At 43.4% G+C, this 72,089-nt stretch overlaps 1 protein-coding gene and 1 long non-coding RNA gene across 3 annotated transcripts; one reads left to right on the top strand and one right to left on the bottom strand.

Moving 5' to 3' along the window:
- Positions 1-23,657: 23,657 nt before the first annotated feature.
- GYPC (glycophorin C (Gerbich blood group)) lies at positions 23,658-64,771 on the top strand. 2 transcript variants are annotated; one of them, XM_073305026.2, is made up of 4 exons: positions 23,658-24,071; positions 47,410-47,478; positions 54,929-54,979; positions 60,238-64,771. In XM_073305026.2, the coding sequence occupies exons 2-4, from the start codon at positions 47,457-47,459 to the stop codon at positions 60,432-60,434; spliced, it is 270 nt and encodes an 89-aa protein (XP_073161127.1). In that variant the 5' UTR covers positions 23,658-24,071; positions 47,410-47,456; the 3' UTR covers positions 60,435-64,771. The 2 variants fall into 2 exon arrangements, with proteins under 2 accessions (XP_073161127.1, XP_073161126.2); XM_073305025.2 differs by lacking the exon at positions 47,410-47,478 and having other exon boundaries at positions 23,684-24,071.
- On the bottom strand, positions 24,938-40,134 carry LOC140895419 (uncharacterized). Its single transcript, XR_012154184.2, has 2 exons — positions 39,982-40,134; positions 24,938-34,770 (listed from the first exon to the last, which is right to left on the bottom strand). It is a non-coding gene; the product is annotated as an uncharacterized LOC140895419 (long non-coding RNA).
- Positions 64,772-72,089: the final 7,318 nt, after the last annotated feature.

Here is a 72,089-nt window from a genome sequence, read left to right as displayed (position 1 = left end):
TGCTCTCAGTTACACAATTTGTGAATCTAAAGTCACCCCATTGTTTTGATTGGAGATAATCCAGTGTAAATCCAGTGGATTTATTCCAGTTTTACACTGAGATAGCAGAGATCAGGGTGCTGCCCAGTGCTCTACGCCAAAAAAGTAACATATTGGGAAAGAACTAATCCTGGAAGTAAACATTTGGATTAATGCAAATATTTGAAATAAAAATCTCAGCTAATGAGTTAAGAGTTCAGGGACTCTGGGCTGGGCTATGTCACAGCCAGGGTGTGTACGCTCAGGCCAAATAGTCAGAGCAGTGGCGGTCAGAGGCCAGGACCAGTGCCAAGAGTCAGAATGCAGAGTCAGAGGTGGGGTCAGAGGCCAAGAGGCAGGTCCATCATTGTGACTGGCAGGGGAGTCCATCTTGTTGCACAGACATGTCCTGGAACTCCTCCAGGGCTTAAATAGGGTGCCTGGATCCTGCAGGGGCTATGGCGGAAGCTGTCAGTCTAGCCCTCCAAGGTGGTACTTCCTTTGGGTGTTTATCTCCACAGGATCTCTGTGATAACACATACAGCCCTATGATCAACAGCTCAATGTCTAGTTGGCAGCCGGTATCAAGTGGAGTGCCCCAGAGGTCGGTCCTGGAGCCAGTTTTGTTCTACATCTTTATTAATGATCTGGATGATGGGATGGATTGCACCCTCAGCAAGTTTGTGGATGACACTAAGCTGGGAGGAGAGGTAGATATGCTGGAAGGTAGGGATAGGGTCCAGAATGACCTAGACAAATTGGAGGATTGGGCCAAAAGAAATCTGATGAGGTTCAACAAGGACAAGTGCAGAGTCCTACACGTAGGAAGGAAGAATCCCATGCACCGCTACAGGCTGGGGACCAACTGGCTAAGCAGCAGTTCTGCATAAAAGGACCTGGGGATTACAGTGGATGAGAAGCTGGATATGAGCCAGCAGTGTGCCCTTGTTGCCAAGAAGGCTAATGGCATATTGCGCTGCATAAGTAGGAGCATTGCGAGCAGATCGAGGGAAGTGATTATTCCCCTTTGTTCGGCACTGGTGAGACCACACCTGGAGTATTGCATCCAGTTTTGGGCCCCGCACTAAAGAAAGGATGTGGACAAACTGGAGAGAGTCCAGCGGAGGGAAACAAAAATTATCAGGGGGCTAGAGCTCATGACTTATGAGGAGAGGCTGAGGGACCTGGGCTTGTTTAGTCTGCAGAAGAGAAGAGTGAGGGGGGATTTGACAGCAGCCTTCAAGTACCTGAAGGGGAATTCCAAAGAGGATGGAGCTCGGCTGGTCTCAGTGGTGGCAGATGACAGAACAAGGAGCAATGGTCTCAAGTTGCAGAGGGGGAGGTCTTGGTTGGATATTAAGAAACACTATTTCACTGGGAGGGTGGTGAAGCCCTGGAAAGAGGTTCCCTAGGGAGGTGTATCTCCATCCTTAGAGGTTTTTAAGGCCCAGCTTGACAAAGCTCTGGCTCGGATGATTTAGCTGGTGTTGGTCTTGCTTTGAGCAGGGGTTGGACTAGATGACCTCCTGGGGTCTCTTCCAACCCTAACCTTCTATGACTCTGAAGTTTCAGTCCGGTGCTTTAATCACAAGAGAGTCCCGCCCTTCTCAGCACTGGACCGAGTGACCTGATCAAAAGTCCATTGACCAGCAGGCCATATGTCTGTATGACTGTGTGTCCACCACAGACCACTAATGAATGGAACATTAAATAGGCTAAAGCATTTGTGCTTGACACTTACTAGGTGCTAAAACAATAACTACACAAACTACTTTACTCTAAAACATGAGCCCGTGTCTGGAGAGAGACTGCAGCCTACAGAGGATATCCTTTCAGCTTGAATTCTTTCATGTCTTGCAATAAGTGCTACTGTTCTTGGGTGCAGTTAGAAGAAGATAGATACAAAGATGACACCACAGATGGATGGATAGGTGATGTGCTGGCAAATACATAAACAGATTCATAGATAGTGTTGCATAAATCGTAAAGTCATGGAAATGTAAGGCTGGAAGGGACCTCGAGAGGTCATCTAGTCCAGCTCCCTGCACTTAGGTAGGACCAAGTAAACCTAGGCCATCCCTGATAGGTGTTTGTCCAACCTGTTCTTAAAAATCTCCAATGACAGCGATTCCACAACCGCCACTGGAAATCAATGAAGGGATAGATCGATCCAGGACCTAAAACAGAGTTTTTAAAAACTTTTTACATGTATTTACCTACATTTTAGTTCGTCATTTAATGGGAAGCTCTTCCTCCTTGTGCTGAAAAAATGACTGACAGCGGCAAGTAGTACAAACAAAACCCTCTGAGAAAGGTTGCCTGAAGCTGGTATCCTTGGGAAATCAGAAACCTGAATGTTAGCTGAGAAAACAATGACCCTGGCCAGTCCTGTCATTCCTGAGAAATAGCCAAATACAACCACTAAGGATTCTGAATTTACAGTGTTGTTTGGAAGCTAAACCTCACTTTTTTTGATTAACACTGTACTCTCACAGCCTGATATTGCAACCTATTTTACTTTTCCAGTAGAAGTTCCCATTGCTGATGTGCCAGCCATTTTGCCTAATATTTGCCTCCTAGCCCATATACAGGATGTAGAGATCATAGAATCATAGAATCATAGAATATCAGGGTTGGAAGGGACCCCAGAAGGTCATCTAGTCCAACCCCCTGCTCGAAGCAGGACCAATTCCCAGTTAAATCATCCCAGCCAGGGCTTTGTCAAGCCTGACCTTAAAAACCTCTAAGGAAGGAGATTCTACCACCTCCCTAGGTAACGCATTCCAGTGTTTCACCACCCTCTTAGTGAAAAAGTTTTTCCTAATATCCAATCTAAACCTCCCCCACTGCAACTTGAGACCATTACTCCTCGTTCTGTCATCTGCTACCATTGAGAACAGTCTAGAGCCATCCTCTTTGGAACCCCCTTTCAGGTAGTTGAAAACAGCTATCAAATCCCCCCTCATTCTTCTCTTCTGCAGGCTAAACAATCCCAGCTCCCTCAGCCTCTCCTCATAACTCATGTGTTCCAGTCCCCTAATAATTTTTGTTGCCCTTCGCTGGACTCTCTCCAATTTATCCACATCCTTCTTGAAGTGTGGGGCCCAAAACTGGACACAGTACTCCAGATGAGGCCTCACCAATGTCGAATAGAGGGGAACGATCACGTCCCTCGATCTGCTCGCTATGCCCCTACTTATACATCCCAAAATGCCATTGGCCTTCTTGGCAACAAGGGCACACTGCTGACTCATATCCAGCTTCTCGTCCACTGTAACCCCTAGGTCCTTTTCCGCAGAACTGCTGCCTAGCCATTCAGTCCCTAGTCTGTAGCTGTGCATTGGGTTCTTCCGTCCTAAGTGCAGGACCCTGCACTTATCCTTATTGAACCTCATCAGATCCTTGCATCTCACTTGGAATCAGCTAACAGCTTTAAAATGTCACTCCAGATTATGAGCTGATAGCCTGCCAGATGACATTCCTCGACCTCTGTTCTCAGGGATTAAGCCCTGGTATACACTGGGGGGCGGGGGGGTGGATTGATCTGAGTTACGCAACTTCAGCTACGTGAATAATGTAGCTCAAGTTGACATACTTAAATCTACTCACCGCAGTGTCTTCACTATGGTGAGTCGACTACTGACGCTCCCCCATTGACTCCGCCTGCACCTCTCATGGGGGTGGAGTACAGGAGTTGACGGGAGAGCGCTCGGGGGTAGATTTATTGCATCTATACTAGACATGATAAATTGATCCCCGCTGGATTGATCACTGCCCGCCGATCTGGCGCGTAGTGTAAACATACCCTTTGTTAAAAGTCTTAGCTTTACTTTCAAAACATACAAAGATAGTTTGCTTTAAATACTGAATTTATGGAGACTTCTTGGTCATTGACACAATAGAGAATTCTGGTGTGAATTAGGGCTTGTCTCCACTCCCGGTGGGATCGATGCTATGGCAATCGATCCACCGGGCGTTGATCGCTCTCCCGTTGACTCTGGTACTCCACCGGAACGAGAAGAGTAAGGGGAGTTGACGGGAGAGGTTCTCCCGTCAACTCAGCATGGTGTTGACCTCATGGTAAGTAGATCTAAGCTATGTCGACTTAAGTGACGTTACTAACATAACTCAAATTGCATAATTTAGATCCCTGTAGTGTAGACCTGCCCTTAGTATGGATAATTACATAAACTCATCGTTTTTAGGTAAAGAAGATACCACTGCAACCAGTTAGTCTTACGTCCTGCATAACACAGACCATAGAGTTTCACTCAGAGATCCATAGGGACCATTAGATCATGTAGTCTGACCTCCGGTATAACTTGGGCCGTGGAATTCCATCCAGTTACTCCTGTATGGAGCCCAGTAACTTGTGTTTGGCTAAAGAGTATCTTCCAGAAAGAAATCCAGGTCTTGACCTGAAGATGTCAAGAGGTGGAAAATCCACCATTTCCCTTCGTTGTCCCAGGAGTTTAATAACCCTCACTGTTTAAAAACTTATGCCTTATTTGTAGTTTGAATTTGTCTGGCTTCAACTTCGTCACTGGGTCTTGTTCTGCCTTTCTGCACTAGATTAAAGAGCCCTTTAGTACCTAGTATTTTCTTCCCATGAAAGTATTTATACCCTGTGATCAAACCACCTCTTCCCTTTATTTTGTTTTGATTTGTCTGATAATCTTCAATGGATTGATTCCTGCCTCAGTTCCAATCAGAACCCAATAATTTCAGAACCAAAAGATTCAAAATCTCTCTGTCAAAATGGAAGCAAAAACTCTTAAGAATATTACTTCTTGAGTCAAAGGGTAAATTTTTTCCTGGTTCATAGTCTTCTGTGCATTGTCCTTACAACCAAATCCAGACCATGAAGCTGCAAAGTAGAGCCATGGACAATGGGAGGGGGGGATTCTACTCTTACTGAGTCCTGTAGGGTTTATTTAATCCAATATGTGTGTGTTTTCCATTTCCATTTGAGATGGCCCTGAATCAAAATACCAGATCTGAACTATCCCAAACTTTGGAGGAGTTTGTAATGGGGTTCCAGATATAGATGAACTTTATGGCTCAGGCCCACCTCCAATTTACACCTTTCTTAGTACTGCAAATGAGACATCCCAGTCACCAAATCTATAGGATCAGATTCTGATCTCAGTGACCCTGCTGCAAATGCGGAGTAGTTCTATCGATTTCCATGAAGCTACTTTGGTTTTACAGCAGTTTAACTGAGAAGAGAACATGGCCCATTTTGTGATGAGACCAAGGCAATAATATTCAGCCTTGTCAGCAGGTTTCCTTCTTGAAAAAGCCATCTCACTGATCTCAGTGAATGTCTTTTTTTCTTATTACTTAACTTTATTATTGTAAGTATTCTTGGCAACTTTTCCAGGTCTGTAAAAAGAAGGTAATTCACTTACATTAAACTCATTTGTTCTGGAGTTCACTTTTGTTGTCGGCACAGAGTGCCCAAGGCAAGCAACAGCTGGGTTCGTTGCCCGGTATGCGTCGCACCAATGACCACAATGGGGTGGAGAAGCAGAGATTTATTTGGAGCTCCAAATAGGGCGCAGGGAGACTGAGCTGTCTCAAATCCTGCCCCAGTGCAGCAGATTCCAGTATACTATTTTATACCTTTTCCTACTTCACTACACAAGCTTATGCAACCAATTACCTGTTGCCCCGTACAATACCGTAGCCAATCAGCTAAAGCAGACAGTTGTGTTTTTCCTCAGTAGCATTGCCCGAGCCTTGCCTTGCCTTATTTGGTCCTATTTGTTACCAATTTTTGCTAAACATTTCTGCCTTATCTATCTGTTTCCCAGGCCAAAGCTGGCCTTGGCTGGTGAGCCGTGTGCAAACCTGTCTGTTTGTGTGCTAACTTCCTCAGTGTTATGCAGGATCACAGAGGGTTCAAGAAGCAAAGGGGCCTTGGTTTATCCGGGCCTAGAGCAGGAGGGCTTCATCGACACTCGTGGTCTTCCACCCTCCGAGTTACCTAGTGTAGTGCCCAGTGTCCCCAACACTTTCTTTATGATAAATAATATTTATTGCCTTAAAGGCCTAAAGGTTTTCCTTTTTTGTATCCTAGGGCAAGACCTCTCATCTTTTCAGCAGTAGATTTATGATGAAAAGTAGAAAAGCCCCCTCATTTCAGTGATTGGGTTGATATCAATATTCCAATAGCCAACAGGACTTCAGCAACTCTAGTTCTCTTTAACATCTCAAGGCTCGGTCTGAGAGGGCAGACTGTGTAGTGGACTCTGCTTTTAGGCTGAGCAGAGAGACACATCAGCAAACATAGCCAGCCAGATCTGGTTGTGATGCAGGCAGTATGTTATCTCAGAAAAGACTACAACAGAGTAGCCTTCCTGGGAAATATCTCTGGGCCTGCTGCCTCCAGACTGGTCTATCATAAAGGTACACCAATTCAATTTAAAAGGTGTGATTTTATACTGATTTAATTAACCCAGTGCAATCTTGGATGTAGACATCTTAAACGGGTTTAAACCTGGCTTGAATCCATTTAGTTTGTGTTGCGTTGTGCCCTGGGGTGGGTCGTCGGCAGGAAAGATCAAACCTAGAACCTCAAGATCTTAATGCATGACCCTCTACTGTCTGAGCTAAAAGACCCACCTCTGCTAGCCAAAGCTGTAGCAGACTCATTAACCTCTATCTGTGACCCATCCACCACTAGAGGGGGACTGAATGCCAGGCTGAGTGGCTTCGATTTCTACTGGTAAATTTACAGGCACAAGCAAAACCAACATAACCAGTTTTAAACAGATGCAACAGGATCCATAGGGGGTTGCAATGGTTAAACTAAATGAGCTTTTCAACTCATTTAAAGATAAGTTGGTGCGACTTGTGTATATAGGCAAGCCCTCCATGGCTGATACAACCCTGGGCCATTACGGGTAGATTTATTCCTTTTAGAGACCTTTCAGTGGGGAGGATGTGCTTGTTTTTGATTTCAAAGACGTGGCCTAATGGCTTGATCACTGTGTTAGGACTCAGGAAAGTTGGGTTCTAGGCCTGCTTCTGCCGCTGGGTAAGTCACTTCATAGATTCTGAGGCCAGAAGGGACCATTGTGGCCATCTAGTCTGACCACCTGCATAACGTAGACCACAGAAGTTTACTGCTCCGTGCCTCAGTTTCCCCATCTGTACAATGGCAGTTGTGACACTGACCTTTGTAAAGTGCTCTGAGATCTACTGATGAAAAGCACTTCTTATTATTAAAGAATTCATCAAAGGTTGTCAGTGTCATTGGGTATGTCGCAGTTCTTCTGTTTCTTTAATGAGTCCAAAACTCTCACTTTAGCTCCATTTCTAGCAGACTGCCAGCGTTTGTGAAGAGTAAGAAGAGTTGCATTAAATGGTCAGCCTTTCCCTCCAATACCAGCTTCCATTGATGACTAGTGTTATTTCCCTGTCTGACCCGGCCTCCAATACTTCAGAGAAATAAAAACAGGTAGAGTCTTACAAGAGTTGAATATATAAAGAAGGATGTGTCCATCTGAGTGTGTATATAGTTTATTTATATATATATATAAAGTTCTCCATCTAGTGGTACATAAGAATAACAATGTTGTTTTGTTCATACATTTGTTGGTTCGATGTAGTTATGCCCTGCAAATGGTTTCCTGTATGCAGTCCTTACCATTCACTGCAAGGCCCCAGTTACAGGAAAAAAAACTTACTCTAGAAGTCCCGGTGTTGCCAATTCTCATGAGTTTATTGCAAGTCTTATGATACGTGGTGGCTTTGTTAAAGCCACAGCTGCTGGAGTCATGTCACTATGTGAGCATCTCATCTTTCATTTTGCAAACCGGGAAGTTTCTAGCCCTCATAGTTATGGAGAAAAGCTTGGAAATGTGACCCAAATGCATCCTGAAAGCTCAGAAACCAGAAGGCAAATAACAAGAACTCAATATATAGATTTCAGAGTAACAGCCGTGTCAGTCTGTATCCGCAAAAAGAAAAGGAGGACTTGTGGCACCTTACAGACTAACCAATTTATTTGAGCTGTAGCTCACAAAAGCTTACGCGCAAATAAATTGGTTAGTCAATATATAGAGAGATTTTTAAGCCGAGTTTTATACACCTGGGGCTGGCAGTACTGAGATCAATGATACTACAAGCTGCCATGAGCAAGAGTTTGCAAGTAGGCTAAGTGAGCTAGGTCCTATGACACTGGGGCCCTTCTTGGATTCTGAGCACCCCGTAATTCCATGCAGGTGTCCTGAGTTTAGATAGGAACTGGAAGAAGAAGGGGGAAAACAGCATGAAGGAAGGGAGCAGAGGAAGTAAAATCAAGGAGCATTTGTAGGGAGAACAAGATGGCAACAGGAATTGGGCACATTTACTAGTGAACCTGTCTCAGTGTCAGGGTAATTGCAGGGCAGAAAAGCTCCTCTTTTGGGTATAGGATTGGGGTCTGAGGCATCTTGCGAGCCACTTTTTTGAGGCTGGGAAGGAATTTCCCTCTCACTGTCAGATTGGTCTTGGCAGTGTGGGGGTTTTCATCTTCCTCTTTTCAACCTGCAGGGTAGGTTAGGTGTGTCACACCTTGGCAGGTGCCCAGTTCCATAGGGAGTCCAGTTCCCTGATACATCAGAATTGCAAGTGGATTAGGAGAAGGCACCTCCTAAAGAAGAAGAGAAGTACTTGTGGCACCTTAGAGACTAACCAATTTATTTGAGCATAAGCTTTTGTGAGCTACAGCTCACTTCATCGGATGCATACTGTGGAAAGTATAGAAGATCTTTTTATACACACACAGCATGAAAAAATGAGTGTTTACCAGTACAAAAAGTTTTCTCTCCCCCCACCCCACTCTCCTGCTGGTAATAGCACCCATTTTTTCATGCTTTGTGTGTATAAAAAGATCTTCTATACTTTCCACAGTATGCATCCGATGAAGTGAGCTGTAGCTCACGAAAGCTTATGCTCAAATAAATTGGTTAGTCTCTAAGGTGCCACAAGTACTCCTCTTCTTTTTGCGAATACAGACTAACACGACTGTTACTCTGAAACCTCCTAAAGAAGGCGAGGAATGGGGCTTGGGTTCCCAATGTCTGGTATAGTGAGGAGACAACCCTTCTTCCCCACCCCCTTAACCCTGGTATGATGGGAGGGTAATGGTGACCCACTGATGGTGCTGGACCAGATGAAATGGAGGGATGGGGAGCTGATGAAAGCCCTCCATCCAGTGCAATGAATTACAATGTACGGATGACCTCGAGTGGCTGAAGTATTGCCAGACAATTCCCAGATGCATTATTTAATAAAGCTGTGGCCTGGATAAGCCACATTCCTGGGGTCTTGTCTTGTCTTCCTGAGGTGTCGAAGACAATAAAGGTACATTGACATTGCAAAAAGGAAAAAAAACCACAGCAGCGAGTCTCAGAGCCATGTCAGCTGACTCAAGCTTGCGGGGCTTGCGCTAGGGGCTAAAAATAGCCTCGGTTCTGAGACCAGTGCCCCTTACCGGGTTTCTGAGTCCAGGCTTCAGCCCAAGCAGGAATGTCCACGCTGCTATTTTTAGCCCTGTAGTGCAAACCCAGTAAGCACAAGTCAGTTGACCCAAGCTGTGAGACTGGCTGATGTGGGGCTTTGTGTGTGTGTGCGCAGTGTAGACATACCCTGAGTGTCCACACAGGGGCTGGCACTGCTTTAGCTAAATTGGTTTAACTAGACCAGAGCAATTTTTTTGTGTAGACAAAGCTGAAGGTAGTTACTGCCTTGTCCTCCACTTAGAAAAACTAAACTTCAAAAGTCCTCAGGCTACAATTTTTCTTTTAAATGTTGTCTGAGATTTTCAAAGCCTGATCATGAGAATTAGGTGCTCAAATCCCCTGAGCTTTGAAAGCTTCAGCCTTTAATTCCTCTTATTATACTTGTGCCAAAGAGTCTCCTTTGCCTTTGAGATCTGGTTTTGACACTAACTCCTCTCCATGCCCTTGCACAAACCTCTTGCCCCCTCTTCCTTAGTTCCCCTTTTGTAAAATGGGCATAACAATGCATTGCACAGTAACTGTGCAAAAATGTTCAAAGTGTGATGTTGCAATAGGTTATACCACCCTAGTACCCCGTTGGCATGAGGATGGGCACCTCTCTTGTCCCAGACATCCTTCTCTGGGTAATGACATTGCTGTGGTTCGAGTTCAGAGTTTGGGGTGCAGCCCTCTAACTGCAACTCTTAGAGTCTGCCCCTTTCCAGGCTGTAAAGTAGTTCAAATGAACAAAAAAGGCAAAATACTTCCACAGCCCATAAAAAGACCAGGTGCCCATGGTCTCACACAGTGTAAAGGAGGAGGAGATCTGAGGTCCTTATCCCCTGTGTCTCCAAACAGCCATGCCTGAGCCAGGATTCCAAAAAGAAAAAGGAGAGAAAAGCCAATCCCTCTACTTTCTCACAGGGCCTGGGCAGCCAGTACTGACTAGCAGTTTCCCCAGTAAGCAACCCCCTCTAGCTCTGCTTGCTCCAGAACACCGGATCCTTCTCGAGGACCTTCTCTGGGATCCTTCTCCAGATGCAGCAGGTTGGGGCTGATTGTGAGTAGTTGAGGATGGTTGAGTTTTTAGTCTATCAAGGAGAGTGAGAAAGTATTCATAAAGGTAGCTACTCTTTGTTCTGGAAATTAACTGGTTTGTTCAGAGAATTTATGGGCTTTGGTCAGAAGATCTCTAACCTCATCTCACCTTCAAACAGTGTAGGTGACAAGGTAGCATGCTACCTGCTTTACTGATGCATCTGATGAAGTGAGCTGTAGCTCACGAAAGCTTATGCTCAAATAAATTTGTTAGTCTCTAAGGTGCCACAAGTACTCCTTTTCTCCTAACATGACTGAGCTCATTTCTACACAGATTAGCCCTGAAACAACCATTCTGACTCATGGGAATATTAACGAAGATGCCAACACGTGACAAAATTAGCAAAAGATTTCAGAGAAAGCTCAGGGTTTGAATTAGTGTCAAGGAACCCAAGAATGAGTAAAAAATTTTGAATTCATTGGGCTGTAATTAATTTCATAGAATCATAGAATCATAGAATATCAGGGTTGGAAGGGACCCCAGAAGGTCATCTAGTCCAACCCCCTGCTCAAAGCAGGACCAATTCCCAGTTAAATCATCCCAGCCAGGGCTTTGTCAAGCCTGACCTTAAAAACCTCTAAGGAAGGAGATTCTACCACCTCCCTAGGTAACGCATTCCAGTGTTTCACCACCCTCTTAGTGAAAAAGAAATTTATTCTGTTGGCATTTAACGCTTTTACAGCACTAAGTATAATGTCATTTAGATGAAGCTGTAGGGAGGGCATTTCTGGAAGATGTCAGAAAACCTCCCTTTATAGTCCAAAAGAACAATCCAATATTATGACAGTTCCACTTTCAATAGGTGGAACACTGAAATTCAGCTCAATAGGGATGGGGAATAGAGGGGGGGGAGAGTATTGATTTACACATCCTTTAAAAGGAATTAAAATATGTATGGGATTGACCCTTATCCCAACTAAAGTATACTGCTCATCTTCTTCACTGTGAACTCTTTGCGTCAGGGATCGTGTCTAACTCTGTCTGCACAGTGCCTAGCATGATGCAGCCCAGATCCTGATAGAAACATCCAGAAGAAAGAAAGAAAGAGAAAGATTCTATACCACCTTGCATCTGAGGAATTTAGAATATATTGCAAACACTGGTTACAGTATACTCCTGATGATCTAAGTAACATGGGGACAGAGATTTTATTTGGATAATCAGGATTTCAGATAAACAAGCAGGAGTCGTTCAGCCATTCAATAGTTGGGTGGCCTCCCCTGTGGCCAGGAGCCCATCCTCTTCTTCCATCTTGCAGTCCTGACTGGGGGGTCTCTGCTCTATTATCCAAACTTCAGCATTATCCAATCACTTTTCTTGTCCCCCTCACATGAGACAAGGAAGGGATTCAGATAATGTGGAGGTTCGGATAATAGGGTTTCAGATAAGTGGAAATATTCTGCAATTGGTTAATCCTCAAAACACCCTCTTTAATAGATATGAATTGTAGAGAGAGACTGAAATCAGAAAATGCTAGCTTGAGATCGATCCAGGTGGTGCTCAGTCTGGAGGAGGGTTTGTCCCTCTGGGATTTGTCTTGATGAGCATGACAAAAAGAATTTGGGGGAAGAGGTAGAGGGAATATTCAGATTTCACTCCCTCATACAGGGAATCATCTCCATTCAGAAAAACATGGAAGTATGCTTGTAACCTGAAGCAGGACTTAAGCACTTTCTTAACTTCAAGTGCATGCTTAAGTGCTTTAGTGAATAGGGGTAGACATAAGCATACATATCAGTGCTTGGCTGAACTGGGTCCTGAATGCCCAGATTTGGACTTGGCCCTGCAGTTCTAGTGCCAAATGGGATACTAAAATGTAAGGGTATGTCTACACCACAATGTAAGCCCAGTAGAACTCGAGTTAGCAGACCCTGGGTTAGTTAACCTACAGCCTGAGCATCTACATGCATTTGTAACCCCAAGTTAGGAATTGTTGAACCCTGGGTCATAACCTGTGGCTCCAGCATCTACACTGCATTTTGCAGACCCGAGTCCAACCACCCCTATCCCAGACTTCCTAGCATCCTCCTAAAATGTGCCCGCTCTAGTCCTTTCTTCGTCATGCAGTGTGGAAAAACTTGACTGTCCACCAAACTTGACTGTCAAGAGGACAAAAAAACTGTAGGCTACTTCTGGCAGATTCACAGGATACAAGCCCAGTGTGGGCCTCATCTACACTGCAAAACAGCGGGGCTTGAACCCTGGCTCCCAGCTTGACTTGTTACTCAGGGTTTTCTGAGCCCAACGCAGTGGTAACTTAACTATTTCACTCCAGGCAGCATCAGGAATAAATGAATGGGAACACAGCACTTCTGGCTGATGAAAATTGATACAAGTGAGCGTGCTCTTATCTAAAATGACAGTGTATTAGATTTAAGCACACACAGACACAAGCAATAGGGTTAGAACGTCCCAACTTACTCCCTCAAATTGGAGATGCTATTGAGTAATTGACAGCAGGACCATACTGGCTGGTCTTTTCCCTGTCGGGGAGTAGGGTGTCAGGAAAAAGTCTCTCAGGATGGCTTCAGAGAACTACTCCAAACTACACTCTACTATCTAGTCTTTTTATAATTAACTTTTATAAACCACACAGCTCACAGTTACCCCAGCTGGGTCATCACTTCTTCCAACTTAAATAAACTGCTGATCAACAGACATTCCTCACAATTTTAGCCATAATAAGCTTATTTATATCAAAGGCACTCAAATTAAAGGTCTCCATCCACTAATTTTCTTTCAGTCTCAATTTGTTGACTCTTTTCTCACCTCCTCTCATTCCGATTAGCAGAAACTGCAAGCCTGCAGCTAGTTTTGACCTTGCCTCCATAAACCCTGCTTGTTAAAATTAATCCTTAACTAGGTGGTGGTCTATTTTATTAATTCGTGGTGGCTGAACACACACAGTATGGTTGCAATTAGTGTGATCAAAATCTGGGGTATGCTCACCCCTCAAATCCAGAGCAACAGACTCAGTCGTGGGACTTTGGGTCTGAGCCCTGGGTTAGCACAATTTGTGTGTGGACGGAAGCGGAGTTAGACTTGAGCCTGAATTCAAACCCTGGGCTTCCATAGTAGTGCAGGCATAGCCCAGGTGATGTACATCTCCAGTTCTGATTTGGATGTGGTTGAAATCTCACAAGAGCAAATAATCTTATGAGATTCCTGCCATTTCTGGGCTAAAATCTTCCCAAGAACACTTGAACCCTAAACCAGATTCAAACCTGAATAGTCTCTTTCACACCTACATCATCTTTCACCTGACTTCACTAGAGGAAGCGTACATTAGGGTTCTTGGCAGAGGATAATTCAGTAATGCTTATTTCTTCTGTAGATTGTTGGGATAAGTACTGTCCCACAAACATCCCCTCCATTTCCCAGACCAGGGTTTTGAGAAAACCAAAGAAGCAGCTGTTTTGAAATAAACCAAGTCAGGTTTTACACTGAGCCAGGTGCATGCTTATAGTAAGAGAAACCATAGTGCCTTGTTACAAGGAATGGAAGTGGCTGGATCTACTTATGCTGGCAGAGTGATCTCTGAGCAAATGTCTGTTTCCTGGAACGTCTTGGGTTTTGTTTCCATGTTAGCTGCCTCTGTGCCCGATATGAAACCAGAGATGTTAAAATGCCAGTGCAGGACTTTGGGAATTTAGTCAGTGCAGAAATGATCAATAAACCTCAGATGACCATTGTGTCTCTCGTTATTGGGTCTAATTTAAAAATGTAATTTAATCTACTTTAAAAGCTATATGTGCATACAATGAAGCATGTGGTTTCTAGAAGCAAAGATCTGCAGATGGCCATTATAAAAGCTGCTTTAGATAGTGTGTATATCAGTCATCAAATATTGTCTCTGTGTTTTCTGGAGCCCAATTTGTCATGGGTGGATATAATAACTGTGGGCTCATTGCAGCGCTTTTCTCACTACTGTGTATTCTTCTCCTGCTGAAAGTCAAAAATCTTGAATTAGAGCCAATCAGTTAAAGCTAAACTACGCCCTGGCTGCAGTAAAAATATGATCAGCATGCAATTTATTATTAGAACAGGCCAGGCTACATCTTTACTCACATCACGGCAGACACATATATCCAATTTTTTAAACTTATTTGACTCCTGAGCAGGGAAAAGGAAAAGAGACAACAGATTAGCCAGTTTTAAAAACAGAATATATTTTTAGCTGGACCCATTGGGAAACAGTGCTCAAGGCCTGCAATATTCATTATGCTGAGTTACACACACCGAGGAACTCTCTCCCCCTCTTCCCCCTATCCCCCGGAATAGCCTGAGCATTTTAGCTTTTGATCAGTATGTTCTGAATGTTGCCTAAGCTCAATGAAAATTTTGCCACTTGAGCAAACTACACTAAGTCAATAAGGAGAAATTTTCAAAGCACAAAAGTCACTAGGCACCCAGACCCAGCTCCTCAAAGGAATTTAGGCACATTGAAATCCATGAGAACTGGGCATAAAATTACCTGTAAGGATCTGGGCCCCAGAGTCCACGGAAGGTCACTTGGAGTTGGATGCTTCGCTCCCATTTTTGTCTTTAATAATCCCGCCTTCCCGAGGCCCTGATCATGCAAACACTTAAGCACAGGCTTAGATTTAATAATAGGAGTAGTCCCTATGAAATCAATGGGGCAACACACATGCACGAAGTCGACAAGACCATCATGTGATTGCGTTAACCATCTGTGTGTCTGCAAGACTGGAGTCTGAATCATATTTTGCTTTTCCTGACAGTAAACAACTGATCAGATCAGAAATTTAACTATAAAAAGAAGAAAAATAACCCAAATGAAATGTGTTTTTTTAATAACACAACTATGAGTAGTGTGGAAAACGCCACTCAGACATCACTGAGTTAGGGCTACCACAGAGTTATTTATAAAAACTCTAATAGGAATCGTACCACGAAACGGGGCCTTTGGGTTGCTACAGATATTCACTCAGTGCTTTGTTTTTATCCATTGTAACTAAGTCCTTATTTTAGCACAGATGGGCTTTGGGTTAGCATGGTGGGTTGTGACAGTCTAATTTGCACTGAAGGATCTCTGCTTTTATGATGAACAGGAAGCAATGAAAGGCAGACAGGTACCAAGACAGATGCCTGCGAGTTCAAACATCACCTAATGATGAGTATCTCCGGGCACAGTTATGTTAATCTAATCCTTGCAAAAATTACCGAAATATTTCAAGCCCTGGTTTGCTTTGATAGATAACTACAAATTATTGCCCTGGCCCTTCAGGCACCCGTGTGGAATTTAGTGGAGGCTGGATGTGGTAGGTGCATTAGAGAGGGGAACGGAGGAAGGAACCTCTCCTCCAATGCATGGACATAGGAGGCAGACCTAATTTGGTGCCCTGTTCTCCAGGGCGTGTCGGTATCAAGCACTTGCACCCCTAGAGGAAGGGTGGAGTCATAGTCAGGACCGAGGTGGCATTACACCTTAAGTGGTGCCTTCTGGGCCTTTTGCAGGATTAACTTAGCTCTCAAGTAATAAACCATATCAGGATGTGCAGGCTATCGGTACTCACAGGAGATACATTAGTGAGATATGAAAACAAAAGTCATTCTTTCAGCCACCTCCAAAGTTCATCAGGGGCCCAGAAATATGTACCTTATTGCTATTATTATACCAATGCTTCATTTTAAACTCCATGGACCAAAATCGGCTCTCAGATTTCTCCTTGGAGCTGATCGGGGCGGCGCACATAGAAATTTGAAATGTACCACGTCTACACCTACATTCATCCTACTTGCTTGCCTTGACCCCAGTTTAAAACTTCCAAGGCTCAGCACTCCAGGCATGTCACGGTTAAGGTCACCCCCTGTCATAAATATAAAGGGAAGGGTAAACCCCTTTGAAATCCCTCCTGGCCAGGGGAAAGCTCCTCTCACCTGTAAAGGGTTAAGAAGCTAAAGGTAACCTCGCTGGCACCTGACCAAAACAATGAGGAGACAAGATACTTTCAAAAGCTGGGAGGAGGGAGAGAAACAAAGGGTCTGTGTCTGTCTGTATGCTGGTTTCTGCCGGGGATAGACCAGGAATGGAGTCTTAGAACTTTTAGTAAGTAATCTAGCTAGGTATGTGTTAGATTATGATTTCTTTAAATGGCTGAGAAAAGAATTGTGCTGAATAGAATAACTATTTCTGTCTGGGTATCTTTTTTGTAACTTAAGGTTTTGCCTAGAGGGGTTCTCTATGTTTTTTAATCTAATTACCCTGTAAGATATCTACCATCCTGATTTTACAGGGGGGATTTCTTTATTTCTATTTACTTCTATTTTTATTAAAAGTCTTCTTGTAAAAAAACTGAATGCTTTTTCATTGTTCTCAGATCCAAGGGTTTGGGTCTGTGGTCACCTATGCAAATTGGTGAGGCTTTTTATCCAACATTTCCCAGGAAAGGGGGGGTGCAAGTGTTGGGAGGATTGTTCATTGTTTTTAAGATCCAAGGGTCTGGGTCTGTAGTCACCTAGGCAAATTGGTGAGGCTTTTTACCAAACCTTGTCCAGGAAGTGGGGTGCAAGGTTTTGGGAAGTATTTTGGGGGGAAGGACGCGTCCAAACAGCTCTTCCCCAGTAACCAATATTAGTTTGGTGGTGGTAGCGGCCAATCCAAGGACAACGGGTGGAATATTTTGTACCTTGAGGAAGTTTTGACCTAAGCTGGTAAAGATAAGCTTAGGAGGTTTTTCATGCAGGTACCCACATCTGTACCCTAGAGTTCAGAGTGGGGGAGGAACCTTGACACCCCCCTTCCAGGCTAACAAAAGTCCAGCTAAAGAATCCAAACAAATGACCCTTTGGCCCCTCTCTGACGATAATGAGGTACCTGACTCCACACCCCTACTCCAGGGCACTGCAGATTTCCAGTTTCGCTGCTTCCGCGAGATCCTGCCTCCCAAGATGCCCTGCTTTCCAGCCCCAATACCTTCCCTCCCTGGGGACTCGGCAGGAATTATTCTAGGGAAGTTCTGTGGCCTGTGTTATGTGGGAGGTCAGACTAGATGAACACAACAGTCCCTTCCAGCCTTAGAGATGCTATGAAACGATAAGCTTCTTCCAGGAGCTTTTTACAGGCCTATCCTGCCCCATGTGGTTCTACCCAGCTTGCCCGCCTGCCTCCTGCAAGTCCTTCCCAGAGAGAGGGAACTCCCCTGGCCACCCTGACCCTTTCACAGCTAGGATCACTAATGTAATTAAGCCATCCCACTCAGGATCAGCCGGCAGATAACAGCTATGCCGCAGGCAAGGCTGAGCTCTGATCCCCTGAATGGGCCAGCTGGCCTGTGATAGCCTGATTCTCAGGTTACTCTTTTGCTGCACTTGGGACAGGGAGGAGAGGCTGTGGGGGGAAGCAAAAGTGGCTTTGAGCTGCTGCCCTGCAAGGCCCCGTCCGGCCACTGGGGTAAATTAGAACAGCCTCAAGGCTGCTCTAGCAGATGCTGTGCTTCCCATGGCCTCCTCTGGGCCTTGAGAAGAAGAGCTATTCATCATCCAGTGGACTCTGGCATTGTCCCCACCCCACCCCTAAGCTGCACCCTATACCAGAGGGCTGGGAGCATGGCCATTTGCAGCCCTTACTGCCTCTCTGCACCAGCCGGGATGGCCCTTTGTGTGTCAGGTATTCTCAGGGGACCATTTGCTCCCATTTTAAGGCCCCATTAAGCTGCACAGCCACATCAAGTGGACTTAGTGAGATGTTCACTGTCCTCCATGAGCACCGTTTTTCAAAACGGCCTCTGATTTAACAGCTCATTTGTGTATGAAATATTCTTGATAAAAATGTAGTACTCAACTTACTACTGAATTCTGCAAACTGCCTATCTCCAGACATGTTCCAAATTCCTGAGCATGCTTTGGCAATTTGGGAGCTTAAGTTAGGTGAATGAAATGGAGGAAGGATGGTGCAGCGGTTAGAATGCTAGCTTGGACCTACTTTCAATTTTCCGTCCTGCCACAGATTTCCTGTGTGACCTGGGGCAAGTCACTTAAGCTCCCTGTAAAATAGCCACAGTTGTGGTCTCTCCTTCCCAATGGTATAAAGGAGACTGAATTTAAAAAAAAAAATGTAGGCTAAGTGAAGCTGGTTGGTAGTGTGGGCTATTAGAAGTGGTTTCGATGGAGGTAGATTAGTGGGCAGAGTGCAAGTGAGGTGGTCAAAGATGTGTGTGTGTGTTTCGCACTGCCATACCTGTGTGACCCCTCTGTAATAGAATGGCACATAGTTTGTAGAGCCCTCTATGATCCTTTGGGACAAAGGTGCTACACAGGCAAACAGGGAGTTTTTGTTTCCATATTTTCAGGAAGGATTTCAAGGCTTCAGAGACAGACGACAGATGAACAAATGTCTCCACCAAGGCAAAAAAAAAAACAAACCCACAACCAGTTAAATTGCCCTTTCCTCTGTGGGTTAATGGAGACACTGTGGGCTAAGGCGGCTGAGGTATCAGCCAATGAAAGGCCGTCACGCAGGCCTCTCAACATACCTTTGCTATCAGATAGATTGGATGCTTCTGGACAAATACTGTAACCTTTGACCAAAAAAGGCTTTAAACTACTCTTTAGTTGCCCTCTTCCATATAGTTTTCACTGCCTACAGCAGCCACTGGATGTAAGGGTGAGAGGAGGGGTTCAGACACGGGGGACATTAATGGTCAATCATATTGTCTGATTCCCCCCATGCTTCTGATTTCCCTGCTGACTCTGCTCCCCTCAAGGCGGTTGGCTCTAGGGTCAGAGGGAGAGAGAACACGATGCCTTTCTATGTTCAACATACTTCTCTCGGACTCTTCGGGAGGTGGTATAGAACAGGGTGGGCTCTCTCCCCTTTAAAGCTCAGACCCTTCCCATACTGGTGGATGGAAAAGGTCCACCATCCAGCAGAATCGCTGAGGTTCTGCTCCATGGCGGGTAAGGACAGGGTACCAGGGGCCTTGCAAACTGGGCCCCACACCCTTACGGTGGCTTCCAGCACAGCGGACAAGCAGGAAATGGGGCTAGAAAATTCAGTAGAAAGGAAGGCTGGTCCAGTGATTAGGGTGGCCTCCGTTGCCTTAGAGGATCTGGATTGCATTCATTGTTCTGCGACAGACTTCCTGTGTGCCCCCTTGGGCAAGTCACTTATGCTCAGATCCTCCAAAGGTATTTCCACGGATTTCAGAGGAAGTTCAGAGACTGAATACCTTGAGGACCTAGGACTTAGTCTTGCCTCGGTTTTTCATCTATAAAATTAATAGCATGATAAATGGGAATGAGGATATGGAGGTAGACATCACCATATCTGAGGTAGAAGCGAAACTCAAACAGCTTAATGGGACTAAATCGGGGGGCCCAGATAATCTTCATCCAAGGATATTAAAAGAATTGGCACAAGAAATTGCAAGCCCATTAGCAAGAATTTTTAATGAATCTGTAAACTCAGGGGTTGTACCGTATGATTGGAGAATTGCTAACATAGTTCCTATTTTTAAGAAAGGGAAAAAAAGTGATCCAAGTAATTATAGGCCTGTTAGTTTGACATCTGTAGTATGCAAGGTCTTGGAAAAAATTTTGAAGGAGAAGGTAGTTAAGGACATTGAAGTCAATGGTAAATGGGACAAAATACAACATGGTTTTACAAAAGGTAGATCGTGCCAAACCAACCTGATCTCCTTCTTTGAGAGAGTAACAGATTTTTTAGATAAAGGAAACGCAGTGGATCTAATTTACTTAGATTTTAGTAAGGCGTTTGATACTGTGCCACATGGGGAATTATTAGTTAAATTGGATAAGATGGGCATCAATAGGAAAATTGAAAGGTGGATAGGGAATTGGTTAAAGGGGAGACTACAACGGGTCCTACTGAAAGGTGAACTGTCAAGTTGGAGGGAGGTTACCAGTGGAGTTCCTCAAGGATCAGTTTTGGGACCAATCTTATTTAATCTTTTTATTACTGACCTGGGCACAAAAAGTGGGAGTGTGCTAATAAAGTTTGCAGATGATACAAAGCTGGGAGGTATTGCTAATTTAGAGAAGGACAGGGACACCCTACAGGAGGATCTGGATGACCTTGTAAACTGGAGTAATAGGAATAGGATGAAATTTAATAGTGAGAAGTGTAAGGTCATGCATTTAGGGATTAATAACAAGAATTTTAGTTATAAGCTAGGGACGCATCAACTAGAAGTAACGGAGGAGGAAAAGGACCTTGGAGTATTGGTTGATCATAGGATGACTATGAGCTGCCAATGTGATATGGCTGTGAAAAAAGCTAATGTCGTCTTGGGATGCATCAGGAGAGGTATTTCCAGTAGGGATAAGGAGGTTTTAGTACCGTTATATAAGGCACTGGTGAGACCTCACCTGGAATACTGTGTGCAGTTCTGGTCTCCCATGTTTAAGAAGGATGAATTCAAACTGGAACAGGTACAGAGAAGGGCTACTAGGATGATCCGAGGAATGGAAAACTTGTCTTATGAAAGGAGACTCAGGGAGCTTGGCTTGTTTAGCCTAACTAAAAGAAGGTTGAGGGGAGATATGATTGCTCTCTATAAATATATCAGAGGGATAAATACCAGAGAGGGAGAGGAATTATTTAAACTCAGTACCAATGTGGACACAAGAACAAATGGATATAAACTGGCCACTAGGAAATTTAGATTAGAAATTAGACGAAGGTTTCTAACCATCAGAGGAGTGAAGTTTTGGAATAGCCTTCCGAGGGAAGTAGTGGGGGCAAAAGATCTATCTTGCTTTAAGATTAAACTCGATAAGTTTATGGAGGAGATGGTATGATGGGATAACATGGTTTTGGTAATTAAATATTCATGGTAAATAGGCCCAATGGCCTGTGATGGGTTTTTAGATGGGGTAAGATCCAAGTTACCCGGGAAAGAATTTTCTGTAGTATCTGGCTGATGAATCTTGCCCATATGCTCAGGGTTTAGCTGATCGCCATATTTGGGGTCGGGAAGGAATTTTCCTCCAGGGCAGATTGGAAGGCCCTGGAGGTTTTTCGCCTTCCTCTGTAGCATGGGGCACGGGTCACTTGCTGGAGGATTCTCTGCTCCTTGAGGTCTTCAAACTACAATTTGAGGACTTCAATAGCACAGATATAGGTGTGAGGTCTTTTTTAGGAGTGGTGGGTGAAATTCTGTGGCCTGCATTGTGCAGGAGGTCAGACTAGATGATCATAATGGTCCCTTCTGGCCTAAATATCTATGAATCTATGAATCTATGAATCTATTAATGGTGATAATTGCAGTTCCCTAAGTCACAGGGGCGTTATGAAGATAACTAGAGCAAACATGATGAGGAACATTGTGAGGTACTATGATAATGAGGGACCATATCACCCCTTCAGGGTGGGGATTGTCCACTACTCTATTTGTACAGTGTCTGGCACAATGGGGTCCTGCTCTTGTTTGGTCCAGGGACACTGCTGTAATAAACATGATTAATAGTAAGTACCTAAAATTAGATAGATATAGGGATTGTCCATTCCTTTGGCTTAGCTGTGGCCTAGCAGGTCAGATTCCTTCCTCACAACAGGGTTCCTCAGTGTCCAGACATATTACTCAGGATGGGAACTGAGGCAGGATTTGAAGCTAAGACCAGATCTATGGTTAAAATTAGATTACTCTAGCTATATTGCTGACGGCTGTGAAAACTTTTGTGCCCTGTGTGACATAGGTTGACTCACCACCCTGTGTAGGCAGGGGGATGGAAGAATTTCTCAGAGAAGCAGATTATTTACCCTGGCAGAATAACCCCTTTCACTGAGGTAGGACGCATCTACACTATGATGCTACAGCATGGCCTTAGTGTAGACACACCCTAAGTGCCTGTCAGCACCTCAGCCTCCTTCCCTCCCTCTGTGTAGATCCAGAATGCCCTGGGCATGCAGCGTGTTTTAGGTGTAGAATGGGGAAGCAGAAGACAATGGCAAGCAGAATTCTCATCAGTATTTTCCGTTCATTCACAGGTGTCTGTCCACTCTAAATCAGACCTTAATCTGGTATAAACTGACGTAGCTCTACTGAAGCTAGAGGGGTCACATCAGGGTTTTTTGTCCCTCTGGCCCTTGCCTTGCTGTGCTCTGCATGCCAGGGGGTATTCGAGGGTTCTCTACACACCGTGAGAGTCCGTCGCACATGCTGCTGATACGAGTGGTTTACAGTATCGGTGCACGCACACAAGGCTAGGTTATTTGGATTTGTCGTGTACGTCGCCACTCGTCCCACCCTACCATTAGAAAATAAATATTGAGAGCCAAGTACATAGCAGTGCATTTGGCAGCAGGTCACTTAGCTGACTTAACAGAAACAAGCTGCATAACAGGGGAAGCTTCAGTCTTGATTCTGATTTTCCTGGCTCCCCCCGCACCCACCCGACTTTGAGTCAAACTGTTACTGGGTGGTTGACATCAAAGGCATGCTGTGAATTCGTACTGACCCACACAGTCCATGAGAACTGAGGATTGATCAGTTCTTGACAAAGCCACTTGGGTCTGAGTCTAATGAACTATTATTAATTATTATTATTATTATTAATTCCTTGTATTTTGGTGGTACCTAGAGGCCTTAACCGAGATAAGACATTGTGCTAGGTGCTGTATGGACAGTAAAAAAACACTGCCTGAAGAGTTAATAATCTAAATAGACAAGAAAGAAACGGTATAGGAGCTAAGAAGTACTATCACCCTCATTTTACAGATGGGAAACTGAGGCAGAGAGAGACTAAGATACTTGTCCATGGTCACACAGGAAACGTGTGGCTGAAGTAGGAATTAAACCCCACTCTCCTGAATAGCAAGCCGAGTGTTTTAATCACTGGCTTGAGCCTTCCTCTTATTTACACCAGTGTAACCACTCTGACTTCAGTGGATATATTCCTGATTTACACCCGTTAAATGAGAGGGTCAATTAGAATCTCATGGCAGAGGCTTCCAAGCCAGAATGGAACTTGAAAACCCCATTGTGAAATCATCCCAGCATTCCTCCACTTTTTTTGGCCGTGACTTATCTACCATTGTGTTAATATCCATGGGGCTGGTAACTGGCCCAGGACGCTGAGCTGGATTGTGATTGAAACCAAGCACTTTTAAGAGCATTTTCTTTCTACTTGTTGCCGAAGATTCAAAGTTCCTGGAAGGCAGCGGGGCTGGGATACGTCAAGCAGTTACTGCTATCTGAAAGGGGGGGGCCCCTCCCCGCTCATGTGAGCTGGAAAGGCAAAAAAGAATGACATATGTGCTGTTTCCTTTTCCAGTTGCAAAGGGGTCAGGAACTCGGCAAGGAGTGTCTGAACAAGTGCGGCATTCTCCTGTGTCCTTGGTCTCTTCCTTGCCTTTCTAGCAGCTCAGTTTAATCCAGCCGGCGATTCTGAACAGGGGGGGAAAAAACCCGACAGCACAAATAAGGCATTTCTGAAGGCGTAAATTATGAATGACCAAAAAAATGGAACACCATCACCATGTGAGTACCCCATTTCCTCCCCCTCCCTGCAGTAACAGTGAATTTACAAGTCTGTTGTTTAACCAGCTGATTTTTAAAAATACAAGTTCAAGTTCTGCAAACCAATTTGCCTGGGGTCCTCTTAAAGGAAAGAGATATCGATGAAACACTGTGTGTGTGTGTGTGTGTGTGAGATACAGAGAGAATTGAAACAGACCTCTGCACAGTTTAATTCCTCAATATAGCATATGAAAATTTGTTACATTTCATTCTAAGTGCTAGTTTAGAGAAAATATAAAGTAAATGCTTTCCCCATAAGGAATGAAAATATAGAGCATTCAGAAGGCTTAGTGTCTCTCTTCTGAGATATTAACGGTGCTGCCTAGCATGTAGTTAGAGACACCAAACTGTATGTAATATGAGATGCAAGCCAAAAACGGTCAGTCTATATTTAAAGTTACAATGCATGTTTGCTTTGGGAACTTTAGAAACACAGTCTTAGGGCAACTGAATGGTTTTCTCACAGTAACGTTATAGGAGGGAAAAGTCAATGCTGACATAGTTCTGTTGACTTAAGTGAGTGGCACAGGAGAGAATTTGGCCCAGGAAGTTCAAGTGACCATGCCATTTAATCACCCTGTGGTAAAATATTTTAGGGGTAATATTAAAAAATTGAGGGCCAGATTCTGATCTGATGCAAATCTAGAAAAAAGAAAAGGAGGATTTGCGGCCCCTTAGAGACTAACACATTTATTTGAGCATAAGCTTTCGTGAGCTACAGCTTAATGCATCCGATGAAGCGAGCTACAGCTCACAAAAGCTTATGCTCAAATAAATGTGTTAGTCTCTAAGGGGCCACAGGTCCTCCTGTTCTTTTTGTGGATACAGACTAACACGGCTGCTACTCTGAAACCTGCAAATCTAGAGTAACTCCAGTGACACCTCTGGAAATACTTTGGGTTTCAATGGTGTAATGGACAGCAGACTGTGACCCACCGTCCAGATAATGGCTTTGGAAGAGGTTTGCCGTTTTAATTCAAATATAACCAGTTTGGTAACATCACAGCAAATTTTTAATGAACCCATCAAAACGGAATTGATCCTCACAATGGATCCCTGTAATAAAAAGCACAATACAGAGGGGAGTGCTGGGAAAAGAGCCAACCTAAACTCTTGGTCCCAGGATTGCTGTTGGATGAACTGGTCTATATGAAATTTGAAATTGACAATGGTTTTCAAGCTTTAATTGATATAGATGGATTGAGCAGAAATGTTATATTGAAAGAAAAGAATCACTGGAATTTTCACTGAAGATTTTTATTTGCCCCTGGTCTTTTTGCAAGTAGAAACCAGCTTAAAAGCTGAAAAATCATCTCCATCTTTTTTGTCGGTTTCAGTAACTTTGACAAGATTTAAGCCTATTCACTGCTAGTAGAAGGGGAAAAAAACCCAAAGATGATGCTATGGTGTCTGGGAGCTTCTGTACACTTATTTTCAGACATGTAAATTACTATAACTATTGCTCTCAAATGTCTTGTGGGATGGGGGAGTTACACTCATTCGCTGAAATGCACATTATTGATTGTGCAGTGTTGTTGACTATGTAGAAGCCCAAGCTTTACTCAGGAGTTTTGCCTGCTTAAGGCGTTTAGGAGTGGACTCTCAGGCCCTGATTCAGATCTCACTTGTGCTAGTGTAGATCAGGAGTAACTGCACTGAAATCAGTGGAGTGCCACCAGTTTAAAAGTAGCATAAGTGAACTCAAGAATCAGGCCCAACATTTGATTTATCTAAAGTGTTAATTCGGTGTGTCGGTATCTCAAAACAGTACAGAATGAGAAAACAACTGTACCCATCAAATCATTTTGTTTTCTGTAACATCTAGGAAGGAGTTCTCAGTTTTTGACCATGTCAGACTCTGAAAGCCATTTTTACAACCATAAACTATAGATGGTTACAAACAAAACTTGCACCCCTTTACCTAGTGTTGAATTGAAATAATGTTTGTCTGCTTTCCGACTGTCTGAACGCAATTTCTCCTGCAGATTCAGACAGGATGTTCCTGTATCCTGTTTCAGTTTGCATCATGGTAAATGTGAGCCACATTGTTTAAAAAACAAAATAAGAACCAAATTCAATTAAAGGGGAAGCCTTCTGGTGACTACATATGCAAGTTCAGAGCATTATTTCCATGTGGGCCTGTTTTGTTTTCCTGGCACAAATCCAGTAGCTTTGGCATCAGTCAGTTTCTAATCAAGGAGATGTTAAAGTCCGGTGTGTTGAGAGGTCCTGTAACAGTACAGACAACAGATGTTTAACAGAGCAGGACTGCGTCTGGCAAAACAAAGTTGCATTGCTTGATAAGCAGAATGAAAAGAATTGAAGCTGGTGTAAATATCCATAAAGCATCAGCGGTACATCAGACTAATCTTACACTAATTTTTTTGATACTGGCTGGGGATGCCAGATAACAGCTGTTTTGTGAGGTTGACAGAATGGTGTTGGGTAACCTAATCGCTAGGGTGCTCTGGTGAACCTCTTGCATTTACTGATGAATGATAAGGGATTTTTACTCACTCTTTCTTTGTATACAAGTATATTCTTAATGGTCCTGAAAGAGCATAACAGAAAGAGGAATGTTTCCATTTTAAAATTCCCAGCTTTATGAACTTAGAGGAATATGGGAGGAAAATAAATTCTCAGCCTCTCTTCTTCTGATCATGGCATGTAAGGGAACCATGTGGTGAAGCCATATCCCTCCCCCACCCCCCAAGGAGGCAGTGGGTGTAGGCAGTCATCACGTGGATTGCTGTTAGAAAACCTAACCCGGACTCTGAAGATTTCCAGTTCCACTGTAGAGCCCAGGCCTGCTAAACTTTTTCAGGGGAGTTGAAGGAGAAAGAGACTGCTCATGTGAGTGTGGATTACTCGCAGGAGTAAGGGTTTGCAGAATGGGGGATCAGTCCTGCAAGCTGCTGAACTCTGTCCATTCCCAGCTCCTTCACCGGGAGCTGAAGGTGTTCAGCAACTTGGAGAGAAGGCACTCAGCAGGGACAAGCCCTTGAGCACCAGCCTGGGTGTATACTTCAAAGGGTGCAGCCTCTAATGCCCCACGTTGGCTGTGTGGAGCAGCAGGAAGGAGAGAACAACCTCCATGAGGCTATTTCCTGTCCTGTGCTGATGGGTGTAGAGAGATTGGAGCCTGGGTACTGCCAATGCAAGGCATCATCCAGCATAGCTTGGAGGGGGAAGTGCTAGGCAAAGGGCTAGTCCATAACCTCCCTTCTGGAGCAAGGGGAAAGTCAAGGACCAGAGTCACCAGCTGGTCTCTTGTCCTGCCCTTCACTCTGGGCTTGTGGCAAAGCCACAGTCAGTCCCTGAGGAACCTTCACTGGACAATCTGATGACTTGGACCTAAACTTTTTTTGTTGCCTCTCATCAGTGGAGGCTCTGTCTGAAACAGTACATTTTAAATAAGACTGGAGGCTATTGAGTAAGGAAACATACTTCTCTGCTAAGCACTGAGAGTATTTGATGAGTCAGGAACCGTGGTGGATTACACTGACCCCATTTTTAAAAAGAGAAGGCCCAAAATGCACCCACAAATGCATGTGAAATTGAATGCTTGTGTTTGTGTGCAGAAGAGAAGACTGAGGGGGGATTTGATAGCAGCCTTCAACTACCTGAAGGGGGGTTCCAAAGAGGATGGAGCTCGGCTGGTCTCAGTGGTGGCAGATGACAGAACAAGAAGCAATGGTCTCAAGTTGCAGGTGGGAGGTCTAGGTTGGATATTAGGAAACACTATTTCAGTGGGAGGGTGGTGAAGCACTGGAATGGGTTACCTAGGGAGGTGGTGGAATCTCCATCCTTAGAGGTTTTTAAGGCCTGGCTTGACAAAGCCCTGGCTGGGATGATTTAGTTGGTGTTGGTCCTGCTTTGAGCAGGGGTTTGGACTAGATGACCTCCTGAGGTCTCTTCCAACCCTAATCTTCTATGATTCCCATGACTTTGCATGCAAACTGGATATACCTAGTCCATTCTATGTAGGCTCTTATATTGTGCCCATCTTCATAGGTATCTATATGGAAATGTGCAAATGCAAAGACTTGATGTATGTACAAAATTGCAGTAATTGGACACACAAATGTAGGTTAAAAAATACCCATACAAATAAGTCTCTGCTTTTCTTCAAGTGCATGACCCTTGATATTTATCGGGATCACTCTGCCACCGACAATTAAAACATACATATTATACAGCAGATTTGAATGATCCAGGTTATAACTAGCTAAATTTATAGGCCTATTAGCACTATTGCATGGTGCATCGTAACCTTGTCACATAGCTGTTATCACTGCATCTTTAAGTCTGGGCTCTCATGGAATACAGTGCATCCATCACTGCTCAGATGATTGAGGTCCCATTTTCAAAAGTGAGTTAGGCACTTCTGCTCCTAAGTCCCATAAAACTTTTGAACAGAGGACTTAGATAGATAGGATAGATCCATCTATCTAAGTCACTTAAGTACTTTTGAAAATTTTACCCGCAGGCTGATAACTGTTCCTGCAAACTATCTGGTAGAGGAATGATGACATTTGCAGAAATCAGGATTGGTTTGCAAATGATTTATAAACAGAAAAAATTAAAGACTATGCTGGATAATTTATTTGCAACCAATAATTCAACCATGTTCAGCAATGATATTACAGTGCAAAAACAGCAGGCTGGCAGATCGCAATGCGTGGCAGAAATAAGATCCATATTCCATGAGTTTCTCCCAAGAATCAGCATCATCCAGTTCACATCAGAGTCCAATTGAAAGTGATTATCCATTCCATACTCTCATATTCTATACACACAGTGGTATGCCATGTGTGTGTTTTCGCCAGTAAGACATTTGACTATGTGATTTTGTTTTAATTAATCTTCTAATCTATGAAAGAGACCAGCCTCTCACATCTTTTCTCTTTTGACATAGGTTTCACAACGGGGTTCTTTCTTGATGAAGCAGAAACCTTAGCTGAAAATCACAGCAGGTTAAACTCGTTCTGCTGTATTATAAAGTTTTTAAGTGATTTCTCTCTCTCGCTCTCTTATTTTTAGCTTATAAAAAACCCTGTTATTTCATGAGGGTCTAATTCTTTCTTCTTCAGATAAGCCCTGAGAAGGAGTTAAGCTTTTTATCAGTAAGTTGCAGGGGGGCTTTCAAGCACAACCTGAGACAGCTCCATGACATCCTGTGACTGATAAGCGACTGTTTCAGTTTCTTAATGGCAGCGCTCATGTTTAAAATGTCCTATTTTATGGGACAGTCCACATTATAAAAGAGAACATATGACAGGCCGTATATTGCAGAGTCAATACCAGAGGGTGTGTGTGTGTGTTCCATCTAAGCTAGAAGACCTACAAAGCCTTCTGATATAGATACTGATTTTAAACAGAGAATATCTTTTAGTCACTTAGTATATGGAACCTACCAAATGGTTTTCAATGTATGTGTGTATCTTTCTCAATTCTCATGCTTCCGCTTGGAGTGAGTATGTTTTATTTCTCTATTCATGACACTATTCGCCACCCAACATCCACATGCTCACACCTTCCCCTTTTATAACTTAGATGCCTCTAAAAACCTGAAAAAAGTAAGATGATGTCATCCGGTCAATGTACAGTCACTTTTTTTTTTTTTTTTTAAGCAGCAAGGAGGAATTCAGATCCTAGGCTGTGTAAAGAAGGTGGTAGAAAATAAGATGGAAATATTAAACATTTTCGTATGAGCCAGTTGTCTATGGACATCCTTAATGGCATAGCCTTAATGGGCCTCCAAACAGAAAGGCCTCAGGAAGAGTTTATTTAAAGACCAGGATTATGGATTAGAAAGTGCTGGTGATGCTTGACACTCCCTGAAGTTAATGGAAATTGTTTGTGGACCAGTCACAAGACTGGTGACCATGACAGGTGCATCAGTGGTTGGAGATGGCGTGGCTCGACCATGCAGCACGTTAGTGATCTCCCGCTTGTATTATGACCCCTAGGGAGCTGTTACAAACCATGGAACGTAGAACAGTTCTGAACATGCATATCTCAAACAGCTGTTTATGTCAACCAAATTCAGGCTGCTTCTTGTCTGTATGGGGAAACTGACCAGCTATTCTGGAATAACTATTCTAGAATAACTCCCATCTGGACACCCTGTTCTGAAATAAAGCTGACTTTACTCCAGAGTAATTGCTCTGCTTTGGAAACAAAATACTTATTCTGGAATGAAATCACTTTCATTCTGGAATAGAGTATTCACATAGGGAAGTTATTCCAGAAAAGGTAAATTATACCAGAATAGTTATTCCAGAATATCTGTCAGTCAGTTTCCCTTGTTTAGACAAGGCCTTATTCCCTATTTACAAATATTTGCACAAATGGGGTTGTGTTGTCCATGCCAACATCTGTATTTTCATGCAAATAAGAATGCTTGTTTTCTGGTACTTATTCAAAACTTTCAGTTATCCAGTCAAGGAGCAGAAGCAATACCATGTGACCAACTATCACATAGAGCAAATAATGAGTAGTCCAGGTGTACAGTCTATGAACAACCTAGCATCTGAAATGCGCATGTCTAAATATTCATTGAAAGATTACATATTGATTAATAGATTCGCTTTGTGGATGAACAACTCATGCCAGATAATTGAAGCAGGTCCCAAAATTTCTATATGAGCTTATTGACAAAAAGCACATTATAAGAACAATATTGCCAGCTCCAAGCAGTCAGATATTAGGAGTCGGGCCTCAACAGATTAGGAGATTGGCTTGAAAATCATGAGACTGTTTAAGAAAAATAAATGTTGAATTATTTGTATCTTTGTCCTGGGTCTCCTTCTGGAGTCTTTAGGGTTCAACTGAGGCCCACTTTCAAGCTTTTCTTGGCATCCAGGAGGGCTAGAAATTCATTTTTTAATGAAAACTGAGGTTCTTTTGCAATCTGTTTATCCAGGAGCTGGTGCTTGCAAGCCTTGCAATAAAGTCATGAGTTGGAAATGTTGCAATGACCAGAATAAACTAGAAGATCAGGATTTGTTCTTCAGGCTATGTTTGGTCACCTATGTCCAGTGGCATTATTACTGCTCCCCCATTGGTTGGCCATTACATAGCAGGCTGGGGGCAGCAGAAAATTAATTTTTGGTGTTCATCATGGAGCGACCACATGGACTTTCAAGTGGTCTCTGAACCATCTGTTTCCTGAGTTTGCCCTACCATTGATTTGCCTGTCTGGTCAACTGACATTTGTTGCTCCCCTCTAAGCCTTCCATTTTTTCTGATCTCATCCTGTCTTAGCTCCTCAGGAATTTCTGCCACATCCAAACTGGGGGCTCTTGTGAAGATCATAACTGTTAATGAAGAGTTGTTTCTTCCTGTCCTTCAAGGGCATTCCGTACGTTCAGCAGTGAGAAGAAAGGAGAGGAAGCCAGGACCAGATGCTGGGAAGACATAAATCTTCCTTTTTCAGCCTAGAATTTCCTTTCCTTTGGGAGTTCTCCCACCTCTCTTCCCTTCTCCAAAGATTTCTGTCTTGGTCTCTGGAGCCTACGCTAGAACAGAAAATATCTCCATCTCCACTTTCTTCCTGCAGTCAGGTAGGAGTTCTCATTTGTATTCTGGGGCATTTTTACTTGCTGTGTTGCAGGACGCATGGAGTTCATCTTGACCAGGCTCCCTTTCATTTTCACTTACCACCAGCAGGTTTTGCTTGTGGATTCGGGATTCTAAACTGCACTTTGAGCTAGTTTTCTTTTCCTCATCACACTTAGTTATTTTAAATAAGAATAATGCCTAGCTTTCATATTGCACTGTTCATCAGCAGATCTCAAAGCTGTTTACAAAGGATCATTAGCTCCATTTTACAGATGGGGAAACTGAGACATGGGGAGGGAAGTAATTTGTCCAAAGTCACCCAGCAGGGTAGTGAAATTGCTGGGATTAGAACCCAGGACTCTGGAGCCCCCGTCTGGGGCTCTAACCATGAAGCCACACAGTCTTGCTGCAGTAAGGTATTGACATTTTGGTAAATACGCATATGGAGGCAGAAGTTCTATAGTACTGCATATTGCAGTAATTACAGTTTGTGCTGAGGAAAGAGTGCTATGTAGCTGTATCACCCCAGAACTGACCCGGAAACAAATTGTGATTCAGGCTGTGTCTACACTTAGGCCTGGGCTACACTGGTGGGGGGGGGGGTTCGAACTAAGATACGCAGCTTCTGCAATGCTATTTGTGTAGCTGAAGTCAAAGTATCTTAGTTCGAGTTACCCTGCTGTCCTCACGGCAGCGAGTCAACCTTCCAAGGAGGAGTACAGGCGTCAATTCAGGGATCGATTTATCACGTCTAGATGAGACGCAATAAATCAATCCCTGGTAGATCGATCACGACCCGCCGAGCTGGCAGGTAGTGAAGACGTACCCTTAGGGGAATACACCACCTTGGCTACATCGGTGTAGCTATGCTGGCTTAACCATGTAGTGTAGACACAGCCTACAGTGATGGAAGGGGTTTTTCCAGCACTGTAAGAACACAGTCTCCCTCAACAATGGTAGTTACATCAAGTAAAGCATTTTTTCGATCAACATGGGGGTAGGTCTGCCTAGCTATGTCAGTCGGGGTGTGGTTCTTTCAGCTATGTTGACCCAGAACACTGGAAGAAAGCTAATATGCCAATTTTTAAAAAGTGTAATTGGGATGACCTGGGTAATTATAGGCCTGTCAGCTTAACATCAATCCCAGGCAAGATAAAGGAGCAGCTGATATGGGCCTAAATTAATAACGAATTAAAGAAGGGTCATTTAATTAAAACCAATCAAGATGGGTTTATGGAAAATAGACCCTGTCAAACTAACCTGCTCTCTTTTTTTGATGAGATTACCAGTTTGGATGATAAAGGTACCAGTGCTGATGTTATATACGTAGAGTTCTGGTGCTTTGACTTGGTGCTACGTGACATTTTGATTAAATAACTGGAACAGTATACAATTAACACGGCACACAGTAAATGGGTTAAAGACGTTATCTAGACTATGTGGTACACTGGGCACATGCAAACAATATGCATTTTAATATGGCTAAATGTAAATGTTAGATCTGGGAACAAAGAATGCAGGCCATGCCTACAGGATGGGAGACCCGATGCTGGGAAGCAGTAACTCTAGAAAAGATGTGGGAGTCATGGTGGATATGAGTACCCAGTGTGATGTTATGGCCAAAAGGGCTGATGTGATCCCTGGATACATAAACAGGGGACTCTCCAGAAGGAACAGAGAGGTTCCTCTGTATTTGGCACTTGTGCGATCACTGCTGGAACCCTGTGTCCAGTTCTGGTGCCCACAATTCAAGAAGGATGTTGATAAAGTGGAGAGGGTTCAGAGAAGGGTCCTGACAATGATTAAAGGATTAGAAATCATGCTTTATACCAATAGAATCGTAGGACTGCAAGGGACCTCAAGAGGTCATCTAGTCCAATCACCTGCACTCATGGCAGGACTAAATATTTCCTAGACCATATAGATAATATAGGCTCAGGGAGCTAAATTTAGCTTAGCAAAGAGAAGGTTGCGGGTTGACTTGATTACAGTCATTTTTAGTCTGTTTTTCACTCTGAATCAGAACAAAACCAAATTTCAAAATATCAAAATCTTCTGCAAAATGGAATTACCATTCTCCGCACAGCTCTGTCTCTACCAGGGAAAATTAAGGCTCATTGTCCTGAGGTCTCGGCAGGTAAATAAAGGCATTCGAGAGGGTCATGCCATGTTGTTGTAGCTGTGTCAGTCCCAGGATATTGGAGAGACAAGGTGCGGGAGGTAATATCTTTTACTGGACCAACTTCTGTTGGTGAGTGAGACAAGCTTTTGAGCTTAGAGAGGGTTGAACCTTTAAGTCTACACAGATGTTCACTTGGGGAATTGTTATAACTTCACTGACGTCAGTGGCGTTATAGCAGTTTCCACTAGCTGAGGATCAGCTCCTGGACTCTGAGCTGACTCCCATAGATCCCAATGGCTTTGGATCAGGTTCTGGCTGATTTGGGATCTTAGTTCCCTTTTAATGTTAGCTCCCTTCAGAGGGCTAGATTCAGCTTAGGGCCTGCTTGTCTTCTGCCAGGCTCTGGCTGAGGCAGAAAGAACTCTGGAGGCTAACTGGGGCTGTTCTTCTCCTGTGGGGGACATGCCAGGGGCCAGCACAGTCCAAGAGGGGGAGGCTCTGACAGCAATTTAGAGTGAGAGAGGAGGGCTCTGGTACACCAGGCAGTTCTCCCTGCGGGTGAATATTCCCTGCAGCCCAGGCTGGTGCATGGGGGAGCAAGTCTCACCTCCCTGGATCAGCCAGAATGAATGGCACTCAGGAGATGAATGATTTTAGATTCCCCCTGCACGTCACTATCTCCCGTTTGTAAAAAGACCCTTGTGTTTCCTTCTGGAACCCATCACGCTGCTTGAATCCATGTCAAAGGCTCGTCTTCCTCCTCCCACGCTCTTCAGGAGTTTCTTGAACTCTGCATTCCCCCCGAGGACAAACTGCTTGCCAAGTCCCTCTGCGCTTTGGTTACCTCCCCGAATCGGCTTCACTCTCGATGAATACAGCCTTTGATCTGATAGCATCTGACTCTGGTCATAGGACTCGTGCCTGGCTGGAGCAACAAGGAGGGGCTTGGTGGCTGCTTGGAGAGCTGCTTTGCTGAGTAAATACAAAGAATGGATGAATGCTGGGGGATGGGGGAGAGACAGAGGACTAGATTGAGTTTTATTGTGCAGTGCTGGTTTAAAAAAAAAAAAAGCCCCCTGAGGCAAAGAATTCCCCCTCCCCGCTTCCTGGCTTACTTTTCCTTTAATAGGAGGGTCATACATTCTGCCTTGGGTTGTTAACAACATTATCTAGGCAGGAAGTGAACCCTGTGTCCTGTTTTCCCCTGTAGGCACTAACTGAGCAGATAGGAGCATGGATTCCATGTGTCTGCTCAATGGTGCTGCTTTTCAGCGGACCCTCTCCCAAATCAATGAGGCAGCACCACCAAAGGCCCTCTCTTTAAATGGTGTGCAGATAAGCACCGTGGCTTACACATGGTGGCAGCTGCCCAGAGGTGGCCAATCGCAGCCCGCAGAGGTGAAATCCTAGCCATCTCTTTGAAGTTCTACAGGACTATTTTTGTCAGGGGTGTAATTGCAACCGTAGCTGGGTATCTACAGCACATGTCCTGTAATTAAAGACTGTGTTCATGATTAATTCCACAGAAGTCGCGCATAGTGTCCTCGTAAGTCAGAAGTAACTTTGAAAACAGGAATAGAAAGGCATCAGCAGGAATCAGTGAATGGGTATGTTGTGGAGTACAACACAGGCATGAGATGCCTATGGGTAGTAAAAGCTCAGAGCTTCAACCCGCGACAGAGAGCAAGGCCTGTCTTTGAGTGTCCATACTGCATTTGTGGGCTTACAGTGGCTGGACTTGGCTCTCACAGCCTTGCGAACATGTCCACACTGCCTATGCAGACCTTCTGGTTTAGGTCTGTGGCTTGAGCTGCATCCACACAGGGCTAGGACCTGAGTCTCAATGAGACAGGGACTCTGAACCCCACATCCACCCTCATCAGGATCTGCAGGCTCAAATCCAGAGGGGTTCCTGGCCTGAGTCAGACTGATTTCTGGTGTGGATGGAAGGGGGTTTTGGGCTCAACCCTGAGTCTAAGCCTGACTTTACAATGCAGTGTAGACATACGCACAGGAGGTCTGTCGCACAGCCAGGAACTGGAACCATCTCTTCTGAGATCCAGCCTACTACAAGACCAGCCCTCGTCCCCAAAAAAGGAAGAGCTCATTTTCTTTTGTAGTTTTTTTTTTTTTAAATCAAGGGGAAGGCGAGTCAGATATGTAACTTCTCTGACACCTTTTTCTCCATTCACATGGCACCTTTTACTCCTAGTTCTTTAAACATACTGGATAAATATCATTCACCCCATTCTACAGATGGAGAAATGCAGATGCAACAAGGACCCAAGATCACACAGCAAATCCATGGCTGAGATGGGAGTGAATCCCAGACCTCCTGACATCCAACCCCCACTACTGGCCCTTGCAAGCACTCCTGGTGTACAACAGATGTGCATCTGATAAAACCAGACCGGTCACTCCTCTGCCATTGGTCAATTTAAAAATTAACAAGACGGTGCCTAGCTGCTCTCAACAAAATTCTGTGTTAAGAGCTGTCTTTTCAGTGGATCTTTAATGTGGCTCTCTAATAGATTTTAAAAAATTATTAATGTTTAAAAAAAGTATAGAATACATAGGTTGGGAAAAGGGTGTCTGTACATTTGGGTATAGTGCTCAGATTATCCACAAATATAAAGTTAGTTTTTAAAAGTCATAGGATACATAGAGTACATAATCAGCAATAACCCAAATTTAGGTGAATAGATTTAACAATACAGTTTAAATATTAGAATCCGAATACTCGGGTTCATCACTCATGAAAAACTGTACAGAGATTTGGTTGTGGAAAGCAAAATATATCAACAAGTGGAGATTGTCCCTCAGTAACTGAGAATTAGGTTGGTTATCCATTTAGAAAATACTAGTATACCTGCAACTTTGCAGGTGAAATCAACTGTGAACACAATCTCGAAGATGTAGTCATTTGCAGGTGCAGACAAAAGAATAGAGGCATTTAGCTAACTGGTTTGCGGATGCAAACACTGGGTGGAAATGTGTCCTTTAGTCTGATGTCGATTACATTCACAACATGTGGGTGTAAAATGGAAGACCACTCGATATCTAATGAAGTCGTGCTTTAGAAGTTAATCCTTGAGATTTGTCCACTAATGTGAAACTATATCTGTTTGATCTTGTATTTAGCTGAGACACTCTGAGGACCTGTCCCAGACCCGAGGAAGAGCTCTGTGTAGCTCAAAAGCTTGTCTCTCTCACCAGCAGCAGTTGGTCCAATAAAAATTATTACCTCACCCACCTTGTCTCTCTAATCTCAAGGATGCAGTAAAAATAGAACTTTTACTGTAAACCAGCTCTTCTTGCTAAACCTGGGCTGACCCAGATCAGGGGGAAGCCCTTCCATTGATTTCCCTGGCTTTGGATCAAGCCCCTCTTACTTAGGGTGGAGATTTTCAAATAGGCAATGGAGACTTGGATGACCTGTTCTTACTCATTTTAATGGAAAATGAGCATCCAAAGTCGACAGGTGACTTTTGAAATATCCATCTAAGTATATAACTTTCTTACTTCTTACAGAGAATATACTCCAAATTGACTCTAACAGATACTGTAACTGTACCCAATGCTAGCTTCCTTAATCATACATTCATCGCATCTGTTCCATAGCCCATGGTGGAGTTATTCCAGCCAGGGTATATCTAGAAGTGACAGTACAAGGCATCTCTGTGTAAAGGATAGCAATCCTAGCACATACTATTTCCCATGTTCCTTTCCTTTAAAGCTCACACCAGAGGAAGCCTTGCAGAGATTTGAGAAAAGTTGACTTATGCTATTAGGCTGTAGCTTTTAGCTGACTCAGCAGCAAACAGCAAAGGAAGAGGTTGCAGGATGGCTGACAAGAAATTACCTGATGGGTTACTAATGGCAGCTTCTACCCAGCTTGACAACTGATTTTCTCTTCCACTGTTTGCAGTCTCTAGGTGTAGAGGCTGAGATCAGGGTGTTCGAATGTTTCTATTGCGAACAGCGCAGGATGATGGGATAGAACCTTTGCTGTATGTCAGTGTAGGAGCTATGCTGATGTACAGCAGCTGAGGATCTGGCCCAGCAATTCCTTTGCTCTCAGAAAACAAGGGGTCAGATCTTGTTGCTACTGAAATAAGGTGAGGGGGAGGGGAAAGGACTACCCCGACTTCAGTGGGAGTAGAAGTAGGTCTTAAGAGTGGAACAATTGCCTTGATGCCAAGTAGCACCTTTAAGCTTTGTTGATAAAATTTCCAAGGAATGCACCGCAGTAAGGTGCAGCCGCACATGGTAGGTATTTACTGTGAGAGAAATTCAACTTCCTGAGCTTAACCCTACTGGGAGTTTTGCCGTTGACTTCAGTGTGAGCATAGGCTCGGAGGCTCATGAAACAAACCTTCGCAACAGCGCTGCCTAGTGGGGAGGGAAGGGTGTCAGTGCAACCTGGAACACTGCTCCCTGGAGGACTTCCTGCGTGGCCATATGCAACAGCTCTTTGGGTGCAAGGTGCTGTAAGGCCAAAGGACCCACCGCCATGCAGAACCAGCTCTTCAGGACCTACCCCCAGAGCACAGGGATCACAAGGCCCATAAAGACTACTCCAGAACTGAGGCCAGAGCAGCAGTTACAGATCGGAGCCACTTTCCCTCTGCTGTCAAGGGCATGAAGTCCTTTGTCTCTCCTGAGCCCCACAAAGGATGTTCCCCGGCTCCCAACCCAGGTACTTGGACTAAGAGCTGTGGCCCTTTGAACATACCGTTGGTCACCTAACTGAGATGCAGATGCAAATGACCCGATTTTCAAAGTCAAGGGGTGAGATTCCCTACAGTGTCTGCTGCTAAAGAAAACACAGGCCTGATCCTCAGGTGGATCCTCCTTCCCCTGGCAGCTATAGACCAATTTACAACAGCTGGAAATGTGTTCCTCTATGCAAAGGAGTTGCTAGAAGCCTAACCTTATCCCTGATGCACCAAATCATACCCCTGTGTAGCCCTGGTGTGCCAGCTGGTAAATTGGTCATACACCCCCAACCTATTGGTCAAGAGAGCACTAGGCTGGAATCCTGCTCAGCCACTAAGTGGGGACATTGGGTGGAGAAAGACGCTTCCTTTGCCCCATTCCCTCGCCTCTCCCAGCGGACCTGCAGGGTTCTACCTGGCTGTTGGTATGGTACGATTTACACGTCTCAGGCTAGAAGGGGAAAAGGAATGTTCCTTCTCGTCCCCATACATCTCTGGACTGTTTCCATTTCCCTGTCCAATCCATCAGGAACAGCAGCTTCCTTTGCCAAAGACACCTGCCACGCCTGTCCTTCTGCAGAGTATGACAATGAGCAGGGTCTGGCAGCATCAGCTCAATCCTGCAAGGTACCGAGCAGTTTGGGTTGGTCCAACAGAACACATAATTTTATGCTGTCCCATTAGATTCAGTAGGGCTTAAAGTTAAAGTAGGACTGAGCCCTCAGCCCCTTCTTCCTGCTTGCCCCATTTTTGTATATGCACTTTCCCCCTGGAATTGCAGGAATTCTTTCTTTAGCGCTGGCAGGGTCTCTGAATCACAGCTTGTGATGGGGGTAGCTTGGGGGCACATTGCCCCAGCCAGTGCAAGCCTCATGCAGACACTAGGCCCCCAGGAGTTGTGCAGCGACACAGACACGACTATACCCTTGAGGGGCTGCAGCTCGTCCTCCACTCTACACTGGGAGGCCCGCTTTGCTGGCTGTGCAGGGTGGAGGAATGGCCCCATCAACACAGCCCGCAGGGGCTTAGAGCTGTCCACCCTCACTGAACCCTTAACACTCTCATAGAAGCATCTTGGAAAGAGCTCTAAAGATGTAATGCCCATCTAGGTGCTTATTAACAATGATTATTTCCATCTTTATTACAAAACACTTCTGCAAATCCAGGGGAATGCTTCCTGCTGGCTGCTGCTGCGGGGATGGTTTCCCCTCAGGTGAATAACTCAGAAGACAGACCCCGCCCCAAACACTCAACAAATGGCATGATTTGGGTGGGCGCCTAGCCTCTCTCTCTCTGTGCTTAATTCTTGGCCCCGGGGGCTGGGGGTGCTCAGCAGTCAGGCAGCAAACTAGAAAGCAGCAGCCTGTGTGGTGAGAAAACAGCCCCGCACAATGAAAAACCAGAAGGGGGGTGGAACCAATGAGCCCCAAACACAGAGAACATTCCTCATGCAGAAAGGGACTACCTTGTCTTCTGCTTTCTGGTGTCCCGGTCTGTAATTCAGGCCTGGGGGTGTTTCATCAGGGAGGCTTGTAAAAGGAGCCAAAAATGTGGCTGTAAAAAGGTATGCGGGTGTGTGGAGTTTGTTCTCGACCCTGACGCTCAACAGATAAATACTTCATCCAAGCTGTGCCCTTAGATAAGCACAGCACAGCTACCACTGAAGTAAACAGGAATTGCACGTGCATGCCTGAGGGTGGAATTTGGCTCGTAACCAAGCTTTAATGTCAGTACGGTGTGGCTGAACTCTACACTTGACTTCATATTTTCCAGAGCTGTGCCAGCACTATGTGTTCCCCGCCTCCACCCCAGCAGATGTTTCACAGGGATAATTTGACCTGCTGACGCTGTTCCAAAGCAGACCTCTTCTGAGGCAATGGTAAATGGTTTCAAGATAAAAGGAAAGGAGGACTTGTGGCACCTTAGAGACTAACCAATTTATTTGAGCATAAGCTTTCGTGAGCTATAGCTCACTTCATCGGATGCATTCAGTAGAAAATACAGTGGGGAGAGCCAATGAAGTGAGCTGTAGCTCACGAAAGCTTATGCTCAAATAAATTGGTTAGTCTCTAAGGTGCCACAAGTCCTCCTTTTCTTTTTGCGGATACAGACGAACACGGCTGCTACTCTGAAACGATTTCAAGATACAAAGTGATATGAAAAATTTGCAGTCTCTTCCCTAGATGGTTAGGATTAGAGAGACCCAGTGTGGTAATAAGAGGTAGAACAGGCTGTGTTCTATTCATCTGTGAGCTGGAGAATCAGCGAGAACGACCAGGACTGTCTGTGCCTAGCAACCCGAGCAAAAAATCCGCTTTCTGGTCATTTGTTCTGTCCCCTCTCTGATATCTATCCAGCTGGGATTTTGAAAAGCCCTCAACATTGACCTAACTTTACTTACATTAAACTAAAGCTGGGATGGAAACCGTTTTTCTGTCCCATGAAAAATTTTGAGGTTCAGACAATTTTTCCTGCCTCCAAGTGAGATAGAAAGTCAAAATCTCAAAAACTTTGGTGAAGAGACAAACTCAAAAACATTCAGCTAGGGTTAAGAAAACAAAAAAAACAACAACTTTTTTCCATAATTTTGAGACATTTTGTTTCCATTTTGACCTTTTTTCTTTGGTTTATGCTTTTTTTAGCATAATTTTTGAAGTGAAAAGTCATTTTGAACCAAAACCCCCCAGACCTTTTCATTCCAAAAACAAACAAACCAACCAACCTCAATAGGTTTTCAGGTTGGAAAATTGGTTGAAACCAACTGTTTCTAGCAAACAGGTTCCATGTAGATGAATTGGCAAAAAAAATTCCTGAAAAATCCCTGACCAGCTCTATATGCAAGACAGTGGAAGTTGAGCCTTTGCTTTCAATGGGAGCAAGACTAGTTCTACACAAAATGCTTTGGAAAATCCCAGCTTCCACGTACAACACTGGTATTTCATTTCGTCCACTGAATGATGCTGAACCAGTGCCCTTCGTAATACCAGCACAAATGGAGATCAGTGATGCCTGGTCCTATTCCTGGATGCCTGGACCAATCCCCAATTTTTGCTCCAGATCCCTAAATGCCCCCCTCAGGGATTGAACTCACTACCCTGGGTTTAGCAGGCCAATGCTGAAACCACTGAGCTATCCCTCCCATCCCATGATATGAGTTCTGGGCACTCCCTGATGATTCCTGGGGCTTATCTAGAAGAACACTTAAGTTTGTGGCAAGCTCCCTCCCTAGCCTGCCACACTAACTATTTGTATGGACCCTGCTGCTACATACAAAAAGTTTCCCAGTGCACTTGAATCTACCCTTCTTTGAAACAGGAATCGACTATCCTAAATCTCTCTTTGCTCAGAATTTTAAACTTTATAAGCTCATTTCCAGCTAGGACTCTACCCATCCTCAAATTTTCAAGGCATAATTTTGCCTCCATAATAACCACTTTATTTTTTTAGGCCAGATTTAGGCACCCAAGTCTATCTATGTAACCACCCAAACAAAGGTCAAAATGAATGAACATTGAAGTCAGTGGAGAAGCTCCGGCTGACTTCAAAGGGTGTTTGAAGTAAGTGGTAATTAGCTAAGTACTACCATTCAAACTTGCAAATTGTTGAGGGTGGGAAATTATTTGTAGGTGTAAAACAGTGCTCACAACAATTCAAGGCCATCACTGGAAATCCTCCAATATATGCTATTGATGCAGGATTTTAAGGTCAGCACAGCTAATGTTTTCAACCGCTAGTACCAGCCAGTTGTTCAAGAAAAATATTAGAGTTGGCCTTTCTTTTATAGTAATTATCACACAATCTGAATATGACGATTCAAATAAATGATAGATGTTAAAGAAGTTTTGCTAATAAAGGTCAAATAAAAGGTTTCTTTTTTTCTCTTTTTAATGCCCTTCATATTATAAAAGCAATTTTCAAATGCAGCAGATATTCAAATGAAATCTGCGCATTCTTTACGAAAGCCTTGGAGAATGAGAATGTTGTTGCTCCAAGCTGTTGTTTGCCTTGTAAGTTTCCAGTGCATCTTGGAATGTCTTATTTTCCTTTTCATATGTTCAACACTGAAAAATTCAGAATCTTCTGTTTCCACTACAGATATCTTCATTAATAATATTATGCTTTTCAGCACCCCAGGACAGGATTTCATGTCCCTAATGAGCATATGCTAGACATCCGGATATTTCAACTTGTGATGCTTTTAGTAGACATAGCCTGAGGCGAGAATTGGAGCAGGACATGGGAGTAGTTGAATGCAATTTCATTTAAAACAAACATGGAGGGGGGAGAATTCCTGTTTCCAAGAGTTATCACCTATGGGTCAGCTCTGCTACAAACTATGGGGGTGAACCAAAGTGCATATTTTAGCAAAGCTGCTACTGTGCTTTTATATACACACAATAGCAGCCTGATCCAATGTCCATTGAAGTCTAATGGAAAGATTCTCATACATGTCTATAGGAATACATGGGTATAGATGTTAAATTAGGTTCTATTTTTTTTCCAGGGTTCACCTGTAAGTTGAGCACAGGGACACGTTCTGTATTTTTATTCCTCACCCTTTGTGAAAGTAGCCTTCCTATTTTATTTCCTTGATTGTCAATGTTACTTTTAAAGATGCTTCTAAATGCATTTTCTGGAATTATTTAAAATCTTTCTTGTCCTGACCATTTGAAAGTGGATGCATTTTAAATGAACCAGAAGAACAAAAGGAGATCTTCTTCTCTTCTCTTTCCACCGCTTTCTATCTTGCACTAGCTTCATGTTTTCATTGATCTTTAAGCATTTTTGTTCTATGTTATTTTTCACCATGTTTACCCAATACATCTTCAGTCTTCCTCTATTTCTAGTTCCTGGCACTCTGGCACGTATCGTTATTTATGGTATCCCCTTAGGGGTCCACTCTTGACGTGTGTCCCTCTTTCTTGAATCTCGTGTAACAGCATTATATCTTGCCCTAGCTCTTTAATTATCTCTTCATTTTTTGCAGCCTTGAAACTTAGCATTCCTCTCAGCCAGTTCATTTCTGCAGTCAAAATCTGTCAGTCATCGGCTTTCTTCAGACTCTAGCATTCTGACCCAGACAGCAGTATCTGCATGACAATTGTCTCATATACATGGGGGTTTTGTTTTTATTGAAATGTCTTTAGCCTTCCAGATCTTGCAACGTTTTCCGAATGTAGTAGAGGCTAGACCAAGTCTTCTTTTGAGGTCATCTTCACAATTACAGGTTTCAGAGTAGCAGCCATGTTCGTCTGTATCCGCAAAAAGAAAAGAAGGACTTGTGGCACGTTAGAGACTAACAAATTCATTTGGGCATAAGCTTTCATGAGCTAAAACCCACTTTGTCAGATGCATGGAGTGAAAATTACAGTAAACGGAATATATATCATAGTACATGAAAAGATGGGAGTTGCCTTACCAAGGTGGGGGGGGGGTCAGTGCTAACAAGCCAATTCAGTTAAGGTGGAAGTGGCCTTTTCTCAACAGTTGACAAGAAGGGGTGAATACCAATTGCATTGGCCTCGTTAGCACTACAAAGGTAATTTTTCCTCCCTTAGTATTCACCCCTTCTTGTCAACTGTTGAGAATAGGCCACTTCCACCTTAATTGAATCGGCTCCTTAGCTCGTTGTTGAGGGTGGGAAATTTTTTGTGCATGTAAAACGGTGCTCACAACAGTTCAAGGCCATCACTGAAAATCTTCCAATATATGCTACTGATGCAGGATTTTAAGGTCAGCACTGCTAATGTTTACCCCGACTTGGTAAGGCAATTCCCATCTTTTCGTGTGCTATGATATATATTCCACTTCCTGTATTTTTCACTCCATGCATCTGATGAAGTGGGTTTTAGCCCACAAAAGCTTATGCCCAAATAAATTTGTTAGTCTCTAAGGAGCTGCAAGGATTCCTCGTTGTTCTTTATACTAGTCCAACAAGGATATATTACATAAAACCAAAACCAAACACTAAACCAAACAAAAATCAAACCCTTTGTTAAAAGAATGTTAAAATTGCAAAGACACGTACTCAAAAGTTAGGAGATACCAGAATTAAGGTTGCCTGGGCAACTTCAATTCTGCTCCCACTGTGTATGCATTATGAAAGAGTCTTTAATTACATGATCACATAGTATTTTCCCCCACAGAACCCCTGTTTTATCTATAAGCTATAGTCATATAGGCCACGAAGTATACACACACACACACACACCATATGTTGAGCCCTTCCGTTACAGAATGGGAGATCTGAGTATTCAGAATTTAAGGCCTGATCTAAAGTCCACTGAAGTCAATGAAAGTCCTTCACTGGGCATTGGATAGACTTTTAGGTCAGAATTCAGGACTGGGTGCATTAAACATACCCAAACCTGTGAGTTTCAAGGCATCTTTAACTCCCATTGAAGCCAATGTGGTTGAGAGTACCCAGCAATCCTCAACAGGTGCTCACCACCACTCCCAAGTGTCAGGCCACTGTAGCACTTCTGTGAACAGCATTCACAGCTGACATTCAGATGACGATGAAGATAACTCTGCAGTTTCTTTATAACCGAAGCAGGAGGGCAGCTGGGGTTGGTTCTAGCAGAAATCCTACAGTGACACAGCTAGACACAATGGCTTTAGGGATATAACTACTTGTCTTATTCTAATCAAGTTCCTAGTAACATGGTAGCAGAGATTGGCTCTGTGTGTGTTCATTTTCACCAACGTCCTAAGACAATGCTCAGGAATGTCCCCTGAGCACAGGTACCTAATGATTAGAATGGGTTCATAAATGGGAAAAAGTGTTGTGAACAATTTATCCCCTTTCTTCATTAAAAAATGTCAAAATTGTCACCCAGCTGTACTAATGACATTTATGGAGCCTAAATTCTCAGTGTTACCAATTTTCTGCCTGATCCTTTTCCACTGACTTCAACAGGCACCGGACGACGCCCTTAGGTCCCAACTAATCAAATACCCAGACATGTGCTTCACTTGAAAAACATTGGTAGCCCCACTGAGGTCAATGGGGATACTCACATGCTTTGAGTTATGACCATGCTTAAGGATCATGCTGAATCTGGCCTTCATACTGTTCCTTTCCATAAAATTATTAAGAAAGTGGTATTATTTTGCTGTTCTCAATGGCTGCTCTTTTCCTCACTGTGACCAGAATTAGCACTCTTGGTGTCTAGCCAGCCTCCACTAAATAGCACAAGTACTTAAAAATGATTCTCAACGTCTACATTTTGGGGACAAAGAACCAAGTTTGCCTCACCTTCACAATCAATAGATGATCCCAGATGGATAATGAGTTTTTTGACACCTGGGCAGTCTTGGCTGCCTTTAATTGTTGCAAGCTCTCTTTTAATCTATACAATTTGAGGATATTTTGTCTAAAAGACCTTGTCTTGGGGGGTAGGAAATAAATTCAGACATTTCCACTGCAATTCAGATTCAAAAGGTGAACTGCTGAGATTGTATGGACTCAATTAACATAATTATACTAATTCTGCAAACACCCCGTTGCTTCATTGTACTATGTTAGCTGAGAAAACATCCTCACATAGCCAGCTCCTTCCTGTTTCATTTTGGTATTGTTCCGATTAAGCATTTACATCCCCAAACATTTTAAAAGGTCTGATCCTGTTCCCTTCAGAGTCAATGACAAAACACCCACTGAGTTGGCAGGGAACAAGATTGGGCTCTACATGTTTTATTTTTAGAACAAATCACATGCTTATCTACATTTTTATCGTGAATTCTAAATGCAACCCATTTTGCCACCTAAACGATCAGGCAGTTTTTGTTTTTTTTTCCCCACCCCGCTATTATCTTTGTAATAATTTAGCATATAAATGGAAGCCAAATTATTCTGTCTCCTGTCCAGATTGACAGATGAGAAACTGTTCCTTAATTTTCAAAGAGCAGCACTGATGAGTTTCACTGTCTAATGGGAGATGCTGATGGGTTTTTCAACGAAGAGTGTCAGATTGATGAGTTTAGACTGATGACCCTTCATGAAAGGAGATGCCAGCTCCAGTGGGGCAGCACATGCTTAGTGGAAAGTATTTAAACACATGATGGATAAAGATTTTTAACTCTAGAAAGGCATGTATCTAATGTAAACGATATTTCACAAAACAAGTCCAGAGACTGTTTGGAGAGATTTTTAAAGGAAGTTTGAAGAAGTTTGCTATGTTCATTCTTACACATAAAACCTCAGTAAACCAGATTTAACTGTAGCTTGCAAATTACATCAGTAAACTAAGGTTAATAGATTAATGATTTTCTCATGAATGTGATGTATTGGCAAGACACAAACATGAAGGGCAAGAAGGGTGTACAGTAATTGCATAAAAAACAGATTGTTGTATACATTAAGACTATGTTACTTCTTGGGTCTTAAATGACTGGTAGGATGGATTTTGCATTGGTGATGATAGAGACCTGCTAACTCAGACTTACTTTTGGAGCTCAAGCGATTGTTGAATGCAGGAAAGTACAAGAGAAGAAGAGTTCACGGGAGAGGAAAGATTATAATAACCGAGAGTCATTACCCATTGGACCAGGTATAGATTCTTCCTCACTTGATGGAGGAATTTTCTGCAGCACTCAATATTGGCCTCACTAACATGTTCTCATTGAAGCCAATGAGGGATTTTATCATTGACTTCTCTGGTCGCAAAGTTAGGCGAATACTGAGCACTTTTGAAAATCCCAGCCAAAGTCTTTAGAACAAGATGGGAGGTCATATTAAACTTCAAATCCAGACTCCAGCGAGAAACTGCTGAATTGGAATTCATTTGCAAATTGGATACTATTAATTTAGGCTTAAATAGAGACTTGGAGTGGCTAAGTCATTATGCAAGGTAGCCTGTTTCCTCTTGTTTTTTCCTACCCCCCCCCCCAGATGTTCTGGTTTAACTTGGATTTTAACTTGAAGAGTGGTCAGTTTGGATGAGCTATTACCAGCAGGAGAGTGAGTTTGTGTGTGTATGGGGGTGGGGGGGATGTGAGAACCTGGATTTATGCAGGAAATAGCCCAGCTTAATTGTCATGCACATTGTGTAAAGAGTTATCACTTTGGATGGGCTATCACCAGCAGGAGAGTGAATTTGTGTGGGGGGGTGGAGGGTGAGAAAACCTGGATTTGTGCTGGAAATCACTTTAGATAAGCTATTACCAGCAGGACAGTGGGGTGGGAATAGGTATTGTTTCATATTCTCTGTGTATATATAAAGCCTGCTGCAGTTTCCACGATATGCATCTGAAGAAGTGAGCTGTAGCTCACGAAAGCTTATGCTCTAATAAATTGGTTAGTCTCTAAGGTGCCACAAGTCCTCCTTTTCTTTTTGCGAATACAGACTAACACGGCTGTTACTCTGAAAATAGTCTTTTAAGTTATTGGGCTTGAGGCAGGTATTAGTAGGTTCCATTTGATATCTTGTATTATGCTGGAGGTCAGATTAAATGCTCTGGCCTTCCAAGCTATGAATCTATAAAAGGCTTAAATGGGAGACAGGGATCCATGTATTAAGAATGGGAAAAATCCTGCTTTCATTTACATTCAGAGCTGGTTGAATTATTCACTTCAAGCCACTAATCCATTCAGTTTGGCCCTCTCTCTTCTCCACTTAAACAGATCACAATATCTATGAATCAGTCCCATTTGTTTGATGCTTTGTGCAGACATGTTTCAGCCTATGGATTCCTTGAATGCTTTTTGACGCAATCATTTATTTGATATTTGGAATTCGCTCCGTGAGCTGTGATTGGACACAAGTCACATGGGTTTGTTTCTGTTTTCTTATTGGAAGAGCAAACTTTGATATATTAGAAAGTATTCAGCAATTTGACACTGCTAAACAAAAGATCCAATTGCAATATCTAGCCCTCAGGGGCGTTATGTGGACTTGCAACATTCCCTGTAGATTTTTGGGCCCCCTAATCAATGCATGGATTAAAATATAATCACTGAATTGTACTTATGGACTGGTATAATCTTGCTCCATGTACAATAGCTGGGATCCATCTCCCACTATCTTACTCCAGATATTTCAAAAGGTCACTCCCTTCCCCTAAGTTCCATCATAGAATCATAGAATATCAGGGTTGGAAGGGACCTCAGGAGGTCATCTAGTCCAACCCCCTGCTCAAAGCAGGACCAATCCCCAATTAAATCATCCCAGCCAGGGCTTTGTCAAGCCTGACCTTAAAAACTTCTAAGGAAGGAGATTCCACCACCTCCCTAGGTAACGCATTCCAGTGTTTCACCACCCTCCTAGTGAAAAAGTTTTTCCTAATATCCAACCTAAACCTCCCCCACTGCAACTTGAGACCATTACTCCTTGTCCTGTCCTCTTCTGCCACTGAGAATAGTCTAGAACCATCCTCTCTGGAACCACCTCTCAGGTAGTTGAAAACAGTTATCAAATCCCCCCTCATTCTTCTCTTCTGCAGACTAAACAATCCCAGTTCCCTCAGCCTCTCCTCATAAGACATGTGTTCCAGTCCCCTAATCATTTTTTTTGCCCTCCGCTGGACTCTCCCGAATTTATCCACATCCTTCTTGTAGTGTGGGGCCCAAAACTGGACACAGTACTCCAGATGAGGCCTCACCAATGTCGAATAGAGGGGGATGATCACGTCCCTCGATCTGCTCACTATGCCCCTGCTTATACATCCCAAAATGCCATTGGCCTTCTTGGCAACCAGGGCACACTGCTGACTCATATCCAGCTTCTCGTCCACTGTCACCCCTAGGTCCTTTTCCTCAGAACTGCTGCCTAGCCATTCGGTCCCTAGTCTGTAGCGGTGCATTGGGTTCTTCCGTCCTAAGTGCAGGACCCTGCACTTATCCTTATTGACCCTCATCAGATTTCTTTTGGCCCAATCTTCCAATTTCTCTAGGTCCCTCTGTATCCTATCCCTGTCCTCCAGCATATCTACCACTCCTCCTAGTTTAGTATCATCCGCAAATTTGCTGAGAGTGCGATCCACACCATCCTCCAGATCATTTATGAAGATATTGAACAAAACCGGCCCCAGGATCGACCCCTGGGGCACTCCACTTGACACCGGCTGCCAACTAGACATGGAGCCATTGATCACTACCCATTGAGCCCGACAATCTAGCCAACTTTCTACCCACCTTATAGTGCATTCATCCAGCCCATACTTCTTTAACTTGCTGACAAGAATACTGTGGGAGACCGTGTCAAAAGCTTTGCTAAAGTCAAGAAACAATACATCCACTGCTTTCCCTTCATCCACAGAACCAGTAATCTCATCATAGAAGGCGATTAGATTAGTCAGGCATGACCTTCCCTTGGTGAATCCATGCTGACTGTTCCTGACCACTTTCCTCTCATGTAAGTGCTTCAGGATTGATTCTTTGAGGACCTGCTCCATGATTTTTCCGGGGACTGAGGTGAGGCTGACTGGCCTGTAGTTCCCAGGATCCTCCTTCTTCCCTTTTTTAAAGATTGGCACTACATTAGCCTTTTTCCAGTCATCTGGGACTTCCCCCGTTCGCCACGAGTTTTCAAAGATAATGGCCAATGGCTCTGCAATCAAAGCCGCCAATTCCTTTAGCACTCTCGAATGCAACTCATCCGGCCCCATGGACTTGTGCATGTCCAGCTTTTCTAAATAGTCCCTAACCACCTCTTTCTCCACAGAGGGCTGGCCATCTACTCCCCATGTTGTGATGCCCAGTGCAGCAGTCTGGGAGCTGACCTTGTTAGTGAAGACAGAGGCAAAAAAAGCATTGAGTACATTAGCTTTTTCCACATCCTCTGTCACTAGGTTGCCTCCCTCATTCAGTAAGGGGCCCACACTTTCCTTGGCTTTCTTCTTGTTGCCAATATACCTGAAGAAACCCTTCTTGTTACTCTTGACATCTCTTGCTAGCTGCAGCTCCAGGTGCGATTTGGCCCTCCTGATTTCATTCCTACATGCCTGGGCAATATTTTTATACTCTTCCCTGGTCATATGTCCAACCTTCCACTTCTTGTAAGCTTCTTTTTTATGTTTTAGATCCACTAGGATTCCACCGTTAAGCCAAGCTGGTCACCTGCCATATTTACTATTCTTTCGACTCATTGGGATAGTTTGTCCCTGTAACCTCAACAGGGATTTCTTGAAATACAGCCAGCTCTCCTGGACTCCTTTCCCCTTCATGTTAGTCCCCCAGGGGATCCTACCCATCCGTTCCCTGAGGGAGTCGAAGTCTGCTTTCCTGAAGTCCAGGGTCCGTATCCTGCTGCTTACCTTTCTTCCCTGTGGGGAAAATATTTGATATCATGATATTTGAGGTCTGCTGGGACAAAGCCTCTGTCTATCTCTGGGACATGGCTTGATGAGATTGGCAGCAAAGCATTATCTGTTGCAAACCCCTGCTTCTGGAACTTGATCCCTCAGAGCTGGAATTTGATGAGTTTCATATCATGCAACAAAGATACCGGCTTTTGGCTGAACATTTAGTTTGGCTGTTTGGTTTGTTTATTGTTGTCTTGATTTGTTTAATACACTGGGGTGGGTAGGAAATTTTATGAAGAACAGGAACTTTTCCAGCTCTCTTCATTTCTGTATGTTTTAATAACTAATGCTGCCATACAATGCCCAGATGCAGTATTTGAGTTACAGTGCTATATAACACATAACGGGCCAGATTGCGCCTAAAAGACACTCAAGCCAGCGTAACGGTGGGACACATTTTTGCAGGGGCAATTTAATAGGCAATACCTGAAAATTTGTCCCCTATGAAACACAGGAAAATAACCAAATGGACACAACAGAAAGACTCAGGAAACACAGGCAGCTGCACTTGCAGCTGAATGGAATAAAGAATTTATTGAGTGTCACACCTTGTGGTCCTTACCCAGGCAAAAACTCCTGGAAGAGCATGGGAGTCTTTGCCACTGTAGGGAATTCAGCCCAAAAATAACAGAGTATACTTCTTGTGCATAGCCGAGGAGGTTTAGAGTTCTACATCTGCTCCAGATTATGGCGGTCACCTCTCTTTCAGACTCAGAGCAGGTCATCTCATTTCATGAGTGCAAACCCACTGTGCTCATCAGCCTCTTACATGCCCAACACTTCGACCAGTCATGGTAGCTTTTTATAATGCCCTCAGTCCTATTAATATAGCAGGTCTGGTAGTTCCCTCACATGCTCGTTCGCCGAGTTGTCAGCTGAGATCCTCAAGCAAGGAAGTGGCCTATTTATGACAATGAAGTTACTTTTGATTTACATCAGTGAAAGTGAGGAGGGAAGTGGGCCAAATTTCTGATCCAAATTCTCTACTGCTGTATAAATTGGAGCAGCTCCAGTTTACCCAATGAAAGGATAACAACCCCATCTCACTGTGGGAGGAGGGCACGTTAACGCAAAAGTGGAGACTCTCCTATTGGCAATCACTGAGAGCTGTGGCGGTTATAGACACATAATCATGTTCACTGGCGTAGTTCCACTGACTTCAGCAGAGCAATGCCAGTTTCCACCAGTGGAGGATCTGGCCCACATTCTTCCAAAAGCTTTAAAAGTCCAGTGTCAAAATTAAATCTTAAAGCAGAGATACAATAATACCTTATCAAAAAGCACTTCTATGTCAAGGGCTGGAGATAGGGCATCTGCTTGTTATCTGAATCAGAAGGGCCCTTGGGAATGCCAGGAATGATGGAGAGTTACTCATATACCTTTATAATTAAAGCGAGGAGGATTTGATCTGGAATTAATATTTGGAAGCATCCCTTTGTAGCTTGATATTGCAGTAACCTAGGGAAACGTTTCAGGATTCACACGTTTAGGCACCGTTATATAAAATGGAAGAGTGTTCTTATAATATATTGCTATATAATGGAAGAGTGTTCTTTGTTGATGTGCATCTGGCAAAAAGAAAGGCAATACAGTTTGAGCTTGGGGGGAATGTAGTGAGGCGGTGTGGCCTCCCACAGATGCAGAGGGAGAGGAACCCCTCACTGAGCCCTGGTGGGTGGAGCCAGGTCATGCTTACCCCTCCTACAATGGGTGGGACAGGATGTATTAAAGGCGGGTCTGGGAGCACAGTTGAGCTGGAGTGGACCTGGTTGTAATAAAAGTGTGCAGATTGCATGGAATGGGGTAAACCCTTCATCAGTGCACAGCTTGAATGGGATCAGGTAACGGTGTGTTTGGAAGAATCCTATTCCTAGACCTTTCTGCAGATATTTTAGAGACCAATCCCCCCCCCCAAGTGCAACTCCATGGGAGGAGAGAATCTGAGGCTGTGTGGGTATGTGCCTCAGCTCCAGTGAGTTTACTGTGCTCTGATATAGAGGGGACAGGTGCAGGCTACAGACAGGGGCTGGAAGCAGTGGGCCTGCCAATGTGTTACCATTGCCTTTCACAGGTCTGGGATGTTCTGGGAACTATCACGGTCTTGGTGCTTCTGTGGGAGGACCTGGGCTTTGGGTGTCTTCCTTCTTCGCATAAACAGACTCTTCCCAGCTACTCAGGTTGTACCCTGATGGAATGATATCCCCCATCCTATACAATTTGTCTTATTAGTCAACCAACAGACGTTGTAATTATATAAACAATACAACAACAATCCAGGTGAAGGGAGCCGCTGTACTATACAAAGCATGGGAAACCTCCAAAAGCCAATCACCTTGTTCATTGCTCTAAAAGATCTGCTGTAGTTCAAAACAAGAATTCTTTCAGGGACGTTCTATGGCCTGTATTATGCAGGAGGGCAGACTTAGGCCTGGTCTACACTTGGGGAGGAGGGGTGGTCAATCGAAGTTACGCAACTTCAGCTTTGTGAATAATGTAGCTGAAGTCGAGATACTTAGATCTACTTACCGCGGTGTCTTTGCTGGGGTAAGTCAATGGCTGACGCTCCTCCGTTGACTCTGCCTGTGCCTCTCGCCCTGGTGGAGTACCGGAGTCAATGAGAGAATGCTCAGAGGTCGATTTATCGCGTCTAGTCTAGACGCGATATATCGACCCCTGCTGGATCGATCTCTGCCTGTAGATCCAGCGGGTAATGTAGACAAGCCCTAACTGATTACAGTGGTCCTTGCTGGCCTTAAAATTACCATCTGCCTTATCTTTTACCATCTGCCTTATCTTTCTTGACAGTAGAAGCTGCCAGTCAAATGCTTGCTACAAATTTACCTCCAAAATTAATTATTAGGCGGGCACGGTAATAATTTCCTTCTGAGAATAAACACAGGTTGAGCCAAGTGAAAAATCAGGAATAATTCAGTTGAAATCAGTGGGGTTACACCAGAGTAAAAAATAGTGGAACTGAGTACAGAATCGTACCTGATAACTTTGGCTTATGTCCAACCAGGGAAGCCAATAGGGAAATATCAGTTTATCTCAATTTACTGTTGCATTAACTATCATATTAGATGATAAAGAGGGGAAAACTTCATTGTTTTGTATTTTCTCCAAACGCTACAGCTTCTCATTAGTTGTCCCCCCCTTCCTCCTCCGGGGTTTTTTGTTTTGTTTTGTTGGTTTTTTGTTGGTTTGGATTTTTTAAGTAAATGCTCTTTTTTTTCAGCAGTTTGACTTTTTCCACTGAATTCCTGATCTCAGATACTCAAAAGGACATGGTCAGCTTCTTCTTATGATTTTAAATTGCAAGATTATCTGCTTAGAAGTTATAATCTATAATTTGGCTTCGAAGGGCCACATTCAGATATACATTTTAAAATATGTAATATATATACATTTAATATACATTTTAAAAATAATAAACATGATGATGATGTAGAGATATAATGGTAATTAAAGTCAATAGAACTAAACTGATTTATACCAAATGAGAATCCTGTCCAAAATAGGCACCACTTTTTTGTCCCCATACTGACTTTCCAAGAATAATCACACTGCCCAGATACTCTTAATTTCATCATCCATCAAAAGATGTTACAGGTAAGTGATCATAATAAACAGTAGGTATGTTTCCCTGATGACCAAGAGAATTTGCACTATGTGCTGGCTGTTTCTTTCCCAAGCATTATATTGATACAAAATCACTACCATCCACCCAGTTCTAATGAGATATTTTATGAATGCTTTCAGAGTAGCAGCCGTGTTAGTCTGTATTCGCAAAAAGAAAAGGAGGACTTGTGGCACCTTAGAGACTAACCAATTTATTTGAGCATGAGCTTTCGTGAGCTACAGCGGTATGCATCCGATGAAGTGAGCTATAGCTCACGAAAGCTTATGCTCAAATAAATTGGTTAGTCTCTAAGGTGCCACAAGTCCTCCTTTTCTTTTTGTGAATGCTAAATCAGAGATCTCACTGAAGTGCTACATTTCATGTTACAGAGGTTAAAATACGATCGCACCCTTCAATAGGGGAGCTGTAGTCATACATCATCCAAGCCGTTTCATCTATTTAACTTTTCTATATTCTATTCTATTTGTAGCTGGAGATCTCGGGGGTTCTTCAGCTCCAGTAGATGTGGCAGTCATTGGAGGTAAGTATTGAAAGTTCCATTAGTACAGCATTTCTCAAAATGGGGTCTGTGGACCGCTGGGGATCTGCGAGGGTATTCCAGGGGGTCCACAGGCCCTGCTGATCAACTCCTCCTCTTCCCTCCTTCAACTCCTCCCCCTTTCTCCCAGTGCCTCCTGCATGCCGGGGAACAGCTTTTCAGCAGCATGAAGGATTCACTGGGAGGGAGGGTGAGGAGCAAGCATGAGGCGCACTCAGGGAAGGGGGCAGAGAGGCAGGGAAGAGGAGGGGCAGGGGTACAATGGGGGTGGGAAGAGGTGGGGCTTTGGGGGAACGGGTGGAGTGGGGGTGGAGCCTGGGGCTGAGCGGTGAGCTTGGGGGGTCTGTGAAAATTTTTTAATCAAAATGGGGGTTCTTGGGTTGCTAAAGTTTGAGAACCTCTGCATTAGAAGAAAAGAAAACAGGGCTCTTGTCGTCATCTTATAAAATCCCATGCTTGGTCAGCTTTTTATAGACAACACTGTGCAGGTACTATGCAGTATTCAAAAATGAAATCAGAAAAGTCCCAATCCAGCAAAACACTTAAGCACAGACTTAATTTGGATGTTTAATGCTGAATTTTAAATTTTCTGTAGTATTCACATGCGTAAACTTAAGCATGTGCTTAAATACATTGCTGAATTAGCGCACTCTCTCTCTCTCGCTCCTTCTCAGGAGACAGAGTGTTACTATGTTCTATAGAGTCACCGACTAGAAGGGTTAAATCTTCCAAGAAGCTTCAACCCAGCCTCTAATTTTTTACCCATGGCCAACTGAGGAGAAAAGTGATAGAATTTAGACATCTAATGGCCTGAGGCCTGATTCTGATCTCATTTATGCCGGGGGAAGCAGGAGTGACTGGAAGAGGTGAATGGAGTTACACTGTGTGTGAGACTGGCATGAGAACAGAATCAGGACACTTAAATCCAACATTTGCACCTGCAGTTACTTCACCTGCCATTGCCCGTGCATCATTTGTTACAGAGGTCACGTTTCAGGTGCAGAATTAGGGGGAATTTTAAATATATGGCCATGCTTTCCCGGAGGGAATAAAATATTCCAGGGTCTGCCTGGATGTTAGGGTTTCAATGCACAGGGGCTGTCCAGATGTTAATGGTAATGATAACACCTCGCTTTTCTATAGCTAGATAAACTCAGACTAGCAATAAATGTATATTTTTACCAGTGAAGGTAATTAACCATTGGAACAATTTACCAAGGGTCATGGTGGGTTCTCCATCACTGACAATTTTTAAATCAAGAGGAGATGTTTTTTCTAAAAGATCTGCTCTAGGGATTATTTTGGGGCAGTTCTCTGGCCTGCGTTATACAGGAGGTCAGACTAGATAATCACAAAGGTCCTTTCTGGCTTTGTATTCGCTTTGGCATAATATGTCTGCAGAATTTCCAGTCTTGGAGTGGGATGATGCCACTGAGCTGGTAATTCATTGCTTGCACTCCAGCACAGCTCACCTGTACCCCAAAATCCAGCCCTGGGAAGCGGAGAAGGAGGTGAAAAGGGTGATGTTTAGCCTTCCCCTGACTGGTATCTGTCTTTCACATACCTCACGGTGCATCTGGAAGGGATATGTATGGCCACTAGAAACCATTTCCCTCTCGTCTCCGAAGAGAACGACTTTATTACCTTCAAAAAGAAAAGGAGGACTTGTGGCACCTTAGAGACTCGCAAATTTATTTCAGCAGAAGCTTTCGTGAGCTACAGCTCACCTCATGGGATATTCAGGGTGACTCCAGTCAGTGACTGGGGATCTCAATTCTTATGGCTTAAGGTTTCCCCCTTTTGAAACCCAAAGCAGATCTGGCTTCGTAGGGAGCAGTTCCAGAGCATTGCCCGGGGACTATGTGACAACTGGTTGTAGCCATGGGATGTACTGCACCCCACGGATGGCGCTTCCTGCAGTAAGTGACTGGGGAGCAGTAAAATGCAGGGGGCCTAATGAGGACCAGGCATGCTGAAGGCTCAGAGAGGAGCGGTTTTGGGGGGCCGGAGGAGCTGCTTTGGGTTTCAAGAGGGGGAAACCTTAAGCCATAAGGATTGAGATCCCCAGTCACTGACTGGAGTCACCCTGAATATCTGATGAAGTGAGCTGTAGCTCACGAAAGCTTCTGCTCAAATAAATTTGTTAGTCTCTAAGGTGCCACAAGTACTCGGGTGCTTTTTGCGGATACAGACTAACACGGCTGCTACTCTGAAATCTATTACCTTCCACATCCATCTGTGTCTAGATTCCAGATCATGGCAGAACCTCAGAAATTGACTCTATGTTGAGTTACAGACCTTAGTGACCCACAAATGAGGACACTCGCCCACAGCTCAAAGAACGAATACTCGGGCACGCTAGTGAACTCTTACCTCATTGAGCCAGCTCATTGCTGGTGTAAATCAGGGTAGCTTCATTGATTAGTGCTCTTCCAATTTATAGCAGCTGCTGATGTGGCCCATTATTTTTACAAACATACAGCAACACATTTCCTCGAGTTCTATTCACGCCCTCATACATTTAAACTAACTACAGTTGTCGGATTAAATGAGCAAAGCACTGTACATGGAGAAATGTATTATCCTAGTCTTTTGATTTTCTTTGTGTTTGTTCACTTCCCTGCTAACTCGCTCATTTCAGTAATGCACCAGGGGTATCCCAATCATTAGTGCAAATTAGTGAGGTTCTGATGTATTTCCCTCAGATTCTAGCTCCTGTAACTTTAATTTCAGCTTCCTGTGAATCAGTGGAAGGGAAATTGAATGGTGCTTTGTCTTAGGCTTATTAATACTGTGCCATATCTAAAGCCTATTAAAGCTCATTGTGTCAAGGGATACCAATGTAGTCCTAAAAAAATTGATAAAGCCTCTGTGGAATCACATTATTATTGTAACCGCCACTTCTTTACATGAGCAATTCTCTTTCAGAGCAGTAACTTCAGTCATCATAAAAGCTGGAGGAACTAGTTAACATAATTAGGTACAAATAAAATGGTCTCCTGCCTTAATCCTGGAAGAGTTGCCAAAATTCTCCCCTCACCATTCATGCCAATATTCTCGTATTACTCACCCCCATTCTCATGTCCCTACAAGTGAGCTCAGGCTCACTCTGCAACGAAGAGATATCCTTGTAAAGTCCATCCACCCTTTTGCTATTTTGGTATTATGCACTATCATATGTATCATATGACTTTTAAAACAAACGTTGTATCTGTGGATAATCTAAGCACTATACCCAGATGTACAGACACTCTTCTCAACCTACGTATTATAAAATATTTTAACATTAGCTTAAATAAAATTTGTAAGTATGACCGGGTCTTTCCCCCCCTCTGAGTTAAGACAATCAATGCTGCTCATATCCTTATCTAAGGGCTACTTGGAGACTCAGTGTGTGGCAAGTCAGGGTATAAATCTACAGCAGACTCGCTTGCCGTGTACTAAGTGGCAGCTACCACACACTAAAAGTCCCCTAGTGCGCTTTGACACATTGCTGTTTGACATACTGCTGCAGTACGTCAAAGAGCACTATGAAACTTTTACTCCATGGTAGCAGGACCAAGACAGGCACTTAGCGAGTGGCAGATTTCCTCCCTGGCTTGCCACACATTAAGTCTCTGTGTAGACATGACCTGATTGCTTGTCTAGTGGGACAGACTTTTCTCGTGTGTGTTATTACAGATTTCATACAGCTCATACATTGCATACACAGTCTAAATACGGTTAAAAATGGACTTTGCATGGGGTGATGAGCACAGAAGTCAGGAGAGGCCAATTCCTGCCCCTTGCCTTGGATCCAGAACGTGGGACAGACCCGGAGTCACGTTGGCGTCATCCTTTGTGCTTGGGATTTGCCCAGTGGGTCTGCATCATTCATAGACCGGCTAAGCATGCTTATGCCTTAGTACTGCCAACTCTCATGGTTTTGTTATGACTTTTGTAATATTTAGCATATTCCTTAAAGCCCCAGCCCCTGGAGTCATGTGAACACAGGATAATCTTGGCCATCATTATAGAACAAAGTAAGTTTCTAGCCATCCTGGTTGCAGGGAAAAGTTTAATCTGTGACCTGAGTGCAGACCAAAGGCTCAACACCCAAAAGGCAAATAAAAAGCCCAAATACATTATGTTAAAAAAAACATGACTTTGAAGCCAGTCTCATTATTTCAGGAGAGAGCTGACTTATGAATGCTTGGGGTTGGCAGTACTGCTTAGAATCATAGAATATCAGGGTTAGAAGGGACCTCAGGAGGTCATCTAGTCTAACCCCCTGATCAAATCAGGACCAATCCCCAGTTTTTGCACCAGATCCCTAAATGGCCCCCTCCAGGATTGAACTCACCACCCTGAGTTTAAGCAGGCCAATGCTCAAACCACTGAGCTACCCCTCCCTCCCCAGCATCTCCTTCCTGGCTCTTTGCTGCAGAAAGAGACAGCACAGGGAAGAGCTCTGAAGCGCCAAGGCATGCAGAGTTCCCCATGGCTTGGCTTCATACTCCTGCAGCAGGAACTGCAATGGTACAGGTTCTGTGCAGGGCCTTTTCACATGCACGTTCAGCATGCCTTTAGGAAGTAGAGTTTCTGGTCTGATAGAGGCATTGCAAGCTATTAGCTAGTCCTGGGGGAGCAAGCATCTACACAGGATTCCTCATTCATCTCCGGCGTCTCTTCACCAGTCACTAGAAACTGTCTTTGTTTAATTAGAGCACAGGGATGTGGAAGCTGGTAAATACAGAACAATGTAAGGACATCAAGGGGTCTGTTCCTACCCCATGCGGGGTGCCACCTTAGAAACATTCCATGCCTTCAATTCCTCCTGAAGTCACAGGGAGTTGAGAGCATTCAGCATGGTGCACGATCAGAATCACCTGGAAGTAAGTTGAATTAGCACCGGGGTGCTAACCAGCTCACACATTTTTTCCCTTTGGATTGTCTTGTTTCTTCTCAATTTGGGATGAATTTGTTTCTAAGTACTGAATATCAACCAATTCATTTCGAAGCAGTCTGAATTTTTGCATAGATTTCTGCAGTCCTTTTACTCAGGCCTGGATTGCTGAAATTCTGTTTATCAAGATATTTATATAGACCCCCCCCCATCCCTGCTGTGTCTGAGTGTATTATGATGTATTATCCATATACTTGCCCCCTACTGAATACCCCCGGTTCCATTATGCCCCAGGGTAAAATGTAGGCTATATGTTATCGCTCACTAAACAATTCAAATGGTTCTTCCCTGCTAGGTGTCATTGCAGCGGTGGTTATTGTCCTAATTTGCCTGTTGATCGTGATGCTCAGATACATGTACAAGCACAAGGGCACCTACCACACGAATGAAGCAAAGGGAACTGAATTTGCCGAAAGTGCAGATGCTGCTCTGAAAAATGACCCGGCTCTCCAGGAGGCTGTGGATGAGAGCAAAAAGGAATATTTCATCTGAGCGCAAAGGGAATCCACACTGAGACTGTCTGAGTGCTTCTTTCCCCAAGGGAATCAGTCAGAAACACTACATCAACGAAAGCACTGAGATATGGATATTGCAAGGATAGAGGCAAGCATCCTAATTGAAATGCTACTCCCCCCCGCTTCCCATGAAGAACAGAACACCAGATACCTGGCTGTTGATTTTATTAGCCACAAAGCTGGTCACAGTTGAATTCAATATCAGATCAGAAGAAACAAAATCTCAGTCTGAACGATCAACTGATACCAGATAATGAAATCAAATGTCAGACCTTGACATTTGGTCAAAATAGCAGATGCCAATGGAAGACATCCTCTTAGCGTTAATGATGCCTCCTACATCGATATTATACAGAACGACCTGAAAATGCATTTTTTAGTGGTAATAGAAAAAGTGTTAAACCAGATAAAAGCTGGGGTTAGTGGAACAAAAATTGGTCTATAGTCCAGAATTCTCCCCCCTCCCTTAAATGTGCACTTTGCCAGGTGTGATTTTTTCCCTTTCTGTCCCTCTTCCTTCCCCACCACCCCACACTTTGTTTTTAAATCAAGGACATGACACACACAAACCCTATAGGAAAAATATGGAACATTTAAGAGCGAAGTATTTTTATTTTTAGCTAGCTCTGCATGGTGACTTGAGGATTGGAAAGTGTTAGAATTTACAGTATATAGTAGGTAATAACCACTAAACTTAAGAAAATGATCCCAAATAGCTATTAGGCTCCTTTCCTGCATACATAGGTAGGTCAATAGTTATTGGCTAGTGCAGACCTTCTGAAACAAATGCTCTCCACTACTAGATTTGGAATGAGAACTCTGGCCCTGGTGTTTATTTGTTTATTTCACATTGGAGAATTCTTTCAAAAACCTGCTGACATTTGGGAGAATGGAGTCAGAATGCGGACATAAATAACAGCTAGAAATGTACCTGTAATGCTACCTTGGAGCAGTTTGTCCATTTGAATCCCATTCTGTCGTATTGATCTTTCTCTCTTTTGTGCCCCTCCCAGCTTTTAAATATATCTTGGTTTTCAGGCAGCCTCAGATACAAAAAATTCCATTGAGCATTGGCTCTTTAAAAAAATAAAATGGACGTGATATGTAAAATGAAATCTCCTGTTCATCACATAAGAATTCACTGTGATGAGTTTATTCACTCCAGCAAGCCCTCTGTCTCACAGAAGCCAACAGGTAGTCCTGGAAATAGGATTAATTGTCCTCTGCACCTGTTTATCACCAGCTAGGTTTATGCCCTTAACTATCCAAAAGGAGGGGGTGGGGAATAATAAATAATAAAATGTGCCTTCGATCAACTACCCTGTTTTAAATCAATAGTTTTCTATGTTTTTCCTGTTTAAAAAAATATTATAGGGTTAGACGTCTACAGTTGTGCTTTCACAACTTGGTGGCTTCATCTTCTCCAAAGATCTTCATTTTATGACACTGGGAGCCAGACTGGCTCCTAGAGCCCAGCTTAATACACCAGCGTTGGCCATACAACCACTAGAGGGAGACCAGATCTCCAGGAAAAACTACTTGAGGAATCAAGTAGATTTGGTGAAGGAAGGGGATAGTTTTGTCTCTTTAATTATGTCCTCAAGGCCACTCAGTGCCTACGGGAGCAGGACTTTGCAGTAGGAGAGTCCTAAAGATTGAATGTTGGCTAATGTTGAATCTTTGCTGTATGCTTTTAACCAAAGAAAATCAAAACCATGCCAACTTACGAAAAGCTTGGGACCAAAATCCACAGACCATTGTACAGCCATATCACATACATCAGCCCACACGATGAGAAAATCCAATAGTCCAGCACATACACAAGTCAAATGTTATGGTGTCATATACTTGATTTTTATATTCGCTTTACCATTTTAATCCTTTCACGACCGCTTTTGAAATAGGAATAAACTTGTATGATTGTTTTGGGCAGAGGAAACTGATTAACCTTAGTAGCGGGTGTACACTTCTGTGCCTGGATTGCCAGAAAAGGAGCTGGGTGGGGAGGAAAGGGGCATCCTCTTCTTGAATGTGCAGAATTCATGTATCTACTCTGAAGTTAAATTCTTCATAGACCTAAAAAAATACATAAGCTTATGCCCTGGATAGGCCCAGGAACCCAGTCTGGAAACAACGTAGACATTCCCTACATTGTGTGAGGTGAGAGGAACAACTTGAACTACATCCCGTGTCATACATGAGACCAGGGAACCCCGCCCCCCAAAAAACCTTCCAGGAGGCCTAGTGGGCCAGGCCCTATTAAGCCTTTTCCTTAAAGTAAACTTCCTGAGTCAACCGTATAGCCCCTTATTTCTATCTTGCATCAATCCAGCCCACATCAGCCACTAGCTGTGGCTGCGAAGAAGAACTTATTCAATAAAGGTTTGTTTGAAGCCTTTCTAGTGGCTGACTGGAACTGTAGTAAATTCTCATCTGAGCAGCCATCTTCTGGATGGACACACAGCAGAAATGAAGCGGTGGTGGGAGGTCCATTGAGGTTGCAAGGAACAAATAGTTTTTCAAGGCTTGGGATTGTTACTAAGCTACTAAGGAACCATGGGATACTGAACAGCTGCACAAGGTACACCAGGCTGTGTTTTTATTTGTTATGGGGGTGGATGGACCAAGCCAAACAAGCCTGAGAGTCATCTCCAGTTGTGAGGCTGATGGCCATCAGGTAACTGTTAGTCATAAAGGAGTGGTGTAAATTGGCTTCAATGGAGTTATACTGATTTACATCAGTTGGGAATCTGGCTCAGTATGTGACTATTTAGGACCCCAAATCTGAAATGACTGCAACTACTGTCTTTGGCTATGGCCCTCCTTAGTAGGTTACTTCATTTCTGTATGCCATTTTCCCCATATTCATGCAGCCAGCTGAACAATCCAAGTGTACAATAACTACATCATCTACCCATCACCAATGAGCCTTTTAGAATATTTTAGAAAAGTAACTTTGGTGCTAGTTATGTTTTCAGTTGTTGTTTTTTCACTGTTTTTTTTTTCAAGTTCAGAGGCTTTGACTCACGCACCCAGAACAGAGAGCAGAGCAGGGATCTGAGGGGTTTTTGTGTTTGACTTTGTAGGAATCAAAGATTGCTTTGTAAAGAAAGAGCAACATTTAACAGTATCATGAGACTGGCAGAGCTCTAAAGGCCCAATCGCTCATCCTCTACCCACACAATACTCCCACTGTCTTCAATCAGTTTGGCCTTAAATCAGTGCATTCCAAAATTCTCATAACTTTTTGGGCTAATTTGCAAAACTCCCCTCTCTGTAAGCCCCATGCTGTGCTAAACAGAACACAGTTTGCAATACAGAGGTGCCTCGGCGGGTGGCTGTAACTTTGGATCAAAAAGAGCTGATAGATTTTTTAAAACAGCACTAAAATGGTTTTCAGTTAGTTACTCACTCCCATTACTCTGTAGCCACCAACTCAGGAAATAGGACACATTTTGTATGAGCGAATGCCAACTATACATTTGGTACAGAGCTGGGTGGTAATTTTTTGACAAAACTGTTTTCTGTCATAAAATGCCACTTTGTCAAAACAAACTTTTTGTGGGAAAGGGTTGATTTTGACAAAAAACTTTTGTTAGGAAGTTTTCTCGGGTCCAGGATAGAGTTTCTGGTCCAAAACCAGAAACACTCCAGAATATTCTGCTGCTTGAATTCACCTGGGTCCAAGTCCTTACTCCAAATCAGTCAGAGCACAGTTCTGAGTCTCACACACCTGAGCTGAGTGACTAAGCCACTAGGCTATTCTGGGGCAGGGTAATCTAGCTCTCTTTCTTCTGGGTTCCACCCTCCCACCAAAAAAAAAAAAATTAAAACAAAACAATCAAAAAACAGTCTTGGTTTCATCCCAGTGCAGAATGGGAAATTTTTAGAAATCTCAAAAATTTCCACAGGATAGGAAAGCCATTTCATGCCCAGCTCTAATCTGGTACAGATGCTCCTGGTATAGTGCTCTGTAATAACCGACAGCCATTGGTCCACCAGGGACCACTTTGTACATAATGCCCCTGTTCCAAAGCACCAGTCGGATTTTCAGTGCCTTTGAAACTTTGTATCAAATCCTCAACTATTCACTATTTTTCAAACTGATGCCGTTGTGGTTGCATTAAGGCTTTTTAAAAATAAGATAATCGCTAGTGTTAAGAAACGAGGCTGATAACTTAATTAGAAAAACGTGTCTGGAAAGATTCCTGTTGATGTCAGTGGGCTTTAGATTGTTGGCCCTGGAGATTTAAACATGTCTCATTGAAACACTGTGTTGTTTGTGAAGAAAAATAAAGCCATTTTCAAAATCCATCCTCAAGTCTAGATTAAAGTGAGTTACGTGGACACCTGTTGCTCTACTGGATTTACATGGTACCAACGCCTGAGCTTATGCTAATGTTTAGTCTAGGGCTGTGCAAACATTATAGGTGCTTAGCTATAATGGTGTAACCCCATTACCAGCGGTGGTGTTACACCGGTGCTACTGAGAACAGAATTTGGCCCATTCAGTCCCAGTAGCGGCCCTGCCTTCCGCTGTTGATGGGAATGCTTACCTAAGCATTCCCAGATGCCAACCACTATCGGTGCCAATGTGGGACCATCTGCCAGCATTTCGGCACTGAAGCTGTGCCCTACCCTTTCGTTACATAGTTAGTGTTCCCAGCACCTTGGCCCACTTTCATCAGTGAAGGTGAGGGAGTAACAACCGAGAAGCATGCATCCCATTCTCTTTCTAGGCAGTTGGTCAATTTCTGCCAGATCTCCTGCCCCATGCAATTCTATTGACTTCAGGGACAGTATTGTCAATCTGGCCAAATAGACACGCAAGCCCACAGATGCCTTCTGAGGCAAAATCATTAGGAGTAGAATGCAAAGCAAACTGTCTCCAACCAGGGACAATGCCTGTGATGCTTTTCTGTCCAGTACCTGGGAGCTGGAAGACTCACAAAAGGTTCCAGAATCCAGGTCTTAATAGCTGCAGTACTAAAAGACGGCAGAGCTGCCTCAGGACAGACAAAGGAAGAGCTTCATCTCTAACCTGTTTTGACTCATAAAATGACTGAATGGCACTGTTGTGTCTATTTATCCCTACCCAATTTCCATTGTAACCAGCCTCCTGTGTAGAAGGGCACCATTGTGTTATTGGGCCACCTTTCAGGCATTTTCTTCACTGCTTTATCTAGTTTCAAGTAAACATGGCAAATTATACTTAGGACCAAACTGGTCTGTGGTGCTGGCCACGCTGGATACAGGACACTGGACCAGACAACTCAGAGACAGTATGGCAATTCCTATGTTCCAGATGGGCTTAGGGTGTAATGTTATGGGTTCAGTGACAAAGTTGTTGGGTTCTTGCATAGTCTTGAGGTTCTATGGCTTGTGTTATACAGGAGGTTAGACTAGATGAAAAACAGTCCCTCCTTGACAGAACAAGGAGTAGTGGTCTCAAGTTACAGTGCGGGAGGTCTAGGTTGGATATTAGGAAATACTTTTTCACTACGAGGGTGGTGGAGCACTGGAATGCATTACCTAAGAAGGTGGTGGAATCTCCTTCCTTAGGAGGTTTTTTTTAAGGCCCGGGTTGACAAAGCCCTAGCTGGGATGATTTAGTTGGGGTTGGTCCTGCTTTGAGCCGGGGGCTGGGCTAGATGACCTCCTGAGGTCCCTTCCAACCCTGATATTCTATTATTCTGGCCTCAAAAATCTATACATTTAAATCCACAATTATTCTACCAATTTCAACAGTTACTTTGGGATTACACCAGAGTAACCAGAGCAGAACTTGGTCTGTGGCATAAACAAAGCTGGAAAGCCTTCGTATTGTAGATTCAGAAATAATGCTTACTGGATCCTGCTTGTGCTTCTCCATGTGAGATAACTGCGAATTGCTTGTCAGAGTCACTTAATCACACTTATCCTATTAGCTATATTTTTTATCATAGTGAGCAAAAACCGCAAGCTTGCCAAAAGCTAGAGATCAGTCATAGCTTAAATGCCACCCTGCCATTCACATTAGAAAAAGAAAACCTGCTGCTGCTTAGATCTTTTCATCTTTCATTACAGACCCTAAATTTGATTTTTGTGCAATTTAGCTCTGTTTTAATGGTATATCTGCAAGCGTTTCTGGGACCAACCCTGCAGCCTGCCACTCTCGATTAGGCTGTGTATTTTTATGGCAACATACAGAAACATCTGGCCACATTTGCTCTCACTCACTCCTGATTTACACAGCTTGGAACTCCATTAACTTCAGGGTCTCCACTGACTTAGTGGAGTTCCTCTGAATTTACCAGTGGTTAAAATAGATTTTAAAATGGAGGGGGAACCAGCCAAGAAGGAGCTCTCTCTATATCGACTGTACCAAGCCAGGGATATGGCCTATTGTCTTCTTGCTGGTACCAAGCATCCAAGATACCTGTGCATATCCCAGACTGCTGAATGAGATCAACGAGGAAGCAGATGAACGTCCAACCTTATGAAGCTTTCTTCATTCAGAAGCCTTGACCTCTGGAGTGTTAACTAAATGCATGACCGCGGAACATGTAGGCAAACATTGCCTAGATAGTCTTGAATGGCTGGCACAAATATTATATTTTTTCCCAACACACCTCCCCCTCCTTCAAAACAAACTGCAAAGAATAAATAAATAACTAAGGGCCCAGATCCTCAGCGGGTGTAAATCAGCATTGCTCCAATGACTTCTGTAGACTTGCGTTCATTTACACGTGCTGAGGATCTTGCTCAATAATGTCAAAGTCTTATAAAACAAAGGATGACAAATCACCTTTCTGTCTTTCTTCAGGGCTGGTGCTAGGACTTATCACCATAGTATCTAAGGTTTTGTTGTCACTGCATTGTTAGCTCAAGTTATAACTCAAGTTTTGCCCCTTAACCAACTCCTGTCCACACACACAAACCTCTAGCTTGAGTTAAATGGTGCTTTAAACCGGAGCTAGCTGGCCCATCCGGCAGGATGGATTGCCCCTTGAGTGCTGCCGCTGATGAGGTGGGAATGCAGCATCTTGATTTACAACTACTCATCAGTTGCCAGTCCAATCACTCTGTGCCACTAATCCAAGCCCTCCACCTGTTTTCAGCGTTGTTTCCCAATGTGGTAACTCCCTCGCGCTAGTCTAGTGCAGGTGGAATAACTTGAGGGCAATAACGAGCTGATAATTGCCATGAAGACAAGCCCTCCGAGCTGAACTAGGTATATATGCAGAACCATATGTACCAAAATGCACTCCTAAGCCTATATCCCCCCTCACAGGAGAGCTCAGTCACTGAAAATAGACATTCAATTTATTTACCTGCAGGAAAATCTAGCGAAGTGGGTTTACACACAGCTATGTGAATCCCAGCTAGCCCACGGGAATAAGCAGCTCTGTGTTCAGTTAGCCTGAACCCATCACCTTTCACCCACAGCAATAAGATTTCATTAGTGCTGTGTGTTTCCAACAGAGCGCGTTGCAGACCGTAAGCGGGAATTGTTATCGTATTAAAAACGAGAGTTAAGGGCCCAGTCCTGCAACTCTTCCAGGTTCCCGTTGACTTCAATATTAATTTGCATGGATGGAAACCATGGGAAGCTGAGAGCAATGACTACAAATTGACAGGAAACCCAGACAATTGATAAGAAAAGCTAAAGGTATCAATGAAAAAAAATCTATGGCCAGTAGGGTTAGGGACAATGAAAAATAATTCTTTAATCATATTAGGAGCAAATGAAATCCAAACAATGCTGTAGGTCCAATACTAGTTAAGGACAGTAAGAGTGTCAATCATGATGGAGAAAAGGAAGAACTATTCCTATTATATTTCTGTTCCGTATTTGAAAAGAAGCAGAATGATATATTCATGTCTTATAGTGATAGGGAAATACTTTCTATTCCATTAATATCTAGGGAGGATGTTAACCAGCAACTACTCAAATTAAATATTTTTAAAAATCGGCAGGACCAAGTAACTTGCACCCAAGACAATTAACAGAATTGGCCAAGAAACTCTGGGAACACTCAGGAAGTTCAATAAGACTGGAAAAAGTTAATGTTATGCCAATATTTAGAAGGAGTAAAGAGGATGACTTGGTAACTATAGGCTGGTTAGCATGACACCAATCATAGGCAAAATGCTGATATGGGATGCAATCAGTAAAGAATTAAAAGTGTAGCATAATTAATGCCAGTCAAGATGGTTTTATGGGAAAAAAAAGTCTTGTCAAGCAAATAATCCTGTGTTTTGATAACATTACAAGTTTTATTGATGAAGGTAACTTTGATGACATAATATACTTTGACTTCTGCCACGCATTTGCCCTCATCCCATATGGCATTCTGATTTTAAAAAATAGCACTATACAAAATTATTGTAGCCCACATTAAATGGACTAAAAACTAGTTTAGCGGATAGATTGCAAAAAATAATTGCAAATGGGGAATCATCATTCTCTGGGGGTGTTTCTAGTGAAGTCCCAGAGGGATCCGTCCCTGGGCAGAATTTCACCCATTGTGTTTATTATTCTTGGGGAAGTGAATTATAGTCCTTATATATCTCAGTAAGAATACACTAAAACAAAGGATAAACCTTTATAACGACTCAGCACTCAGGACATTTTAGTGTTTTCTTTCATTGTTCTTTTTTGTTTCAAGAATATATATCTGCCGGCAAGGGTTTAAAGTGGTATTTAAATAAATGTTTGCAATTCAAACCTACTTTAACCTGACAAAGACGATCATAGAACAATCAGAGTTCACTGATATATGCCTCTACTTCATGGCTATCTCTGATACTTATATTAAGGTAGACTATTATGTTTTTAGTCAACAAAGCTACTAATCAACTGCTGGTATTAATCTACTATACTTTGAATGGGGAAAAGAAATTTAAAACAAAGTATACTTTTTAAATAAAATTGTCACTTTCTGTATCTAAGGAGTGTCTTTCCCCATTTTTGTTCTCTTTTTATTATATATCTGCAACTCTTTGGGGAAGAATGAGTTTGTTGCTAAAGCAGAATTGTCAATTATGTTGTTTTCTTATGAGTGCAAATCCAAGTATGAAACTCTAGTTAAGACAGCCTTCCTCTTTAATCAGGTGAGCAAACTCAAGAGGCAGAATGCTGGGGAGCAAGGTGGTGTACTGATAGAAGCTTTTAGACCAACGCAGGATTCAATCTTCAAATCAGAAATCAACTCATAATGCCAAGAGAAAGAACACAACCTTTCTGATGTCTTCACTGTGGATATTCATGCTGGTATATTTAATAGACCTCAAGTATTCTGAAAAAGTTTGTGCAGGGACTCCAACCGAGACAGGCTTATAAAATGTGACTGGCTGATTATCCGTGGTGGACAGCATGCCATCCACCTAAACCATACCAAGTCTGAAGGTGTCTGCTTTGTTCTTTCTGCCTTATGTAAAATATCAAGGTGAATTTACAATATCCCTAAGTAAAGGCTAATAGGAGGATGCATCTGTAATAAGACATACTGTAGCTTTTTTTGTGCAAGTCTTCTTTAATAGGTGGCTTAATCCAGTGGCTATTGGGGTTAATGGAAAGACTCCTGTGGAATCTAACAGGCATTTCATGGGTACTTTCTTCATCTTCCCCTCGTTAATCCCATCAAATGTGGTCTGCTCTTTGAGTCTCTCTCTCTCTCTCTCCAAAGTGCACTGTTCAATACCATATCCTCTATCACCCCGGATGCTAACGTCGTCCTTTATAACATCTGTGACAAAGCTCTGTCCTTGCCTCTGTGGGTCCTGCGCTTCCTAGCGGATTTCGCTAGCCTCAGAGGCTCACTGTGACCCTCCACGTAACCATTCTCCCTGCCTTCTGGAAAGTTCTTAATTGGCCCCAGGTGTCTTAATTGACCTGGAGCAGCTGCCAATTCACTTATCCTGGTACCAGGGATTTGTTTAGCCTGGAGCTAATATATCTATCTCCCACTACTTTTCTATAGCCATCTGGCCTTGCCCCGTCACATATCCCACAACTTCTTCTTGGGTCAGCCTCTTTATCTTTTTCCTTCAGTCTTAATCTTCTGGACTCCCTTTCACACGCAGTTTTCAGGACTGCACTTCGCATGACCAAACCACCAGAGCCTGGATACCCTCATTTTTTGCATTTATGGGTGTTCTTGAGAGTACGTCTCAAACATACATTTTCCTCACATGGTCTTTCTTTCTTACCCAACACACCCAACTCAGCATTGGCATTTCTGTGGAAAAGATCGTTTGCTCATCTTTCTTCTTTGTTGCCCATCACACAAGGTCAGACATTAAAACTGGACAGACCCCCATTTTATAGACGTTCCTTTTTCAGTCTGACTGCTATTTTCCTGTCCTATACTACACCATTTCTCTCTCTCTCTCTCTCTCTTTATTTATTTATTTATTTGAGCCAGGTATGTTTTAATCTTAGCTCTAATTTCATCCTCCATTTCCCCAGATTCTGGTACCCAGATACTTGAAACTGCATTTTTGATAGTCTGCCCATCTAGTTTCCTTCAGGGTTCACATTATTGACATTACATACCATATGTTCTGTTTGCCCTCTGCTTATTTTGAACCCGTGTTTCTCCAACACATTGCTCCATGGGATACATTAATTGGGCCAAATTATAGACCTTCAGAGGCACAACTGTGCTGGGTAAGGTGGAGAAGTCGCGCTCCATGGGCTGTGGTATCTGAAAAAGCTGTGTGTCAATAAGTTGTACCATCCCTGGAATCAGTGGGGAAGGTCTGATGATGCTATCTCCATCCAGACATTCATCCCCATGCAATGCCCACCAAGTGCAGGACTGGTAGAGTGCAAGAACAGTGTTCCCACCAAAGAGTGGCCCTTGGATGCTCCATTGATGTGCAAGCCTAGTATGCAAATCAGGCCCTGCCTACCCATGGGTGTTCCTGCCCATAGGGCTGAAGTATATCACTCATCTTCATGGTACCTAATTTACACCTGGAGATGCACTAGCAGCCAAATTCTGTGTTGACCTGTACTGAAATCAGAGAGGCTGCAGGGAGAGTAAGTCAAAACAGAGTCTTGTGTTGTGTTGGCCCCTTGTTTGTGGCTTGTGTGCCAGGAACTGTATAAAAGGTCTTTTATACATTTATCCCCACAAATCTAGAAAATCTCCCCTTTTAAATTTCCCAACTTAGCACTTCTACAGCTAGAGGGCAAATGTGGATGTCCACTGCAAGCAAAGAACCTGAACCTCAGTGGGTTTTGTTGTTCAGATGCAAGGCTTTGGTTCAGCCCTTAATAGAAATGTGAAGCCAGATCCTCAGCTGGTGTAAACTGGCGTAACTCCATGGACTTCCACAGAGCTCCCCTGACTTCAAAAGCACTGCACTGATTTACTCCTGCTCAGGATCAGCCCCATAAGTCTACTGCAAAATTCAGCTCTGGATCAGAACATAGATAAAGCTTGGGAGTATTTGAATCTAGGGGTTTAGGCTGGACGGGATTATAGCTGTTTCCACCAACAATTTTGGTTGCAAAGGGTGGGATGGAGGGTTAGATGGCCTCAAGCACCACAAGTAAACAACATCCATTGAATGCAGAGATCATTGGACCCTTTCTAAATTATATTTGGCAGAGAGTCTTAAACCTGCCAAAACTCTGGCT

Source organism: Lepidochelys kempii, chromosome 11 (genome assembly GCF_965140285.1).
Source record: "Lepidochelys kempii isolate rLepKem1 chromosome 11, rLepKem1.hap1, whole genome shotgun sequence".
NCBI classification, from domain to species: domain Eukaryota; kingdom Metazoa; phylum Chordata; order Testudines; family Cheloniidae; genus Lepidochelys; species Lepidochelys kempii.
Note: the sequence above shows the minus strand (reverse complement) of the source record. Positions and strands in the feature narration are given on the sequence as shown.

Coding starts and splice junctions, on each gene's coding strand:
- GYPC (XM_073305025.2), top strand. CDS start 24,038: ATGAATGACCAAAAAAATGGAACACCATCACCAT. Junction 24,072..54,928: donor AAATGGAACACCATCACCAT/GTGAGTACCCCA, acceptor TTCTATTTGTAG/CTGGAGATCTCGGGGGTTCT. Junction 54,980..60,237: donor AGATGTGGCAGTCATTGGAG/GTAAGTATTGAA, acceptor CTTCCCTGCTAG/GTGTCATTGCAGCGGTGGTT.